At 45.9% G+C, this 70,509-nt stretch overlaps 8 protein-coding genes across 8 annotated transcripts; 3 read left to right on the forward strand and 5 right to left on the reverse strand.

Annotated features, from left to right (window-relative positions):
* Positions 1 to 3,433: 3,433 nt before the first annotated feature.
* Positions 3,434 to 7,184, forward strand: PtA15_15A286 (uncharacterized protein; the record flags this gene model as incomplete). The annotated part of the gene is made up of 19 exons (XM_053163476.1): positions 3,434 to 3,511; positions 3,595 to 3,621; positions 3,703 to 3,802; positions 3,874 to 3,954; positions 4,041 to 4,291; positions 4,356 to 4,474; positions 4,574 to 4,812; positions 4,893 to 5,086; positions 5,169 to 5,342; positions 5,517 to 5,594; positions 5,669 to 5,749; positions 5,823 to 5,928; positions 6,023 to 6,101; positions 6,176 to 6,320; positions 6,416 to 6,699; positions 6,795 to 6,862; positions 6,931 to 7,020; positions 7,094 to 7,109; positions 7,172 to 7,184. The coding sequence occupies 19 exons, from the start codon at positions 3,434 to 3,436 to the stop codon at positions 7,182 to 7,184; spliced, it is 2,223 nt and encodes a 740-aa protein (XP_053027448.1).
* An 891-nt stretch (positions 7,185 to 8,075) lies between these two features.
* Positions 8,076 to 9,466, forward strand: PtA15_15A287 (uncharacterized protein; the record flags this gene model as incomplete). Its single annotated transcript, XM_053163477.1, has 5 exons — positions 8,076 to 8,119; positions 8,234 to 8,356; positions 8,470 to 8,908; positions 8,988 to 9,212; positions 9,284 to 9,466. 5 exons carry the CDS (start codon positions 8,076 to 8,078, stop codon positions 9,464 to 9,466), a joined length of 1,014 nt encoding a protein of 337 aa, XP_053027449.1.
* A 6,055-nt stretch (positions 9,467 to 15,521) lies between these two features.
* PtA15_15A288 (uncharacterized protein) lies at positions 15,522 to 16,858 on the reverse strand (the record flags this gene model as incomplete). The annotated part of the gene is made up of 2 exons (XM_053163478.1): positions 15,522 to 15,534; positions 15,600 to 16,858. 2 exons carry the CDS (start codon positions 16,856 to 16,858, stop codon positions 15,522 to 15,524), a joined length of 1,272 nt encoding a protein of 423 aa, XP_053027450.1.
* A 407-nt stretch (positions 16,859 to 17,265) lies between these two features.
* Positions 17,266 to 21,251, reverse strand: PtA15_15A289 (uncharacterized protein; the record flags this gene model as incomplete). Its single annotated transcript, XM_053163479.1, has 11 exons — positions 17,266 to 17,478; positions 17,560 to 17,936; positions 18,018 to 18,394; positions 18,477 to 18,693; positions 18,798 to 18,979; positions 19,050 to 19,318; positions 19,408 to 19,656; positions 19,769 to 20,080; positions 20,168 to 20,672; positions 20,778 to 21,075; positions 21,176 to 21,251. 11 exons carry the CDS (start codon positions 21,249 to 21,251, stop codon positions 17,266 to 17,268), a joined length of 3,075 nt encoding a protein of 1,024 aa, XP_053027451.1.
* Positions 21,252 to 22,041: 790 nt separating this feature from the next.
* On the reverse strand, positions 22,042 to 22,697 carry PtA15_15A290 (uncharacterized protein; the record flags this gene model as incomplete). The annotated part of the gene is made up of 3 exons (XM_053163481.1): positions 22,042 to 22,200; positions 22,300 to 22,388; positions 22,469 to 22,697. 3 exons carry the CDS (start codon positions 22,695 to 22,697, stop codon positions 22,042 to 22,044), a joined length of 477 nt encoding a protein of 158 aa, XP_053027452.1.
* A 1,080-nt stretch (positions 22,698 to 23,777) lies between these two features.
* PtA15_15A291 (uncharacterized protein) lies at positions 23,778 to 26,111 on the reverse strand (the record flags this gene model as incomplete). The annotated part of the gene is made up of 11 exons (XM_053163482.1): positions 23,778 to 23,840; positions 23,965 to 24,557; positions 24,664 to 24,684; positions 24,775 to 24,920; positions 25,034 to 25,062; positions 25,154 to 25,266; positions 25,361 to 25,373; positions 25,495 to 25,581; positions 25,679 to 25,768; positions 25,882 to 25,986; positions 26,055 to 26,111. 11 exons carry the CDS (start codon positions 26,109 to 26,111, stop codon positions 23,778 to 23,780), a joined length of 1,317 nt encoding a protein of 438 aa, XP_053027453.1.
* A 979-nt stretch (positions 26,112 to 27,090) lies between these two features.
* On the reverse strand, positions 27,091 to 28,067 carry PtA15_15A292 (uncharacterized protein; the record flags this gene model as incomplete). The annotated part of the gene is made up of 2 exons (XM_053163483.1): positions 27,091 to 27,616; positions 27,733 to 28,067. The coding sequence occupies 2 exons, from the start codon at positions 28,065 to 28,067 to the stop codon at positions 27,091 to 27,093; spliced, it is 861 nt and encodes a 286-aa protein (XP_053027454.1).
* A 39,789-nt stretch (positions 28,068 to 67,856) lies between these two features.
* Positions 67,857 to 69,987, forward strand: PtA15_15A293 (uncharacterized protein; the record flags this gene model as incomplete). The annotated part of the gene is made up of 7 exons (XM_053163484.1): positions 67,857 to 68,520; positions 68,605 to 68,778; positions 68,847 to 69,279; positions 69,370 to 69,450; positions 69,512 to 69,569; positions 69,651 to 69,771; positions 69,839 to 69,987. The coding sequence occupies 7 exons, from the start codon at positions 67,857 to 67,859 to the stop codon at positions 69,985 to 69,987; spliced, it is 1,680 nt and encodes a 559-aa protein (XP_053027455.1).
* Between the last annotated feature and the right edge of the window lie 522 nt (positions 69,988 to 70,509).

The raw sequence follows: 70,509 nt of genomic DNA on the forward strand, positions 1-70,509 counted from the left end.
GGCCAATAGCCCTGCTCAAAACAATCAGCAAAGTTTTTGAGTCAACTATTGCTGACCGACTTACTTTCTGGGCAGAATCACAGAACATCATCCCCGACGGACACTCAGGAGGACGCCAAGGTAAAGGGTGTGAAGACGCTCTGCTGGCGCTAACTATGTGGGTAAAGCGGAAATGGAGGGAGGGCAAGACAGTCACGGCTCTGTTCTTAGATGGGAAGTTGGCCTACCCATTGGTCAACCCCTGCCGCCTGGTTCATTCCCTCTGTTGGAAGGGATGCCCCACCTATTTGTGGAAGATCATAGGCCGTTTCCTGGAAGGTCAACGCACAAGACTTCGCCTCGTGGATTACAAATCAGCTGAGTTTGAAGTTGATAAGGGGCTCCCGCAGGGCTCACCCTTATCAGTAATCCTGTACATCATCTACAACTCCGATCTGTTGCTAAGGCAATTTGACTTTGATAGGGATGAGGTGTCTTTAGGCTTCATCAATGATGTTGTTGACCTCTTGGCGGGAAGGACCGTAGAAGATGCCAGGGCGCGATTGAATCAGATAGGGGAGGAGTCGCTCTTGTGGGGCAGGAGCCATGGGGCTATCTTCAATAGCCAGAAGGCACAATTTGTGATCTTCACACATTCAGAAGCGGCTAAGTCCCCTTTCCTCTTTAATGACCAGGAATTGGCCCTGCAGAGGGACATCAAATGTCTGGGCCTTCGGCTTGATGAGAAACTGACGTTCAGGAAGCAACATGCACAGGTTAGGAAAAAAGCCAATGACACTCTAGGCCAGCTCCTTAGGATTGGCAGCTTGGTGAGGGGAATACAGGAGCAGGAGCGCGGGCTTCTGATCTCGGCCGTTCTTGTGCCCAGGGCTCTCTACGGGGCGCAGGTCTGGTTCACCTCCCTGAACAGGCAGCAAGTTTCAAACATGATCTCATAGAACGCTTGGCGGCGCGTTTCGCGTTAGGGGCTCTGAAGTCCACGCCGGTCAAATACCTCAACAAGTATTGGCCCTTCAGATGCATCAAAACAACCGCTATAAACCAGATTACAAACTTTTACCTGACTAAGCTGACTAGGGTGACTCACAGGGCTACGGCAATAGAGCAGCAGATTTGAACTGAACTGTTGTGGATGGCCAGGAATTTCCCTAGCCCGGTCCAGGCCTCCCTAAACCGGGAGGTACTCATGGCTGGCCTCGCGGAGAAAAGGCTCAAGGTGGTGAATTTTGTCAACGTTAGCAGGCCCCCATGGCGAACCAAAAGACATATGGAGCTTGTTGTTGACAGGGCCAGCAAGCAGGAGGCAAAACAATCAGTGGTTTTTTCCCTTGAAACAATAAAACCCGCTTCTGACCTTGTTATCTTCACTGACGGCTCTGCTCACCCAGAGGAAGGGCTAGGAGCAGCGGTGGTCTCAGTAGATGGAAGTCTGTCTGAATTTGCATTCTTAGGTCCGCCAGGCACGGCCTCCAACCTTGAGTATGAATTGGTAGGCATCCGGCTTGGACTGGAGATAGGCAGCACGGCAAAGCTCCCAGTAACCGGGGCCCAAATAGTCATCTTGACGGACAGCCAAGCGGCCATTGACAGGTTGAGGAACCCAAGGGCTCCAAAATCAGGCCAATACATTCTTTCTCAAATCCAGGATACATCTGACTCTATCTCAATCTCAACACAGATTATGGTCCAATGGTGCCCAGGCCACTTCAGGATCAAGGGCAACAAGCTGGCCAACAGAAAAGCGGCTGAGGCCAGAGGAGCTTCCCTCCTCAACAAGTCGATCAGGGGCAGTGTGTCAGCCAAGAAGACCAATTTGCTCCGGAAGGAGAAACTATGGAAAGGGTCCCCGCAAATGACCTTTCCTGTCCAGGCGGCATTCCATCAACTTCGCTCAGGGAACATCCATTTGAATGCTTTCCAATTCAAGTGCATTCAAGCTCCATACCCAATTTGCTTGGAGTGTGGGGTCCCCAAAACAGTGGATCACTACCTTGTCTCTTGTTCCAGGTACCCCGGGGCTAGGGCAGTAGCCAGGACAATCCTCCGCGACAAGAGGATCACCACGGTCATGACCAGAACTCTCCTCCACAACCCCTTGGTCTTCCTGGCCACAAAAATCCTTCATCAGACTCTTGGCCAGACTCCCTCAATTCCAACGGGAAATCAAATTTGGGGATACCCTTTGAGATCCCCCTTCCAGCTCTTTGGACCCAACTTCTCCCCACGGTTTCTTCCCTTTTTCACCCATCTTTTCCCTCCTTTTTCTTTCTTCTCTTCTAAATAAATAAATAGCAAAAAGAAATTCTCAAAAGCAAACTCCCAGAAAGCCCGTGAAAGTTCTCCCATCCATTTTTAATTGTAAGGCTGTGTGGTTCTGCTACGTAGTTAAATTTGTAAGCTAGTTGAATATGCATAGTGCACAATGTTGAGTCAAATCTGCACTTAAAAAAAAATAAAAAAAAAGAAGCGCCTTAACCCGTTCATGGCCTGTTGTTATTTCATTTATTTTCATTGTCTGAGTGCAAGTCACACGTACAACTGGGGGTTTTATGGTAGTTTCACAATCTGAGATGCGGGCAAGACAGGGCCCAATGGATGCAAGAGAGTTGGCAGCTTTGCATCCATGATCCATTTAGCATTCACTGCCGTTTATTTCTAGTACTCTTGTTGAGGATAGTGTAAAAACATACGCCTGTGTTTACTGCGCCGCTGTTGAAGCCATGCGCCTTAAAGGTGTAAATTTTCCATCCTCTAGGGCTAGTAGGGATGTTGAGTCCTCAGCTAGCCCAAGTGTGGGAAAAGATTGAGAGTAGAAAAACCCTTGATTTCCTAGCCATCTGGCGTATCAAAGGGTTAGTACTCAATCAGACTAGAAAAGATATTTTTGTTGATTGTAGAATTTTTCAAGAGAGAGTTTGAGGGCAAAAACCCTGCCTGCCCTCAAAATGGGGTGGGTGGGTGGTTAAAAAAAATTGAGTTTGAAACCTTTTTCCCCTAGATACGTTGTTGTGAAAAAAGGGTCTAAAACGAAATATGTAGCTAGGATGGACGGTCGGGGAGCGGTGAGCGAGGGGAAGAGGTCTCTGAGGAGGATACTCTTTATCGACTCAAGACTATCTTCTTGACCAACGCTCAGGCCTGTCTATTCTATTCCGGGCGGATCATTGGTCTACGAAACACGCCTGTCCAATCCTGCGCATGGACTTTGGCCGTTCCTTGCTCGCGTGCCATCAATCTGAGATGTGTGCGAGACAGGGCCCGATGGGCGTGAGAGTGGGGAGCCCAATCCGAGAATCCGACCAGATATTCCGGGTACTTACCAGATATCACGTGACCGCTACCGGATCTTCCGCGCGTGAAATCCAACCATGTTTGAAGTGACATCTCAAATTACAACGTTTTCCATTCCCAGAAATTTGATCAGGGCTTCGTCATGAGGAAAGTAACTTCAGGTGATACCAGAAGTACCGATAGCGGCAGTAGCTCCGGTGAGGGAGAAGGAATCAAACAGGCATGTTTCGTTGGCTACTTCCCCATCCCAGTCAATTTCTTCTGTTTCACTTATGAATGCTCGGAAAATGTATACATAAGTAGTTCGCGTTCGCGGTCAACGGATGGAAAGTGAGTCGTACTTCGGACTCAACATCACTAGATCAAGACTTTATTCACTTGATTGGATTATAATATTTTTCGTAAATCCAGAATACTATGGGCGGCGCATACTATGATCCCTCCGATGGGGTCTTTTATGTGATGGAAGACGCTGTCGATACACGTGGAGGATTTGAAGTTCTCATCATGCGTAAGCTGAAAGCGTTCATGCTAATTGCAGCAACCAATCGACGGGCTCATACATACGCGAGTAAATTACAGTGCTTCAGCAAATCATGCCAGAAGTGGTTCTACTGAGTTCAAAGGCTGAGGAAAGCTTGACATCTTGTATTGAAAAGGCTGGTCAGTTTGTCATGGCGCCCTTTTCTCAACATTGTTCTTCTATGGTGGTCAACTGAGACAGAACTCTCGGCTGTAATAAAATTTAGAATGCCCGGGAGGGATCGATAGGACGCCAACCATTGTGAAAAGACCATCTCGAGAATACAATGCTTCTGATGGCTTCAAGAAGCTGCAGCAGTTAAGCGTTCGCAGTCAGGATAGTATGGCACCCTCGAGGAGACACGATTCTTCCAGTACATCAACGATGCGAACGGTGTCTCAAGAACCTGTGCGAGATCGTAAGAATTCGAACCTGACAGCAAATGCATTTTTAAACGTTGAAGCCTCTCACTATTCGGCAAGTCCTCCCTGATATTAAGACTCTCAAAGCAGAAGTTTTTGACCGTGTTTTATTTCGACAGTTGGGGGGCGTAGCAGCTCTGCTATCTTACTTGCAAAGTGGAATCGCTAGGGATAAAGACAGTAATTCGCTTGAACGTGGTCTGTTCGTGAGCAAAGTGGAGACGATTAAAACTCAAAAGTAAGAGCTCAGTTAAAAAAATTGCCTCGATGTTGATCTTGATTCGTTGTAAACCCGTCTGGATATCTCACAAGATTTGGACCATGTTTCCGTGCACAGATTCATGCATCTTGGCAATGATGTCATTCAATCCTTACAGATATTCGACCAGGAAGCACATGCGAACCTCCATTTCTCTAAAACAAAAGAAGGATTATCACTTTATGGAATTTTGAATGAGTGCATTACCCACAACGGAAAACAGCTTCTTCGAAATTGGCTACTCAGACCAAGTACCGAGCCAGCGGTGATTAAATCTCGTGCGGATGCAATTGAATCCTTTCTGGAGCCAGAAAATGGTAAAGGGATCTTATATATCTTCCTGCTAATCTCCCTGTCCCTATCGATGTTAGTCTTTGACATAATTTGGTTGTCGCAGCCGACTATGTTGGGAAAATGAGGCAAGATCTCAAGCCCTTGGGTAACATAAATCGGACCACAATGATAATATCAAGCGGGAAATCTCGAGTTGGTGAATGGAGCTGTTTAATCAATTCCATTCATGCATGTCAAGCACTTTACGAGGATTTCTCGAAGATGAATTTATCTATCGAAACTCCTCTCTTTAGAAAAGTGAGTCCATAGAAAGAACATTTGCGGGTTGATAGACTCCGATACTCACCAATTGACCCAATTGACTACGATTTTGAACAAGATAAAAAGCCGTGTTCGGCTTGAGGAAGATTTAGAACCACTGGCTTCCAAAATTGACGACATGATCGACTGGTCCGAAAGTAAACTTAAAGGGGGCCGGGTCACGATCCGTTCAGATATTGATGAAGAGCTTGACGATTATCGAGAGCAATATGCCTCGATGGAAACCCAGCTTGTGTGTATTATTTTTCACTTTAAACATTCAGTCATCCATCTGTCTCGCGAGACAAGTTCCTTCTTAGCCGACTTTGAAAGTATGGATTGTGCATGCTTGAGCGAAAGAGAATCACTGAAATTGCCTCCCCATCTAGTATAACTGACAACGCGTCTTTACCGCCTTGTTTGGCAGTGCTCCCTAGCCGAAAAAGTCAGCGCAGAAGCTCCCTTCAAGTCCTTACCAGGATTCTCCATCAACTATTTCCCCCAGGTAGGTGTGGAGATATTAGCACTGCTTGTAATCATGTATGCGCTGACCGGCGATCAGCTCATTATTTCGCTCAGATAGGTTACCTGTGCGCAATACCTTACCCCACTCCAAGCGGCAGTCTTGATCCCTCGACGTTAGAAGATTGGCAATTTCAAGTAAAAAATACAGACTTTTCTTGCTTTGGTTATCCTTTGAGTCGCTGACACTTTTTTCACCTTATTCATCAAGTTCTCCACGGATACTGAAGAACATTATAAGAATGGACTCATGCGGGAGTTGGACCATCATTACGGAGATTTGGCGACCGCCATTGATGATAGAGAAATTGAGCTTAGTCAGTAGTTTCCATACCGGAATCGGAAAATTGAAGAATTCACGCTGATAATATACGTTGTGATTTTTACGCATGGGCCCAACCAAAACCTAAGTGCACCTCCTGGAAGAAGAAGTTTCAAAATTCACTAGCATCTTACTGACTGTTAATGATGATTTAGCCGAGTTAGACTGGTACATAAGACTTTTTCCCTACCTGGAATAAGCCATCTTTTGAATGGCGGATTTCTGAAGCACATCTTGTTTAGCCTCCTATCCCTCGCGAAAGTTACCTTCGACAGAGCATGGGTGCGTCCAAAAATCCTCGAGCAGAATACCATCCAAATCGTTGCTGGACGTCATCCGCTGGTGGAAGGTTGCGTGGAGAGTTATATTCCAAATGATACTCATCTGGTGCGTGTCCTTGATTTCATAAATCGGAGTGTGATTTGTTGAACAAAACAAGAAATGAACTATGTCTAATTCTGCTTGAGAATATTGAACCGCAGGTTGCAAACTCAACCTCAACGTCCCAACGAAAGAAACGGAAGGGCGCCGAGTCATACATGGGTAATCCAATGATCGTCCTAACTGGGGCCAACTTTTCGGGAAAAAGTGTTTACCTCAAGCAAGTAGCGATCATTGTCATCATGGCGCAACTTGGCTCATTTGTGCCTGCGGAAGAATCTCAGATTGGGGTTCATGATGCGATATTTACGAGGGTATCAACCACCGAGAGCGCATCTCGAAGCTCTTCGGCATTCATGATAGATCTCCAAAGAATTTCTTTCATGTTAGTCCATCGATTCCGCCATTGCTTACATGCGCTTGCAAATTGTGACTCCTTTCATCGCTTCTCGTCACATGGGTGGTTCACACACCTCGCAGGTTGCGGAACTGTACTGCTAGGTCAATTCTGCTAATTGACGAATTCGGAAAGGGAACGGATCCCACAGGTCAGACAAATTCCAAACTCGAGACCTTTCCTGTTAGAGTTATATTTGCTGAATTTGCTTGGCTCCAGATGGACAGGCTCTTTTTTGCGGTGTGATAGAGCACTTGATATCGAGAGGATCAAGCTGTCCAATAGCGCTGGTCTCTACACACTTTCATGGTGAGTTCCCCTTCACAATCCTGTGCAAAAAAGCTTAGCTGATTCCAAAAAATTGTCATTTCACTATTTCTAGGTGTTTTTACAAATGGGTTTCTATCGCTTGATCTTCCGATTGATTACGCACACATGTCTATCGTTCTGGAAAATGAAGAGTCAGAAGGTGATGATTCGCCGACATACCTCTACAAGCTCGCGCCGGATCTAGTCAGTACATCCCATGCGATGGGATGTGCCGCCCAAGCCGGTCTTCCAAGACATATCCGAATGAAAGCAGATCGAGTGAGCCGACTTCTCAGTCGCTTCGAGATTCTAGAATTGCTTGATGTTCAACTGGACGAAGAGGAGCGTGAGGAGCTTAGTAGGATGGAGGAAATCGTCAGGCGATTTGTGGCCATTGATTTCGAAGATGATACTGTTTCTAGTAGAGATTGGATGGATTTTCTGCAACAGCATGTATTGACTTAATGATGTTCGTGTGGCTCTCTGGCTCTCTTTCGCTCATTTACATAGTTGTGTCCACAAAAAACAAAGAGCTCCAGCAAATCCAAGCTTAGCACAAAACCTACCTAATGAAGTTCCGCTGTTTTTTGAGGGGGGGTGGCTGCCAGCTGTTCCGCAGGAACCCCCCTCTTCGGTTGGTGTAATGTAATCAGTGTTTTATTTAGGAGGGTTGGGCCTCAATGTTAGCACAAATCCTTTGCCGCAGGGACGATAGAGGCGGAGTGCAACACCTGTCTCTGAGAGACAGAGGTCCGGGGCTCTCCTCCAGAGAGGCAGAGAGAGGCTGTGTCTCGGCGAGCTTTACTCGAGGAGAGCCGCGCGAGGGGCGCCAGCCTGCAGGAGTGACTTTCAGCGTCTCGGGGGTTCTCAAATAACGTCCATATCTGCAACGGGCCAAATTCGAGTTCGAAGGCAACTCCCACTTCAAAGCTCAAAAACTCCGACCTCATAACTCAGCAACTGCGACTTGGTAAGTTGGTGATTTGAAATCAACCAGCCAATCAGCTAGATATCCGATAAACTGCAGAAACGACCCTCTGTCTGGAGTGGCAGCCATGAACTCGAAAACATTCTGCCAGAAGTTGCCTAAAGTTGAATGGTAAGTTCATCAGGCGTTCTGAAAAACGGATCAATTAACTCGTACAAATTTTAAGTTCACTCTTTCACTCACACAATGACGACTCAATTTTTCTCGCCTTGTTGAACTTGACAGTCATGCCCATCTGAGCGGCTCGATTCCTTTAGAGGTCTTAAAAGAACTGCATAAGGATGCTAAGGAACGGCAACCCAATTTAGGACCTTGCCCGTCTCCTTCAGAGTACACGGATTTGAGAAGGTCAGCTTTCGAATCAAATCATCAACATTTTCCGTCGACCTCGCATCACGACGAGTGCACATTGTTGAAGAGTACTGGTGCGTTTATCTCGTCCACCCATCTGCTGTTTTTAGTTTTTTTGCCCTGTTCGGCGACCACATCTATCACATACTCGATACACCCAAAGCCATTACCCGAGCTACAAGCGCCGTGTTGAAATCTTTCAGAGATGAGGGTTGCATCTATCTTGAGCTACGCACGACTCCTCGAAAATTTCCACGGGGTTCGGATACGTTTGAAGAGTATCTCGATGCGGTCTTTGATGCGATTGATCGGAACGACCAATCAAGTATGATGGTCCAATTAATTCTTACCGTCAACTGGGACTTTGAGCCTGATAAGGTCAGAGAGATCGTCGAATTGGCTACGACAGCTCGAAACGCCGGTCGCTGTGTTGTAGGAATTGATATCGCTGGGGATCCTCGAAAGAGTATCTTGCGTACCGAAAGCTTTACCAGAGAATTGATACAGGCTAAACTCAATGGACTCAAACTAACAATCCATTTTGCGGAGGTGAATCAGTGTAGAAAAAACGTGGATTTCCAGACATCTGATAAGAACTCTTCTTTTTGAAAATAAACTCATATTGTAGATTGTGGAACAAAAGCCTTTCCTCGAGAAGCAGCTTGCAGATTTAACTCCGGACCGTCTTGGTCATGCCGTGTTCCTGACGCCCGAAGTTCAAGCAGACATCGTTCGACTGAAACGGCCGATTGAAATCTGTTTAACATCGAATCTTAAAGTAGGCTCGATTGCCTCATTAGAAGAGCATCATTTCAGATGGGCGGTTGAAAACCAGGTTCCGGTCTTGATCTCGGTAAGTACCTAGCCCAAAATACTATTTGAGTGCTTTTCTAAAGACACTGGAACGTTTTTTTTTGTAATTAGACCGACGATACTCTAGTGTTTGGTACCACACTCAGTGAGGAATACGAGTGGGCTTTGGGCTTACTAAACCATGATAGGCAGAAACTACTGTCCGTATTAAAACAGTCAATCACTTGCACTTTCTGTTCGTCAGAAGATCAACAGAACTTAATCCAGAAAGTTGACCAATTCAGTACTATGTAGCTGGTCAAACAAAGCTTGTAAACTGTCCTCCTCGGGCTCAGTTTGTAATTACTAGTTTTTTTGTTGAGGAAGAAAACTAGGTTAGACTCCCACTATCTAGGAAGCTTTTGATTTGAAAATTCCAGTTGGATTTTTAGAAAAAATGTTCAATCACTGCTGTTATATGAATGACTCTCCTGCCCAAGGGGCCTTATGGTTGGTGAGTAATGTGAGACTTCCCTTCAAATCTGTAGGGGGCTACAGAGTCAGATCTGCAGCCTCTGTGACTAGATTTCCCTCCTAAAATCCACATTACAGGCTGCAGATCTAGATCTGTGGGGGGCTGCAGAGCCAAAGGGAAGTCTTCCAATGGCGCCTAAGTGGCTAGAAAAACTGCGACTAATCAAAGATTCTGCTTCATGCCCCAGGATGGTTTGTTGTAGGGGCTGTTAGGGACATGTGTTTTGCACCTTTTTTGGACCTGGTGCAAATAAGATATCTTAGAGCTTGTGGGAGTGGTCAAGAGGCTAGTGAAACCAGTTATCCCATTTGTTGAAAGCAAATTCAAGTCTGCAGGTTGGTACACTACCAACAAGTTGCAGCCATCATCATCATCATCATGGCTTTTAGAAGCTGGCTCAATCCTTGATGATCAGATCCTAGCATGCAGGTTATCTTTCCTTTTTCTGTTTGTTTTTTAATAGTGGGCTTCAAAATGGAGTTTTAAACAACTTCACAGTAAATCAGAAGTGGCTAATTAGGAGGACGTATCTTTGAGGCAGAGCCCCCCTCCAGAGAGGCTATGATATGCTTGCCCTTGACATCAGTAACAAAATATCATGTTTAGTTGTGTTTTTTTATGAGGGGGGGGGGGGGGGAGAAAGAGGTCAAGGAAACTGAATGTGGGGTAAAATAAATTTGATTCTCAAAGTGATGGAATGATAACTTTTCTTTTCCTTTGAATTGATGGGTTTCAAAGCAAGTGCTATTCCCAAAATCATTTATTCTTCAAATTGATTGCTGAGTGCTTCAATTGAATGGAAAAATACATTGTTGAAAAAAGCTTTAGTAGATTGAGAAATAGAACCCTCAAAATTTACCAAATCAAACAATGTTTTCCTCGATGTCTCCATCCATAATTGTAACAAGATCCAAAGATGTGGTTGTGCCATTTTCATTGCTTTCTTCTCTCCAGAGGGAAGGATTTCATTATAAAATCCTTTTGTCCTTAATGTTTCAGGTAATCTTTGAAGAAATATCAATGCTTTCTTGAGCTCTGATCCAACTGTGAAGTCCTTTTGTGAACATGGTACAATTGTACTGATCATTTCAACATAAAATAAAAATGTGTATGTTATACTCCTTTCCCTGGAGTTCTCAATGTGCTTAACACTTTCATCAAACAGGTGAAATTCAAAGCTAGCTTGTTTGTGCCAATCCAAGTTTATTAAAGACAGAGAAACACAGAAAGAAAGATCAAGGGTTCCCCCTACAAATCAACAAAATTACAAAAAAAAAATGCAAGGGTTCCCCCTTCCAAAAAAAAGCAAATCACAAAAAAAGTGTTCTTAACAAAAAATCTAAACACCACAAACTAGACCCACTATCCATCCCTGTCTAGCAGGGTTTAAAATAGTGGGTGGATGGCCCCCAGCGCGCCGCATTGAAGGCATTATGCAAAGGGGGGCCAACGAGTTTAGCCCCTCAAACTGCGCAAGTGCAACAGCGGAGGGGTGAGGGCGAACTGCACGCTGGAATTACAGCGGCAGAGGACGCCCTGGGGGACACAAAGACACAACCCAGAGTCCTCTTTTATAGACAATCGGGAATTGCCCTCAGCAAAATCGACGCCACATTCATCAAGCCATGACTACTACGCCACCGCCACGCCCCTGCATGTAACGCTGACCTCCGCGGCGGTGTCTGGACCGGCGAGGCGTTGTCAACAAGAACAGTATACACTCCGACTCGGACAATCTGCTCGTCCAGGAGGGCGACATCCAGGTCGAGATGAGCGGCAATTGGTCCGTCTCCCGTTCTCCCTGCCCCCCGCGCATGACTGATTGAGTGTTTTGGGATAGGTTGATTCGAGGCGTCGGACTCCGACCTCCCGTTCGCGTTCTACCGGGCCTACCATCGCCAGCTGGCGACCTACCTGCGTCCGCAGGCGCGGCCGGTGGTGCACCCGTCGACGCTGATCTCGATGCCGGGCTTCCTGCTGGTCTCGGCGTCCTTCCTGGACAAGTGCGACTCGCTGGTGCACCGCAGCCTGCGCTCGGTTACCACGCTGGGCCCGACGACGAGCAGCTTCAATGCGGGCGAGTCGGCCAACCTGGCGATGGGCGCCAAGCCCAAGGTGCTCGAGCTCGCCCACCGTCGGCTGGTCTCCACCGCCCTCGACATCGTCGGCGGCTCGCCCAGGCCTCCCTCCTCCCCCCAGGAGCAGCAGGAGGAGGAGGAGGAGGGAGAACTGGACGACAGCGCGCGCCGGCGCCAGTTCTTCGGCGGCCTGCTCAGCCTCTGGATCCGCGCCATCACCAAACGCACCTCCATGTGGAACACCCGCTCCGTCTTCCTCCTCCTCGACTTCCTCGACGGCCTCTTCTACACCGTCCTCTACACCGCCCCCGCCCCCCCGCTCCTCCTCAACGACCTCCCCAGCCCCCTCGTCCTCGTCCGACCCTCCCTCGCCCTCTTCAACCTCCCCTTCATCCTCGACGTCCTCGCAGGATCCTCATCACCGCCAACAACACCGTCTGCGTCATGCGCACCATTGCCTTCATTTACTCCCAGTTCAAGGCGTGCGTCTCCCCCTTCTCTCTCTCTTTCTTGTAACTGACGAGGGGGTTTCTTGGGATAGGTTGACGACGCAGCCGGAGACGCTGAAAGCGCTATGTCTCGACCTGCTGCTCGACCCGCTCGTCTTCCAGCATTTCTTCCTGCACTGGAACTCGGGCGTCCGCGGCTACTACATGCGGCTGCTCGTCTGGCGCCTCAGCCGGCTCAACGCCGCCGCCGCCGGGCCCAGGACCCCCAAGGCTAGGGACGTCGTCAAGATCATCCTCGCCTTCAATGACCGTCTCGACGCTATCCGCAAACGCCACGATCAGCTCTCGCCCGTCTCCGAGCTCTTGGGCTCTCAGGAAGAAGAAGACCGGCGTCGTTGACGTGCGTCTTTCCCCCATATTGTTCTTTCCATCAAAGTGAGGGAATGTTATAGATGTAACTAGAAATATCTTCTTAGTTTCTTGAAATATTTCAGTGTCTTGATAGCCAAATTTCCTCAACCTGAACCTTTCAAGTTGAGCGTGATTTCTTGGATCACAAACCTGCACCAAAATGTCAGTAAGTCGTACTAACACCGCGACTGGTATAACAACATCAATGCTTGTGTAGGCTAGCCCCAAATGTAGCTCTTATAGTCAGACTCAAAGCATGCCTTGTCCCAACACTTCCATTGGCAAATGGTCCGTTATACTCTCACTGATACTACTGATAACCAGGACAAGATCTAGCTTCTGCCAAACCCCAAGTATCCAACCTGAACACATACAGGAGACCTGCAATTGCAAATTTCCCCAGCTCAATCAAGGTATCTGCTTGTCCTCAAGGCGGGGGTTTTACGACTCGGTGTCAGTTCCCTGTTTCAAAGCCCCCACAAGTAAAAAATATCATAACCTACCACAGAGACCCTGATACTGGCTTTCATGGGCTTCCTTCTCCCCTCCCTGGCACCTCCAAACATCAACCAGGGGGGGGGGGAGGACTCAACAAATACAACACATGGAGAGGACACATGGAGTGTATTTGGTAAACCTTTTTCATTGAAGATGCAGACCTACAAGTCCCATTTTTTTGTTTTTAGCTATTATTGTGTATATGATGGCTGAAAACAAAAAATAGGACATGTAGGTCTCCATCTTCAAGAATAAACATTTACCAGAGACACTCCATGTCTTGTATTTGTTTCAGCATTGGGAGGAGGAAGGGTACTCATTGTTGGGGCCGCTGCATAGGTTCCTGGCCGCCACACCAAACTTACTAAGCATCCCTGTGCCCTCCCCAGCATTTTCCCAACCTGCCCAAGTACCCATTGATTCTATTTGCCTTTGCTGTTGTTGGAAACAAATTCCCAATGCTGATTAGTGCTGTCCCATCTATGGTGAACCTTGTGTATTGATCTAAATAACAATTAAAGAAATGTACATTTTAGCCAATGTTTCCCCCCCCCCCCCCCCCCTTAAAAGGTTGGGCAATGGATGCAGTATCATTCAGATGGGTCTGCTTCCTGTAATCTGCAAAATCAGAATATCATATCATCCTCTGTGGGTCACACAATCTATGTAGGCTCAAGCTGATCCAATTATGAGATCTGTGGGGTTCTTGGTCTTGTTTTATACATAAACTTATTCAAGTGGTTGAGTGTGTTGTACAATTTACCACTAGGGGTGTTCAAAGTTGACTGCATAAAATTATAACACCATAAATTCATAAAATTTTAATCTGAAAAAAATGTGTAACACCCAATCACTCAAAAAAGAGCAACAATTCTAAAATGGTACATAAAAAATGATCACTCAAAAGTGTTATGATTTTATGATTTTATGATTTGAAAAAAATATGATTTCAACTTTGAACACCCTTACTGTAAATATTTTCAAATCCAGTCTTTTTTGCCCAACAGAAACATTAACCTGGGTGATTACATATGTATCACCTCAAGAAATGTGTACATTCAGCATTCAAAAACATGGTGGCATAAAATACCACCGCTGAGTAAAAAAACCATTGCTGCTGAGTGAAAAAGCTACTGTTGCTGACTAAAAAGGGGAAGAAACTTCTATGATCTAAGATAGGAGGAGTTAGGTGTTTCAAATAGTGTTTGAGGGGGCAATGATCTCAGTGGGGTTTGTGGCTATGACTAGTCTGTGTTTTTTGTAATTGGTTTGGAGGGTGAAGTGTATCAAGGGTTTTGATAAAAATTTGGGGGCATGCTAGGGAAAAGTCACTAGAAGACAGGGTGAAACATGTGATCTGGCAAAATGCTGGAATTCAGAGGGGGAGAATGTTTGGCACTGGCTGGAATAGGTTTTATCCAAGAAGGAGATTGGGGAATCCTGAATATCAGTTTTGAGGTGTAGCCTGGGAAGAGAGGGGATATTATTTATCCAGTGCTTGACCATTGAGTTGGTTTCCTGAACGTCTGAGGGATTTGTTGAGAAGGGGCCAGGAACATGAGATTTGTTCTTGATGTGTGATATGGGTGTGATTTGTGGTTGGTGGATTTCTTGGTGGATCAGGATTGGTGTAACACACCACTTAGATTACCACTTAGATTACTGCTGTTATATAATACTCCCACTCTGTGTGTGATTCTATCTTTGAAATGGGGATAGTGATACACCAAATTAGCTCTAGCCAGTTGGGCTGTATTTTTTGGGTTCAATTCATTCATGACCTTGCATGAAACAAACAATATAAATCACAATTTTATTTTGCAGAATGAGTGAATTTGCAATGAATGAATGAATAGGCTAGGGAAATTGGAAAGAAAAGAAATGCTTCCTTGCAGGAATCATAAACATAACATTTTCAGGTTTGGTATTGATGTGTTTTAATTTTATCTCTATCAATTTCTGGATGAATATAAAAGCTCTATTGCATGGATTGATTGTGTTTCAATCTATTGGTGAGTGCTTCAATTGACAGAGAAAACACATGCTTGAAGAAAGCTTTTACAGATTGAGGTAGGAATCCCCTATAAGTTAGCCTTTTATATAACCCTCCCCTTGAATTCTTCATCCAAAACTCTAACAGTCGCCAAACCTTTGTTTTTACATGAGTACTTTGGAAGAGTTGTTTTATGATGATATTAAAATCTTCTTCTTCTTCATTATTCCCTGGCAATATGTTTCTACCTTGCCATTTCCTACGTTGTGGTAAGGCAAAATATTTCCATAGAATGATTAATGCTTTGCCAATTTCTGATCCCATGGTTTCTTCCTCCTGTGACCTTGGCACAATTGTGCTGATCATTGCAATGTAAAATATATATACAGATGGTAGAATTGCTTTCCTAGGTTTTCCCACTTGTTCCATTTTTTCAGAAAGGTGCTTGAATTCAAGATTGGGAATTTGTTTCCAATATGCTAACCAAACATTCATGTTTTTGGTGAGCATCTCTTCAGCCGCGGCAAATCCTTCTATTCCATGTTGACCTTCTGTTGAAGTGCGACAGGCCATGGTATGGTATTTAACAAATTGGTCTTCAGTCATAACCAGCTTTTCCTGGTGATTTAGACCTGAAAGAAAGTCGAGCATTACAAGGATATTGCTTTGGCATGATGGATTTTCAGGAGTTGATACTTTAGGAGAAGTAAAGATAGCCCGATCAAATTCTAATACTTCTGATTTTGATTTCTTCTGAATAATCCCGTCTTCACTAGCGCTGTCTTTCTGCCCATTGATCATGAATTTTCTAGGAACCCTGAAGCTGGGTGGAGGCATCCTAGGATCATCCGAGTTAAACATGGCGGTATCGGTGACTACATTTTTGCTTCTCCAAGTTGATGAGGGATAAACTGGGGTTGAAAATCTAGATTGAGTCGGATTTCCACCAGATGCAAACAAATTAGCTGGTGCCATATGTTGTGGAATGGGATTTAGGGACGGCATTGTGGTAGAAGTTTCTAACATAGCCCCTTGGTTAGCTGGATTTATACTTCTGGAGGTTACTGAGGAAACAAGCGAATTCGAAGGGCAGGATTGACCAATCGTTCCATCATCAGTAGACGTGGGGGGTGGAACAACGTAGGGCACTAGGTATCCCGATCTGATTGTCCTGGTTACATGGTGAGCCCACCAATCCTCGAACACAGAACAACCAGGTGTGTACCCAGACAAAGAAAACTTGGAGGATGGACTACTCATACTGGGAGCTGATACGAGATCGAAATGTATCCGTTTAAGATTCCTGCGTAATTCTTCTTTGGATGACATCTCCATTCGCGCCGGCACTAGTGGGATTTCTGGGGCGGTTTGGGGGTTGAAGGTATGACTATTTATTTTGTGTTGCATCTGGTTCGCGCCGGAATGTCTCTGGCCAAACTCATAGTGCATCTGGTCCAATTCAGATTGTCTCTGGGTTGACCTCTGTTTCACGAAGTCGCTGATTGGGTGGTTTTCTGCTGGCTGGACAGGTGGAAAAAAGGCATCGACACTTCCGCAGTCAGATGCTTGGGATTTAGAAACTGAAAGGGGAACAGTCGGATGCTGTTCATGATATCTTTGGACATTGGCAGAGTAATCATTTGGTGAAGGAGTGGGCAGGAAATCATCAAGCAAGTATTTTGTCGCACTGCAGTTGATGATCAAGGTCAAGGCTACAACCAGATGATTAATACCGGTTCGCATGGCTGGTTTTGATTGATTCTGAATGACCACGTGTAGGGGATAGGAATTATCGGGCTCGATGCCTGCATTATGTATCTGAAAGTGAAACTCCATGAGCTCAACTGACTTGCATCGTTTCCAGTGTTTCACATCTGCATGCGCCTCCACAGAAATGATCTTTCTCATGATAAGCATTTGTATGTATGAAATGCACATACAACTTTATTTTGAGTTACAAAATTACGGGGATTTCGTATTGCTATAGCATCAGGGTTTTTTTTTTCAAGACAAATGCTTATGAGGGTCAAAAAGGGGGTGTTTTTTCTGGGATTGATCTAACATAGCATAAATATACGGGTTGCCCATCATACGCGGTTTCTTCAGGTCTGATTTTTGAGAATGATGAAAAATGAATTTAAATGTGCTCTTTACATGGATTGTAAGCCAACGGTTTCGACCCAATCCTTAGTTAACTTAAGTTCCTCCTTGATCTTCTCGTCAACGCTCAACAATCCATTAGTTTGTGGATCAACTTCGTTTCCGGCTTGGTCTGCGGCATGTCCGTTTTCACCAACTGGTTGCTTTTGATGATCCAATCGGTCCATGACTTGATCAAATTGTGTGGAAATTTCCGGTCCAAACTGGAAAAAGGAGGGGAGAGAGAGAGAGAGATAATGAGTTGGTATGGTAGCTAGTTGAAGAAAGAGTAGATGGGGACTGACCAATCTGTAGAATTCTCTACACCAACCTCTGAGCCACCAGGCTTTCCAAAATGCGACATCCTTCGCAGAAACCTTGCGAACTTGATCCTTTTGGTCGCAGTTTGACGGTTCTACTACCTCATCAGCGGGTTGACTGTCCTGTTCATTTTTAAGTCTCTCTTCTGCCTCCGAACGAGCGCTCGAGAATCGGCCAATCGCCTCAGCTAAGACTATGACTTGCTCAGTTAAATTGGCTTCCAATTCCCTTTCAGCCGTGGCTATTTCACCTCGTCTCATGGTCTCCAATTCTTCTTTCAGCTGTATCGTTTCCCCTTTGACTTCCTCCGTCCGTTCCTCATCTTTCTTCCCCTCCTCTCCATCGATCCCATCTTTCATGTCTGGTATTCAAAACAACAACATCGAAGCATTAATGATTCTGTAGCGAGACGAATAGTCGGTTCATGTTTAAAAAACTTAACTGATATCGCCCATATTGGCAGCGCCATTTCCAGCTTCCAAGATTTCACCACCAGCAGCACGTTGGCGATCACGTTGATCCTCCTCATCCTTCTTTAACTTGGCTAATTTAGTACGACTAGCTTTCACCCTCCTAGTCACTTTTTCGATCGTCATTTTCATTCCATCCCAAAATTGCAATTCACCCCATTGTGAAGTCTTATAAGTTTCGAAACTATGTCGGAGACTATCGATCGGATCAATCACTCGGTATTCTAGTAGCTTGTCAATCACTATCAGTTCAAATTGGCCATTCTTTCTCCAGAATTTCGACACAGTCTGGAGCAATGAAGCTCGCGCGGAGGCGGAATTTGTCAGGTTTCGTAGGAGCTCCAGATACCTAGACGTATAAAAGCATTAGTTTTTTCCCGTCTTTCAGTATATTTGATTGATGCAGCCCCTTTGGCAAGTAAAAAGCGAACCTTTCTAGAATGTTCAAAAAGTGCGAAAACGATCGGGATCCGACGTTCAATAGTGCCTGGATAGCCACCTCTCGAGTAACGTCTTGAACGGATTCCTCAATGCCTTCGGCTGCCAATCGTTCTTGCATTTTAGTGAGGTAGTCCAGCAGTCGAGACACAGGTTCTTTATGCTTCAAGAGCTGGACAACATCCAGCGCAGCAAGATGGTCTCGGTGGGCTAAGTTGGCCACAATGATAGTTTTGTTTACGGATCTGGTCAGCGAACCTTGCACGTTATCTCACATATATTTGAGTTCGGGACAACAATAGAAAGAGTCTCACCAGGATCTTCGTATTCAAAAACGGGGCCAGGTGCATCTGATGGCATAAGCTCGACGTCTAAAAATACACTGGGGACTGTTTCCTTGATCCGGTCGTAGTAACTCAAGCGAATCTCCAGTTCGATCACTCGAGAGACGAATACCCGCTTGGGATGAGGCACTGGCAGGTCTGATACGTCCGACCTAAAGGTGACGTTTCTCGTAGTGAGCTACGCCATATTATACAACGCCCAAAACAAGGGTGGTGGCGTACCAATCCTTCCAAGCCCATAAAAATCCGAAATTCGAAAGATGAACTCCGAACCACTCGGCAAAGCGTCTAATCCCCTCAGGTTCCAATCTAACCGTGACAGCATCAGCCCCAACTTCTCCCAATCCACCATAAAGCCTCCTAACAGATTTCCCGAGAGCGGGGGCAACAGTCGAGGGCGAAAGTCGACATAATTCGACTATCAGACTGTGATAGTAAACTACGGGTCGGATTGGCGGAGTGGGTATAGCAAATACTGATGTGACGATTGACTAAGCCACCCGCGCGAGTTTTCAAATGGAAGAGTGAGAAAGATTAGTCGCAATGTCGTGGTTCAGAGGAAAAGGAGAAAAAACTTTACCTCAAGGAGAAGATGCTCAAGTATCCATTCGGATGATTCCGTTGCCGATTCTTCAATTCTGTTTCCCGCTTCGTCAGTTTTGGGCTTAGGGGCTGTACCCTTCGTTTTGAAAGTACCCCTACCGACCCAACGCGGTAGTTCGAGTAGAATCTTGGCACATTCTTTGCGATTAACTTCGAAGATATCAATCACATCGTTCACCAAGGTGCGTAGTACCACTCCGTTGGCTGTTGCTCGATTCGGTACCGTCTACAAAGAAAGTAATGCGAATTTTGAGACAAAATGATTATCATTAATTGTGTGGATAAACAGTCAACGATCCCGAAGGCAAGTATGGGGATAGATAGTGGAGAGAACTAACACTGTCAGAAAAAAGCTTTAAAAATAATTTGACACCAAGATAATTTGTGCGATCCTTGGAGTCCAAGGGTATCGGGCCGGGATCATTACCGAGATTCTCAGGTTTGGGAGCCGGTGGATGGGTTTCTAGGCCAGGCTCTTCGACGTCGGGCGGTAAGAGTACGATCGGCAAATCGAAAGGTGTTGGATATGCCGATTCGACGCCAGATGCGGTGATACGTTGTTCGAGTAGTGGGCCAAAGGCCTCGTCAAGAACTGGTAGGATGTCAACACTAGGTCCACCCTCAAGCGCAGCAACAAGTTCTTCGATGGGCTGAAAAATCAAGCGTAATAAACAGTTGTCATCAGGCGATCATCGGGTGATTTTGAGACATGGTGAGAAAGTGTTTATGAGTCTAACATCAATGTATTGAGAAAGGCAATCGGGTTCATTGAACAGCGAGCGATCGAGACGACGGTTGACGACCATATGGACTCGAATCGATTCGACGAGCTCGTTGACTTCCTTCTTAATCTCAGCATCCTCACTTTTCAACAGATTACTACGCAACAGCCCTTCGCAAACGATTCTCAAACACTCGTCTGCGCGGGCACCCGTACAAGTCAATTCGTCTGTCGTTGCGCTAAAAATAGCACGAAGGAGGGCGAGAAGAGACTGAGAGGAGACCAATGGTCGGGAGAGCGCGTGCAAATGGCCAAACAGGTGAAGATATAATCTGGTCGATCGCCACCGACGATTATCAATGTGCAATTGGAAGGCACGGGCCAGATCCCGTATGATTTGAACGCCTATCGAGGGCAGAGGGGGGTCTTTATTTATGGACGTCTCATTGGTTGGTGGAGGCACCGAGAGAAAAGAGATCAGCAGTGCCAAGTGGGGTAACTTGTGTGGTAACTCAGCAGCCCTACAAGATCAAAATTTCCCGATGAGATAAATCAGTTTTGTTTTAACTCTTCAGGAACGATTTTGGAACGGTAGTAAGATGAAAAGCAAGGAAAGAGACTCAAACGCGATGCGGAAAGCTTTGAGGATGTCATCTGTCAGCTGAAGTTGGGCGTGATGAGACTCGATTCTCTTGACGAGTTCAGGGATTTCTTGTCGAAAATCGAAGCGTTCAGAGTCACCGAAGCTCCATATGGCCTTCAAGAAGTTATCGGTGATCTGCTGGGCTACCGAGATGGAGCGCTGGTTTGGAGAGGCATTATAACCACCCGTGCGCCGGCGTTGACTGTCTCTTGGGTTTCGATCATTGTATCGTCGGCTCTGCTGATATCTGGGCGACGAATAATCTGCATTCGAATCTGAATCTACTCAATAGCAACAAGGAACCCAAGAGACCACGGAAGTAGCGATGTATTCAATTAGTTTCGTAATAAATTTTGACAAGTTGGAGGTGGGATGACGTGCCTCTAGGCCGCTTGTGCGGGGTGACGTTCTCTTCTCGATGCTGGGAAGTTCTCTCTTCAGATTGGCCGTTGTTCATCGTATATTGCAAGGACTCGTATCTGTTTGGTGGTCAGGCAGTTGTTGGGTTGCTGTGGCGTGTGGTGGGCCTGGGACTAGGCCCCCTGGGGGTGGCCGGTATGCATAAGCAGCGTCATGATTTTGCATGTCTAAATTCAGAGGCGGCTTGACACAGATCACACTTCTTGCTCTCTGCTTCACAGATCACGCTTCTTGCTCTCTGCTTTAACGATAACTGGAAAATTTTAATTGCAGGGGTGGATGAGCTAACTCGACCAAGTCCCTCGCGGCTACTGGCCGATGACTTGCCGGAGGGACTTATTTATTTACATGGGACAGTTATCTGGGATTGGGAGGGCATGAGGAAACCTGAGAGACACAATATGGCCGTCTGGTTACAAAAGCCTTTGGTGTTTGTGTCATGCGGATAGACACAGTGGAGGACTTCCCGTCAATCTGGGAACCCCTTCCAGACCCAGATCTGAGCCAAATTTCGCAGGGAAATTTAGGCTTTGAGACTCTGGGAGGCTCTCAGATTGCTCCCAGATTGCGACGGGAAGTCCTCCAGTTGGTGAATCAAAATTGATCAACCAAGTTTGGGCAAATGCTCATGCCAAAGTCCTGGATTAGCCCCTCCGGGGAAGCCATCAGATTGTGAAAGTTAGGGGATTGAGTACATGGTTAAATTCTCTCTTTTCAGCGAGTTTTAAGTAGGATTTTACAAAGGGTCTAGATACGATATGAAAGTATTTATTTAGAAGGACAATCCAACATGATTTGAGGGTAAAACCAGTAGGACAAAATGAAACCTAAGAGATAGGGATATTGTGTGACTCTTTGTTGGGAGCAGACTTGGGGATAGAGACCTCTAGGACGCCATCTTTGAAGCCCGCCTTGACTTGGTCATGAGTGAGTCCTTGAGGAACGGCGATCACTCGACTGAATGAACCAAAAGATCTCTCGGAAATCTGCGAGCCGAAGGGCACATTGGGTGGAGATGTTAGCAGCCCATAAACTTTCAAGTGGAGAACGGCTGTGGAGGGAAGAAAATGGAAAGGGGGGCTTACTCTGACACTGCCCTCAGAGTGTTCGCTCGAGGCTTTGGTTTGCCCGGTGATAGAAAGTCGGCCGTTTTGAAGATCGATGGAGATATCCTCTGCAAGCAAAACGATGAGGTTAGACCCTGTGCGTGTTCTAGCTTCTAGAGACGGACTCAAGATCATTCGCTTCACACACCTTTCTTGGCACCGGGAAGCTCCGCAGTCACCACGATCGAACTGTCGGTTTCGACAACGTCCATTTTGGGCCGAAGGACTTTGCTGACCGGGTGAGAGCCGGAGGTGACTGCCTTTGATTCCGAGGCACCTTTCGAGCCGTCTGCTGGGGGACCGTATCGGTCAGTGACTAACTTGTCGAATAGCTGCTCGAAGTCGTCCCACTGTGAAGGCGCAATGAAGAAAGACATTTTTGTTGTTGTGTTTTCTTTTTTGCGAGTGTGGAAAAGGCGCTTGAAAGGTTATGTTGAGTTCGGTGTTATCGGATTCTTGGATGTGTGTTGTGATCTGGGGCAGGACAGCGACTAGAGAGGCACCTTATATAGACGGTGAAGACCTGGGGAGCCATCAGGGGACACGCGAGGGACTAGCATAGGGACGAAAGCCGAGAATTTACTAGAAAGGTACACTCGGTGTCCATTCAGTTCCATTTCCATGCCACCATGACCCCTCTGAAGTTAACAAGTGAAATTCTGACTTGCACGCGATTTTGCTAGAACTTGCTTTACCTCTCTCGACCCGACCCGCTTTCTCCACGCATCACACAACGCTCCGACCGAGATCCTTCGATACCCAATGTCAAGACGTGACAAGTCGGATGATCATCGCCACCAGTCTCCTCGCAGAGTCTCGGAGGTACAATACCAGTGCCAGGGACTTTCAATAAGTCATGGGACGCCGTCCCCCCTCCGGTTGGCGCAATGCGACAAGTATTTACCACACCACCCGGGGAGGAAGGGAACTAGTCAATTTGGGATCAGTACATATGGAGAAGTACAGGCATATCGGTTCAAGGCCCCCACTAGAGCCTCGGCTCCTTTGAGAGATATACCTTTGTCAGAAATCAAGGGAAATATCCATTTACATAGTTTTGGGTAAACAAGGCTCTTGGTGGCCTTATGGGGAGTTGAGGTAGCAGGTTTGCAGCTTTCCCCAAGCTGAACCTAGCAGTATCCCCTCTGGAACTCTGCGACCGTCCGATTGGATGCCGGATAAAAAAACTCCACGAGTGACTGCAGTGCAACACTTTCATCTGATGTGCGGGATCTCCAGTTCTTTCCAGATGTGCGGTGTCCTGACGTCAACCGGATTAATTCTCGAGATAGTCAAGGTGTTAGCAGAAATGATGTTGATACAATCCTCAAAATGGAAGCTCTATACAGTTCTTTTGTATGTTAATTCTAATCAACTAATCAATTCTAATCAACTAATCAATTCTAATCAACTAATCAATTCTAATCAACTAATCCTACTCCTACAAGAAAAAATGTTCATGAGACCATTTTGATGATCAAACCTATGAAAAATGTGCCCACAAAGGGATAAATCAAATACTGATTTGTCATTTTTATAACAGAATAGCAAGAGAATGATTGTCAATAGGTCATTCATCCCCCGAGGAAAGAGAAAGAGCGAGAGGGAGAAACGAAACAAAGTGAGGAAAAGACGTAGACTTGCCTGTATGGCTACAAAAGAACAAAGTAAATCAACGTTACTAGCGACTTCGTTTGAATGTTCTCCAGACTTCAAAAAGATCCCAGCAGCAATCGACGTTAAGGAGATTTGATTTGTTGAAGTGATGGTGCAAGAGTAATACAGGCATATCAATTTCAAAATCCTTCCCTCTTCGCCATCAAAAAAACCTGTAGACCTGTCGATTAATGAAACCGCCACGACTCCGAGGGCCGGAAGAAAGACTAGTTTGATGATCATCAATCCCAATATAGCCCTCAGCGGTAATCTGTGCCAAGACCTTCGTGGGATAGACATGTTGGCAAAGCTTGCACCAGTCACAAGTAACCCGAGGGGAATCGCGGCTGCCCCTAGATATTCGGTGGAATCTAGGATCACTGAGAGTAGTGGCTTTCCATCGGGTGTGGTGGGTTTTTGGACCGCATGATCTTTTGGGACTGTGAACAATCCTTTCAACGGTGGCGCCACTGCAACAAGTGTCCCAAATACTAGCGATACAATGACCGGTGACAGCTGATCGAATAAACGTGTCAAAATGCCTTTATTTGCTAGACCTTCTGGACTTGAAAATTGATGTTCTGGGATTGTCCGATTTAATAGATCAGTATATGATTTCACAACACGGGTATAGCACAAAGTTCAAAATACTTGGGTAAATAAAGCGTTTGGGGAAATATTTCTTACCGGCTCGCATCTCAGAAGCATCTTCCAGGGTTTCGGTAGACAGAGATGGTTGATGTCAGCCGAGGCGAATTCTGGTTGATAAATGGATACTGGGGGACGGCCGGTCATTACCTGTTATGGTCCGATGATCTTCGCCATCTTGTCCTGGCTGTTCATCGGTAGTAGGTCGCTGAGTTTGGTTCAACGTAGAATTACATGGCAGATATGGTGTTGTAATAGTGTCTTCTTCAGTGCTCATGTAATCTCGATCAATCATCCTGTTATTATCCGCGGGCCACAGGGAAGCATAAGAAGGGAGAAGAGATATGAAAATTCAGATTACATAGGCATGATGAAACGGAAGAAACACATTTTGATGAGAGCAACTCACTTTGTCCCCGGTCCCACAAACATCATGACCTTGTAAATTCCGGTTCGGGAACGGCCACATCAACTTCAATTCTCTTCTAGCGAGGCCAATCTTGGTAGGATACTGCGCGTTTGAACTTACATTGTACACCATTACAAAGAATGACGCATACGAAACACCCATCTCGACGTCCTCCGGCTTTCCAAACGGCGGCCCAGCTGCCAGGGATTGTATCACACTCATCGGGATATTGCCTGCAAGTAGCACAAAACTGACAAGATGAGTCATCGTTGATTCAAGTGATCATTCAAACGGGATCAGTTTTGCAGATGGATCACGAAAGCTTACCCCAGTTAGACCACTATGGGGTGCATTAGAATCAGGCGGCATTTGGTCGTTTGAGAGGGGGTCATCACTAGTTCATGAGAAATTCTCAGGTGCAGATGTCTTTCGAAAGTATGACAGGAAACGTCCTCGCTCACAACAGCAGCCACCACGAATCCGTTTCGAAAGTTGTTAGGCACAGGGACAGCCATCAGAAGAATCTTGGAAAGAAGATAGCTCATCAACTGTCAAAGAAACAGGTAAATCAATATTCTCTTCAAGAGCCCGATGGACCGTACAAACACTTGGAAAATTGATGTGATTTAACTGTAATGAACAAACCATGTAGAAAAGGCCAAATCCGACGCAGACCAGGATTCGGGGAGAGTTTTGTGCAGTGATCGATGGGACGATATTGGAAAACATTAAACACTTTGATCCAGACCAACGAAAATCAAGTGGCAACCAAGACATTAGTTTCTTGGATAATGATTTCCCGATGAAAATAAATAAAATCAGGAGTTTGTTTGGAGAATACGACTAACCGGAAGAGCTCCATAGATTTGGATGTGAGCAGCCGCCTTCAAGCCATCTTGATCGAGCTTTCTGTACTTGACCATCGCTGCGCCTACTACGGTAGGGAGTAGAACCTGAGAAAGGAACGCAACAGGAATTTAACCGATTGGACGCTTTGTAGCTCGCATTGTGATGGACTTGCCTTGATGAGCGGTTTTATGGAGATCCATACCACATTGGATAGGTTTAAGTCGGACATGGGGTCCACAGGAAGGCTCAGGACGTGGATCAAGGCGGTCTTGTATGTTACGATTGCTGAAGAACTTCAACAGGTCGAGTCTATCACATGTCAGATGGCCTTTAAGCGATCCACAATTCTGTTGAAATCTATTAATTCGATCTTGAGCCGACAGTAACTGCTGAGGCTGTATGCATGTGCACAAACAAAAGGAAACACCAGAACCCAGCCGAGTTCTGGTGAAACATGTCGTAACATCAGCCGTTGTAACCTTGGAGGTTATCAACATATCGATATCTTCAGCGATAAGCCAATCAGGCCAATTTTGCCCCCTTACATCCTTGACGAATAATGTAAAAACAAACCTCATGAGACGAGGTGGAGCCGTCAGGCAAGGAGCTCAGGGGAATCACTTTGGTTTACACACAAACCCTTATTTCTTGGTTACACCTCTCTGGTGGCAAGGGGTCTTTGAATTCTGAAGGCAGATGAATTTGCAGAGCGCGGATGACATTTGCAGCAATTGAAAGGATTGTCTCTCTTGCCGTACTCGGCAGCATAAGATATCCACATGGATGTCACCCAATTCCATCCAAAAGGCCGAGTAAAAAGATGTTGCCAATGCCTCTTATGGCTTTACCTGGCACGGAATGGCAGGGAAGCCTCTCCAGCCAATTTAAGAGAAAGCAAACTTTCAAGGATTTCTGTGATAAATTGATATACCAACCCACTTGCACCATTGTATAACTTACCTTCTCCCCAGATCCGTACGTTGCTGTTCTACACATCTCGGTTGGAAATACTCTTTTTAATGAACACGGACAGTGCTTTCCGACTTGTTCCATTTAGACTCAGAATACCCTCTAGCATAGCTATTATGCCAGCTCTCTGCCTCATGAATTCTACTTGTAACATAGTTATAAGCAGCATCTGAGAGGGTAAGTTTATTTGTCTCTGGTTATTATTATTTCTTTCTCTCTTATCAAGATGTTACGATGGTCTAAGGAGTTTGAGAAAGAGCGGATAATCGTTTGGATTTCTTGAGGATTTCTGAGTTGATGAGCTGGTTGAACTTGAGATGATCTTGGATTCCGAGATGATTGGAGTTCTTGACACGTGATCCGATCAGTCGATTGTTATGATTGATTGGACTATCCGTCGGTTTTGGCGAGGGCGAGGAGGAGGAGGAGGAGGGAGCGGAGCGAGTGGCCGAACGGTCGAGAGTTTTGCGAGTAGAATTGGCATTAGATTGTATGATGAAGCGGTCCTGGATCTCGAGCGAGCGTTTGATCAGGTCTCTTCCCCACACTTGATCATCCTTCGTCTTAGTCTCTGGCTGAACTTGGCTCGCCTCGTCTAGTTCTCCTTCAAGCGGTGTACTGTAATACTCAGCCTCTTGTCGGGCGAAACTCGCCCGGATTTGCTCCTCAAACCGTAAAGTCCGGAATTCGCTGACTGCGATCTTATAGGCCTGGTTCAGGTTGTAGCCTCTGTCATAGTGTAAACGCTCTGCGAATGCGATGCAGCTGATTATTACGATAAATAGCGGAAAAACACAGCTTTCAGCCTTTTTTTTCTTGTATGACCATGCATGATCTGGGATAAACGAAGAAATAAGAGCGAAAGATAATTTATACGCAACTCTTCAGCAGATGGTTTACAACTGATTTGATCCAATCGATCACAGGCGGAAAGATCCCGATGGACTTTAGATAAGAGGTGCTCGGCGGATTCTTCGACGAGGCTGACGGGTCGATAGGCTTCGAAAGGATGGTCCCTGAAGAAAGCCTTGCGGAGCCTGTCCCTGACGACAAACTTGATCGGCTCTAAGTTCTTCTTTTTTTGGTTCGGGTGTGGCGTCGGATTGGGTGGGAAGTTCACTAGAGCCGGGTACGAGCGGGGTGGTTGTTTTAACAGGCCAGCTTGCAAATGGGCTGAAATTTGTTTATGAACTAGAATCGGGTGGTGACGAGGCATCTTGTGTCAGTTGAAGAACGGAAAAATCGTTTTTCAGGTTGCTGGATTCAATCCGTCCTTGCTTGCTTCAACCGCCCGTGATGCTGAGGCCTGGGTGGGCCGGGCGAGGGCCAAACAAAACGACCTGACGTAAATGTCGGGCCAGGGTGAGATCCGCTGTTCGAGCCCGAGTCCGAGTCTCGAGAAGTTGTCTTTATGTGGAAGTGCTGCATCTTGGCAGACATCTCCACATCATGATGATCTACTATTGCTCTTGTCTGTGCTGCTGTCTGCTTTCTACTGGATTCATTCAATTCCTGTTTGATAACCAGGCACGTCTGGAGAAAGAGGAAGAAAAAGAACTACCTGAGAATCAGATGAAAAAGAAAAATAGGGTGTTCAAAGTTGACTTGCATAAAATCATAACACCATAAAATCATAAAATTCTAAGCTGAAAAAAATATGTACAACCAAACACTCAAATTAGAGCAACCTTTCTAAAATGGTCCATATCCATGTCTGTTGCGCCTAAGCTGTACATTTTTCGGAGGATGCGTGGTATGGGGATTTATTTCCTCATACCCATGCAGCCTCCTAGGGTAGCCCAAACGTTCCACCACAGTTATGGTGTTCAAAGTTGGTTTGCATAATTTTATGCATGCATAAATCATAAAATCATAAAATCTTTTTTGGAGGGGATATGACTGTCTGATTATGTAATACAAAAATTCCTCACCAAAATATTTTTATGATTTTATGATTTATGCATGCATAAAATTATGCAAACCAACTTTGAACACCATAAGTGGTTGGCTCCAAGCTACCCAATGTGTGGGTCAAGTGCATGAGGAAACCTCACAAGCTGGTGAAAGGCTCATAGCACTTTCCTCCTGCGCGGCGGCGGCTCTTGGCGCCGAGTGGTCTCTCCTCTGCAAGACAGCTTTGAGCGCATAGCAGGTTTCTTAGGAGGGCCTAATGTGAGCCCCAACTCCTCTTCTATTTCTCTGCTACCTGCTTTTTTCATTTACACCTTTGTTAGGATCAGCTCTAAGGGAGAAGGACCGGGTCGTGCCTCTAGCGGCAAACTATGTAGATTGCTAGATGAGGAGAGTTTGGGGATCTCTCCTCCGCTCCCCCTTAGGGTGGAGAGCTGTGACATGTACTAACTACAACATGTCCCAGGCGTGACATAGCGTACGGCGCGCGTGCAGCTCATAACACTATCCCGCCCTTAACGCCCAAGCCCCCGGCTCTGCGTTCTCTTCCCCGGGCAGCATTAAAAAAACCTCATGGGTAAAAAAGCTTAACCCTCATAATCTCCTCCTTGTCCTATGTCGCGCTGCCGCCTGTGGAAAATTTTTGTTGAAGTCGTCCAATAGTTGCTTTGAATTTTCCAGATGATCTTCCGGTTCCCACGAGTTATGTTGCGGTTCATATCCCTTCCAGCTAATTAGATACTCCCGTCTCTTTCCCTTTTTTCTGCAGTCCAATATCTCTTCCACTTCCCATTCCTCCTCGCCTTCCACAACCACCGGCGTTGGATGTGCCACTTGTCGGCCCGCGATTTCGTCCTGTTCCTGTTTCCTAAGGACAGAAACATGAAACACTGGGTGTACCCCTCTCATTGAGGGGGGTAGCGTTAGTTTGTACACCGCAGACGATATCTTCTTGAGTATAGGAAAGGGGCCTAGCCATCTGTGAGCCAATTTTGGGCTAGGTCTCGTTGTCGAGATATTCCGGCTGTTGAGCCACACTGAGTCGCCGACTCTCCATTGCGGTGTGTCGCGGACACCCCGGTCGAATTGAGTCTTCATAGCCTCCTGAGCGCTTTCCAACCCGGCGGCCAGTTCTTCCTGAACCTTTGCTAGTTCCCTCAGACGCATCTCCACTTGTGGCAGGCATTGCTCCGGAGAAGGTATCCCCGTGAAGGACGGCTCGAACCCGTAGTTGGCTTTGAAGGGGGACATCCCTATTGACACGTGCTCGCTGTTATTGTAGGCGAATTCAGCTGTTGGCAGTAGGTCGTCCCAGTTGTCCTGCCGGTAGGTGACAAAGTGTCGTAAATACTGCTCTACCGCCTTGTTGACTATCTCCGACTGACCATCGGTTCGCGGGTGATAGGCCGTTGAAGGACAAAGCCGTATGCCGAGGCGTCTATTGAGTTCTCTCGTAATCTGGGACACAAATATGCTTCCCCTGTCGGACACTATTGTTTTGGGTGTACCGTGTAACTTCCATACGTGCCGAGTCATGAGGTCCGCCAGTTGGATTGCCGTTGTCGACTTCTTGCACGCAATGAAATGTGCCATCTTAGTTAATCGGTCGACCACCGTAAGGATGCAATCGTTGCCTTTTGACTCCGGTAGATCTGTGATCAGGTCGTAAGAAATGTCGGTCCACGGGCCCGCGGGTATGGGCAAAGGCTCTAGGGTCCCGTACGGTTTCAGCAGAGATGGCTTCACACGCTGGCATGAGCTACAACCGTCCACGTAGCGGTTGACGAATCGCTTTACCGACGGCCAGTTGAAACAGCGTCTGACCAGTGCTAGTGTTTTGGCCCTTCCCGGATGGCCTGCTAGTAGGCTGTCGTGCCGGCTCCGAAGTATTGCCGTCTTGATGCCATCGTCTGCCGGTACTTCAATTCGCCCATGACGATACACCAGGCCCTCCACCGTAGTGAATCCGCGCTGATCCGGGCGGGTCGTCAGATCATTCATCAGCCCCGTTAATCGTGGGTCATTGGGGGTAGCAAGTCTGATAAGACTTATCAATTCCGTGTCCGACGGTATGGGGTTCTCTTCCTCCACTGATTCGTCTTGATCCGCAACCCCTACCACATCAATTTCAAACCACCTCGCCGCATCCTCAGCCTCAAACGACTCGTCCACGAACCAACCGTCGAATTCCGCAACCTCCGCGAATGTTTTAGGTGTGATGTTATCCGGTCGTAGTAATTGTCCAAAGGACAACTTGTCCTCCTTCGCCGGGGCAAGATCCGGGCGTCTGGACAGCGCGTCTGGTTTGGCGGCCTGTCTGCCGGGTCTGAAAACAATCTCGAAGTCAAAGCATCCCAGCGTCTCTGCCCATCGAGCTTGGCGCCTAGTGAGTTTCTTTGTTGTCATGAAACTCTCCAGATTACGGTGGTCAGTGTACACTATTGCCTCTAGTCTGTGGGGGTTGCCCTCCAGGTAGTGCCTCCATTCCTTGAAAGATGCCACGATTGCCAGTAATTCCTTATCGAAAATCTCGTAATTACGCTCCGCCTGGATTAAGGACCTGGATAGGAACGCTACAGGGTGTAGCTCGCCGTCTTTTGCGCACACCTGCGACAACACAGCTCCTAGCGCAAAATCCGAACAGTCACACTCTAGTATAAACGGCCGGTATGGGTCGGCGATTTTCAACACTGGCGCCGTAGTGAATGCCGTTTTCAAACGCTCGAACGCCAGTTGGCATCGATGGTCCCAATGGAAGGTTTGATCCCCTTTTGTCAAGTCGTGTAGCGGCCGGGTAGTCCCCGAGAAATGGTCGATGAACCGTCTGTAGAAGTTGGCAAACCCAATAAAACGTTGGAGTTCGGTGACGTTGGTGGGTGCCGGCCAGTCAGTCACGGCGGTGACCTTTGCCGGGTCCATGCGCAGTCGGTTGCATGAAATCAGAAGTCCCAAGTACTCGACCTCGTCTCTCCCAAATTCACATTTTTCGGGTTTGAGCCATAAGTGATGCTTGCCCAATGTCTCGAGGACTCCGTTGACCGCTTCTTCATGATTGGATCCCTTCTGGGTGTAGATCATGATGTCGTCCAAGTAGGCCGCCACGTCCTTCCCGATGCGTCCAAGTAGTATGTCCTGGATAAAAAATTGAAAGAATCCTGGTGCCCCAGTTGGGCCGAACGGCATAGTCAACGGTGCGAACTGTCCAGCCTTGCACACGAATGCAAGTTTGTCTTCATCCCCTTCAGCGACGCGCAAGTTGCCGTACGCGTTTCGTAGGTCAAGCTTGGTGAATCTGTCCGCGTCGAGGAGGCTGTCGACGAGATCCATGGTCAACGGCAGCGGGTACTTATTCTTGACGGTAACCGCGTTAAGCTTCCGGTAGTCAAAACAAGGCCTCAAGTTCCCGTCCTTTTTTCCCGTGAACAGCACAGGAGCCGCCCACGGAGATGTCGTCCGTCTGATGGTCCCATGTTGAAGGCCTTCGCGGATCAGGGTGTCCATTGCCTCATTCTCTGCGGGCGATAAAGGAATGATCCTGCTGGCCTGCGGGGTGGCGCCCGGTATTAGATCCACCCGGAAGTCGTATTGGCGCCTCGGTGGCAGTCGCTGAGCGCCAACCTTCTGGAACAAATGTAGGTACCAATGGTAGTGCTGTGGTACCATCTCCTCCACCGTCCTCGTTGGCCCCACGCGTCGTGCCTCAGCCGCCAATCGGGCCGATGTGGACCAAGACGTCTTAGCCGTATCGATGATTGTTTCTGTTGGATGTCCTAGTATGGGCAGACGCTTGCTAGCTGCTTCACTGGGGTTAAGGGATAGGTGTGCTGGGGACTCACATCGCGGGGGCGTTATCCCACTAAAAGTGCGCACCCCCTCGTCAAATATCCTCACTTGCCTCACGGGCCCTCCCCCGTCTAACAAGGCTTTTGTCGGATAAGACGACGTTGCATCAGCAACTGCGATGTTCCCGACCCGGTTCGACCCGCCCGAGGTGATGGTGTGGTTCGTCGGTGTCCTGTCATTGCGGCTTTCTAGGAGAGGATCCTGCTTGCCAGTTGATTCTCTCGGAATGTCAAGGGATGGGAAATCGAGCTTACATTGCGGGAGTGCTAACGTGCTCGAAGCACACACCCCCTCGTCAACTATCCTCACTTGCCTCACGGGCTCCTCCCCGTCTGGCGAGGCTTTTGTCGGATAAGACAATACCGCCACCGCGGTCGCAATGCAGCCTTTGTCCCGTCGTAATGAGTCTCCCGATGTCCTGTGGGATTGGCTTTCTAGGAGAGGATCCTGCTTGCCAGTTGATTCTAACGGGGTAAGGATCAAAGGGAAATCGAGCTTACATTGCGGGGGCGTCAACGTGCTTGAAGCACACACCCCCTCGTCAAATATCCTCGCTTGCCTCACGGGCTCCTCCCCGTCTGTCGAGGCTTTTTTCGGATATGACGAAACCGCTTCCACGGTCGCAGTGCAGCCATCCCCCCGTCGGAATGAGCACGTCCTCCAATCAATAAGGTGCCCAAACCGTTTGATCCACGGCATCCCTAATATTCCGTCGTAGGTATCCTTCAGTTGAGTGACGATGAACCGAGAGGGTCGGGTCATCCCCTCGAGCTGGAGTTCCAGCTCGTACGAAGATTTCTTTGTCGATCCATCAAAGCCCGCGATCGTCCTTGTGCACGAGGACGCCAGGCCTAATAGCCCATATTTAGCCGTAAAAGAGAGGCTCAACACATTATGCGTGGCCCCCGAATCCACCAGGAATCTGGCCGGACGAGGGGTGGTAGTCGTGGTATGCTCAAGGAGGGTGTGCGGCGCGAGGTTAAGAGGAATAAACAATCGGGGGTCGAATGCATTACTATCAACCAAATCGCTAACGCCAACACTAACTAACAACTCCTTGTTTGAGCTCGGGAGGGGCATACCCATCAGTCCCGAGCTCCGCCTTTTTTTGACCCCTCCGCAGTGCCCTCCTCTCCAAACCGCTTCGCTCCGCTCCTCCACTGGTCCAGTTCCTCCATTGCGGCCACTCGTACCGCTCCCTTCCCTTTGCCCTTGTCCGGGCACTCGCGTGATCGATGTCCTTGCTTCCCGCATCGAAAGCACAAGCCCTCTCTCATCATACGGCTCCTCTCGGATTCGGACAATTGACCTCGTATCGCCGAAATGTCCATCGCATCCGGGTCCGCTGCCGAGGTCGAGGGGACGTTGTTGGACTCGACCCCATTCAACTCGTTATCGATCTTGAGCGCCAAGTTCGAAACCGCAGCCAGGGTATCGAACTGAGTGCGGGACAGGACCAGGGCCACCCGGACTTCCTTTTTTAGGCCCTGGGTGTAGAGGCCGACCAGGGTTCGCGGTTCCCATCCCGTGTCGTGAGCATAGAGGAGGAATTGGTGGGTGTAGTGGCCCACCGTTTTGGTCTGCTTCAAGTGTCATAGGGATCGTTCGGCCTTGCTTTGCTTCTCGGTGTCGTAGAACATGCTCTCAAACGCCGCCGTGAATTCGGCGTAGGTGGCCGCTTGGTTGTCGCAAATCTTGTGCATCCAAGGTTGAGCCCAACTACTCGCCTGTCCAGTCAGATACGAGAGCGCAAAGATGATCCTCGACCTGTCGTCCGGAAAGGCGGCAACGTTCGCAAGGATGTACAGGCTGACTTGGCTCGCATAGACCTCCGCTTTAACGCCACGAGAGCCGTCGTATTTGTCTGGCACGCCGATCTTCGGCGCTCGAATAGGTTGCTGGGCTCCTGGTATGTTGGCTGCTGCCTGGGCGTCCGGAGGAGGTTGGGCGTTCTCGGCTTGCTGGCGGGCGGCTTCGGCTGCTTGGCGGGCGTTCTCGGCCTCTTGTCTGGCGGCTTCGGCTCGTTGACGGAGGCCGCGTTCTTCATTGACGACGGCCATCAAGTCGGCCAGTTGTTGTTGTAGTGCGGCGACGGCGGCGGCGTCCATCTTGATTACAGGGGTTCAGGTTGGTTTCTTGGTTCGTGTCTGTTCGGTTGGTTCTGTCTGGGTCCAGCGAGTCGGTCTCTTCTGGTTCGGTTTCTGGTTCGGTTTTCGGTTCTAGTCGGTCCTCGTTCCTTATTTATAATGAGATCTAGCAATATGTTAGGATCAGCTCTAAGGGAGAAGGACCGGGTCGTGCCTCTAGCGGCAAACTATGTAGATTGCTAGATGAGGAGAGTTTGGGGATCTCTCCTCCGCTCCCCCTTAGGGTGGAGAGCTGTGACATGTACTAACTACAACATGTCCCAGGCGTGACATAGCGTACGGCGCGCGTGCAGCTCATAACAACCTTATCTTCTTTGTGATTTGTTTCACTCTTCTCTCCTTCTTCCCTTGCCTTCCCCCCCCCCCCCCCCTTTTTTTTTTTTTTTCTTTTTTTTTTTTAAGGGAGGGAGGGTGGTTGAGAAAATTTCTGAGGCAAGAAGTACGCTTTTGTCAAATAAAATAGTGAAGGAAGGGCGCTGGACAAGTGGACAAACCTTTGGGCAAGCTGCTGGCTTAAATAGCCATGAGACTGCCTGTGACCACTTCCTTGAACGGAACTTCCTTCACAAGGGCTGTTGCTGGCAAGTTTGAAATGAGCCGTGCTTGTCTGTCGTAACTCTGGCGGTTCCGTGAGTGCGCGTATCTTGCTCTTGTGGAAAGGATCTGGCCTCGAGGTGCCTTTGGTCATACTTCTCAGCCAACGGTTTCGGACGGCGCTGTTCATGGACCTCGGCCACCTCTGCTGCGCGCCGGTAACCCCCAATAAAATCATCATTTGAAAGTTTTATGATTTTGTAATTTTATGTAATGAAAATTTTATGATTTCAACTTTGAACACCTTAAAACTCGAGCTTAACAAAGCCTCACTGTGAGAGCCCCAAAGGGGCAGCCCCGCAGGGTCTCTGTCTCACAGAGAGGCTTACCTGGAAAAACCTGTACCTGGCCTGAGAGCCCCAGGAATATCCGCCTGTATTAGGCTTTTCTTCACATTTTCCTTTTTTAAAAATCAACTGTTCATATGTTGAAGTCGCCCCTTGGGACTTAAGGGGTGCTCGGCATTGCGCTTCTTTTGATGCAATTTGAGCCTTGTAGCTCCCAATATAAGGCCTGATCCTCCCGGTCAAAATTTCCAATCATGGAGGAAAAGTGGCCATGTAGGGAGTGAGATTTACTGTACAGAACTGTACAACTCTATTAGTCATCTCAAATGATTCTCGGAAAGTGAGCTCCTTTGAGCCAATCTCCAGCTCATGGGAGGAGGGCAATGGTGGCAGGCCTACCACCAATTTGAAGAGGAGATGCAGGTCTTTCACCGGTTCAAGAGGCGGGCAACATGCCCTCTGGGAAGTGGGGGATTTGGGGGCACAAAGTTGGCCACCTGCAAAAAACACCAACTGCACGCGGGGCTCTCACGCCAGGAATTGTGGATTGCACGCAAGTCCCTCCCTGACGGGAGGTCTTCGCGCCCCTGCCCCCCGGCAGGCGAGGGACTTGTGCTAAGTTTGCTTAAAACTAACAAGAATGGGCTGGCCCACCTTCACCATGGTGAGGGGTTTGAACTATTTTTTGAGCGGGCTGCTGATAATATGGACACATAAGGCATGTTTGGAATTGTTCCAGGAAAGGGGTTTGCTACTGTGTTTTGCAGGTGTCCTACTAAGGAAAACTATAGGGCCCTGGAAACCCCAAGTAAGTGGGTAATGATGTATGAATTTTTCTGTTTTTTTTTTTCAAAATAGTAGGCATCAAGTTGTCTGAATGGGATTTGAAACCCAGGAGGTTAGGCATCAAACATGGCAGAAATGTATGAAATTTGCACCAAAATTTGATTAAATCTGCTACTACCTACAGAACCCGGCTTTTCATCAGGATTTTGGGTTTCCCCAGGGGGATTTTGCCTCAAGCATAAAAATGCAGATGTATGAATTGGCCCTAAAAAGGACATTCCCCAGTTCCCACAATGTATAAATTTAGCCAAAATTCCAGATTTCACATTACCCTCATTTATTGAGGGTTTCCAGGGCCCTAAAACTACCAAAACCTTAGTCAGGGTGCCCCAAAATTGCAAAGCTGTGCTGAAAATCACTTTTTCAGTGCAGAAGTTTGTTTTGCAGTCTTACACAATGCAAAAATGCATTCTGCACTGCAAAGCACACATTCACACCACAAATTGCACTTCCAAACTGCAAAACACAATTCTTCACTGCAAATAGCACTTCTCATTGCAAAAATCATTGTGAAGGACAGGTTTTCAATGTTACAAATATGTTTTGGGGCACCCTGGCCAAGGTCTTGTTGGTTCTCCTTAGTAGGATACCTGACAAAATGGACCCACAGTATGCACTAATGCCATGAAGATCAACATCTGCTCTTCAGAGGGCTTTCTACCCACAATGGTTCAACAAATACAATACATGTATTTTTTTGTTTTGTATAACATATACATTGTATTTGTATTGCATTTTTCATCCAATACAATCCAATGTATTGCCCTCCCCAAATGCAATGGTGGGTAGTTATGGTACAGTTATCAGTAACATACCAATGTCATTACAATTTTTTGCTTGTTAATGTTACCATTAACTGTAACAGAATTGTGTTATAATGTCAAAACTAGAAGAATTTTATTAATTGATGTCCGTTAAAATACCTGCCAGCACAGAGGGGTAGATATTGAAAATTAGAATATTCAGAGGGGTCTGTTTGCCCCTCTTTGTCTTGTTATCCAGTGGTTGATGTGTTAAGTTACTAGTAACGCAAGTAACCACAAATATGGCCCATTAAAATATGGGCCCGGGCTTAAAAAAGTTGTTACTGATCAAAATAACACCTGAGCATAGTAAAGGCAAGTGTTACTTTACACAAATAAAGGTGTTTATTGTAGTTTATGCTAACTACCCCAATTGTTGAAAAATGTACAATCCTATGGATTGGCAAGGTCAAAACATTTTTTTGGGATGTATTATATTTTTTTGGGTGTACATACAGTGCAACACAAATGAACAAAGAAATTTTGTATTGAAAAATAAATACAACACAATTTATAGCCCTATACAAGACATGTATTGCATTTGTTGCATGCTTGCTACCAGATGTTAAAGTGTGGTATAATTTGAACTAGAGTCCAAGGCGGCTACGCCGCCACACTTCCAAGGGAATTGGTTGAATGAACCCCTCTCAGTCTCATCCCAACCCCCACTGTGCCCAAAGCCCAGTTCAGCCATCCCCCACTTGAAATTTTGCATCATTGCTATCCTCAAATCTGAAAAAACATAGATTCATGTAAATATAATATGAAGACACCTTCACAATTGCAGTGAAGTTACTTTATCTGAGCTGATTCACACAAATAAAACCTAGGAAGAACCCCTAGACCTCACACCACCAACCCTCTATCCCATAAAGAAAACAGTTATTTTTACTACCCCCACTCCAACCCCTTCAAAAAAATAAGTCAAGAACACTAAGTGCATGTGTAGATTTTTTTTCAGGCATACAGTGACGGTGTGGTAATACCAATCAAAACCAAAATCTTTGAAAATAGGTTAAAAATACATTTCACATACATTAAATTTATATACATACCGTCAAAAAGCGTGGAAGAATTCAGTTTAAAAGTCATAAGGCTATTACATACAAATTACATAAGAACTGTTTATCTTAAAGCGCTCAAAAGCGCTGAACACCCTTGAAAATCACATGTACACAATTTTGTTTTCACATGGTGTTTATTTTATCACAAGTTCACTTAAAAACCACTCATATCTTGGCAATCACCTGAATTAGGTCATATTTTCCACAATAAGAAATTTCCCCACTTTGATCTTCAATCACATGTAGCAAATCACTTCTTAGACGTAATTTTCCTTCCCAATTAGTCCAAGCCAAGTAATCATAACCCAAAGAGGAAAATTGTTTTCATTACATATGTAAATCTTTCCTAACTGGTACATTTATTTCACATTACATTGAACAGCTTTCCTCATTAGTACATTTATTTCACTACATTGTAAATCACTCTCAGATGTGATTTTTCCTATAAAAGCAGGCCTCTCTTGCTCCTTCTTGTTTTCTTTCCCCCTCATGCTTGCATTAGTGAATGAAAATTGATATCATTCAGCAGGCATCACTTCAAAAATTGCCCCCTTCCAACATTGTCTTATAAAATTGCCCCCTTATCAAATATTGCCTCAACTTCTCACTTGACTCAAAAATCTGACTTATTAATTTAAGTTCAGGAATCTCCCAGAGTACTCATCACGCCAAACTCTTCTAAATTATAACATAACATCAAAATTACATATTACAAGGTTTAAAATAGCAACAAGATTTACATAGTTAAATTCAGAAAGATTGTGCCACACTAAAATAAATAGTGTATCTCCTAGAGCTTAATTACAGGAGGGCAGCCCTTCAAGCACCCGTGTAAACTGTCAAATCGTTGATCTTTACATTTCCCCTCCAAGCTCTGCTTACGCCCTGCGTGAGAGTTCCACAAGTGGTGTCCCAACAGTGGCTATACCTTTTCTCAGAAATTTTTAAACTATAAAAATCACGTTAAATTTAAAACCTTAAATATTTTAGAATTTAGTATTATTGTGCATTCTTTTTTTTGCGCTAATATTGACTTTTAAGTCTTATATAAAATTTTACTTATAAAATTATATAAACTAGATACAAATATAAAAATTTAGAATTTATAATGGAACCTCAACCTCCACCGATTAACCTTTACGCCAATCCCGGCCAATTTAGAAACCAAGTTCCCCCGTCATCAGTTGGATCATTTCATCCCTTAGATCATGCGGAGGATATACGCGATCAGGCTAGAAGTCCGGAATCTGATGACGCCGAGTTCCTTCCTTTCTTAGAAAGAGAAGCGGAAATGCCGCAATACGAGGCGCCGTTGCCTGGAACTCGAATAGTCAAAATAAAACCTATTGATAAAGATTTGTTCTTTGACGGATCAAACATACCTATCGACAAGTTTATTTCTCGGTATGAGGAAGCTGGCCAAACCGATGGAGCTGGACCTAGAGAATTGGCGAAACAGTTAATTAGTTTCATGAAGGGCCTAGATTTAAAAGATGAACTGGAGGCGATGACTGGTTACGAAGATGCTGATTGGGAATTATTAAAAAGACAGCTAATTTCGCGGTTCGGAAAATCGCAACCTTTAGTTAAATATTCAAAAAGAGATCTACGTTAATTAGTAAACTCTTCCACCCAGAAGGGAGGAATTCGTACTCAAGAGGAATTTAATATATTTAAGAATAAATTCGAAACTATTACCCATTATCTCGTTCGAATGGGATATAGTTCAGATTTGGAGGAATACCGAGAGATGTTAATGGAAGCTTTAAGTCCGGAGCTAGAGGAAGCCACGACAAAAGCGTTACTTAACAAGAATCAAATGAAGTCATCCAGGGACGGAGGCGACATTTTACCGCGGACTGTAGTCATTGTTTATTTTATTCAAAGAGAATTAAAGTCAGCTTCTATTATGGTGAGGCGAGGATTGGCGGAATCTACCTTTTCTCCAGGGGATACTTCCACCAAGAAGGAGGAATCCAAAAATGTGACGGTAGCGCAACCAATAAAAGCCTTTGAAAAGAAATTAGAAGACATAACAAAGCAATTAGCATCTTTAACCGCGGGAAAAATGGCCCCACCACATATGTCATTAGATTTGAAAGTACCGCAGCCACCCGCCGCGGTAAACGTACCTTATAAAAGAATTCCAGGATTTAAGTGTTACTATTGCTTCCAAGAAACTCATGGAAGCAATAGGTGCGGTCTATTTGCCTATGACGAGTCTAATGGGTTAGTTAAACGAGATGGGAAAGATTATAAGCTTCCCAACGGCGCCGTTATACCTTGGGATACTAGTCGACCGTTGAAACAGGAGGTAGATAAGTTTGCTAAAGCATCAGCAACGGTCACGGCTTCGGCGTCGTTTGGCGAATTAGAAGAGTGCGAAGAAGAAGATCGGGTAACGGCTGAAACGGATATTGGTAAGCGATCTCGATCAGAAAAAGATCAGAATGGATCTAGCGGAGTAAAGCGGACCAAAAGTGGAAAAGATACGGTAATGGATATCGACGCTGAAGATTTGATCGAAAAAGCCACGGCTTTAAAGCCTATGTAAATCCAACCAAAAGGTAAAAATCAACCTAAAGTTAGATTTGAAGAAAGTATTGAGGAGGGAAGAGAAAAGGAAAAGCCAATCAAGAAAACTACCTTAGAGAAACCTTTGGCAAAGGAGTTTCCCGGGTTAGAAGAAGATACCGCCCGTAGGATGCTTCTGGAAGGTAAAATGACGCTTAGTTACGGTGAAATATTTGCTATTTCAAATAGTTTAGTAGATGTTTTTAAAAAAAAAATATCAAACCGTCGAGTTCCGGCGGAAGAGAAATCTGCAAGTTATTTAGCGTTTGAAGAAGATCTAGTGGAGGTGCCGACAACGCATTACTCGTGTCCGTTAGGATATATCAAATTAATTATTGATGGCCATGACAGTGAGGCGCTATTGGATACGGGCTCAATGGTTAATCTAATGCCCAAACAGTTAGCGCAACAGCTTGGATTAGTTATAACAGAAAAACCCATGAATTTAAAAGGGATAGGAGGTCATCATACCAGCATTATAGGGATAGCCGAAGGAGTTGAGGTCGAGATAGGAAAGATAAATAGACCGGTACATTTTTGGGTGGCTAAGGGACCAGTTCAGTTTATTCTGGGCAAAACGTTCCTGATGGATTCAGCCGCCACCATTAAATATAACGGCGAAGGTGGTGAATCTTTGGCGATTCTAGATCCTAAGGGACGTACTTATTTAATTCCAATCCTATTACCCACTCAACATAAGTGGGAAACTTCCCTTCCAACGAATTCAGAGACGCATAATTTTTTAGATTAAACCCTGGGCTTCAAAATTCAACAGAGAGCCTGGGGAAAATCAATCAAATTAATGCCGCAAAATACAAAACAGTTGCAAGAAAAATTAAACCTATAAACATACCAATGCCAATAGCAATTAATCCTCCCCTTCTTCGACCGCCATTGTCGCGGGATCCTTATAACACGCCATTAACACCTAATCCTCCCGAGTTCAAGGAAACTAAGAAAGTAACCTTCGAGTGGCTTAAAATGATTAACTTTGGTCCGCCAGATTATCTAAATAAAGCGGAACTTAACTTATTTTATCATTTGATTTCCTTGCGAGAAAAGGCGTTGGCCTTTGATGAAACAGAGCGAGGATTATTAAAACATACCTATGGGAAGCCGTATGTAATTCATGTAGTACCCCACGAGCCGTGGCAAATAAGACCAATACCGATTCCGGCTCCAATTAAATCAACTTTTATTGAATTAGTGAGAGAAAGGTTAAAAACTGGTCTTTATGAGCAGTCAAGCTCGAGTTATTCAAGCCCAATTTTCTGTATTAAAAAACAAGATGGGAAATTACGAATTGTTCACGATTTGCAGCCTTTAAATAAAGTTACTATAAAGGATGCCGGTTTGCCGCCTTTGCCGGAAGATTTAGTTCAGTCTTTTACAGGTCAAGCATGTTATGGGCTAGGAGACATTATGGGAGGATATGAAGAGCGCGAATTAGCACTAGAGTCTCGCCCTATGACAACATTTGAAACTCCTTTGGGAAGGTTTCAACTTACAAGTTTACCTCAAGGTGCCACGAATTCCGTCGCAGTTTACCAAGCCCAGATGACTTGGATCCTGCAGGATGAGATCCCTCACAATATCGGAATTTTTATCGATGATGGGGGAATCAAAGGTCCTGAATCAGATTATAATAATGAAACATTAGCCGATAACCCTCAAATAAGGCGGTTTATTTACGAATATGCTGTAACTCTAGAAAGAATACTGTTTAGAATTGAAGAGGCGGGACTTACAATCTCGGCGAAGAAATTCACATGTTGTGTGCCGGCTCTCGACTTAGTAGGCCATGTTGTTTCCAAAGAAGGTTGTCATATATCAAAAAAGAAGTTAAATAAAGTTGAAAACTGGCCGACGCCGCGTAATGTAACCGAAGTTCGTGGTTTTTTAGGGCTTTGCGTATATGTACGCATGTTTATAAAAGGCTTTTCAACTATTGCGGCGCCATTACGGCGGTTAACCTGGAAAGACGCAGTTTGGAACTGGTCAGCGGACTGTCAAAAATCTTTTGATGAACTAAAAAGAATTGTGGGGAAAGATATTACCCTAAAGAAATTAGATTTCGGCGAAAAAGCCGGGAGAATAAAGTTATCCATTGATTCAAGTAGCATCGCAGCAGGCGGAGTGCTTACGCAAGAAGACGAAGAAGGTCGTGATAGGCCTGTTGTGTATGAATCAGTAGTGTTTGCGCCGCGAGAAGCCAAATATTCCCAATCTAAATTGGAGCTTTGTGGCGTTGCTAAAGTATTAAAAAAGTTACAAACCATGTTGTGGGGTCAGCATTTCGAATTAAGGGTAGATGCTAAATGTTTAATAGGAATGATAAACAATCCCTCCTTACCGAATGCCCCGATGAACAGATGGATCAGTTTTATTCAACTGTTTTCTTATGATTTAATTCATGTTTCAGCAAAAGAGTTTCTGGGTCCCGGCGGTTTATCACGGCGACCACCGGATGAGGACGAAAAAGCTGAGTACTTTAACGAAGATAAGGAATGGATTAAGCCACATCCTGGCTTCGGCACGAAAGAAGCATTCTCAATTCAACTTCTGGGGACATCAGCCAAGTTGGGAGGGGAGGTTAAGAATCTACAAGAAGGATTTTGGAAAGACTTGGAATATTACCTTACCACGATGAATAAAGCGCCGGGCGTTAGCGCAGAAGAATTTAAACAAATTATTCGAAAATCTGTTTTCTTTTTTATGTCGAATGGAGTATTGAACAAGAAAAGTCAGCCAATCTCTCAGGTGGTGGTCACGGCACCCGCCATTCAAAGGAAAATACTAGAAGAGTTACATGAAAGTCTAGGACATCGTGGTACAGAAGAAACCTACCAAAGAGTGAAGTTGAGATTTTGGTGGCCTCAGTTAAAGAAATCGGTTAAGAAATGGGTGCAGTCGTGTGAGCCCTGCCAAAAAAGAAGTAAAACTCTGCCTTCAGAAGAAAAGAAAGCGACGGGAGAATCAGCGCTGTTTGGCAGAATCAGTTTAGATACCGTACATATTAAGGCCGGTAAATGGAAGTATCTTGTTATTGCTCGAGATGATTTGTCGGGTTGGGTCGAAGCTGTAGGATTAGAAAAGCTTCAGGCTAAAAAAATAGCTACTTGGTTCCACGAAAATTGGATTATACGTTATGGAGCACTGCAGATGGTGGTTGTCAATGGTGGATCTGAATTTGGCAATCAATTTCAAGCAGGACTTAAAGATATGGGAATCAAAATTAGAGTAACGACTCCTTATTATCCCGAAGCTAACGGGATGGTCGAAAGAGGCCATCAAGCTATAAAAGATACATTAGTTAAATTATGTGGTTCAGATGGAAAGAAATGGCGAACTCATTTACCTTTAGTTTTGTTTGCGGATCGAATCTCAACTAAAAGAACAACGGGTTACACGCCGTTCGAATTGGTATTTGGCCAACAAGCCATTCTTCCAATTGATTTAGAGTTTGAAACTTATTTGGGGCTTGATTGGTGGCGCATTAAAAATACTCAGGAGCTTTTAGAAGCTCGGGTAATTCAATTGCAGTGCCGCAAAAAAGTTTTACAAAAAGCGCACGCACATCTGATAAAAACTAGACAATCTGCGGTTAAATATTGGAATGAAAAGAAGATAATACGACAACCGCTGGATAAAAATCAATTAGTGTTAGTATACAATAAAAGTCTTGACTCGCAATACGGAAAGCTGTTTGAAAATAAATGGAACGGACCCTATAGAGTTTGGCGCCAGCTTTCGGGTGGCTCCTACGAGTTAGAGGAATTGAATGGCACGTTATTGTCTAGAAAATACGCGGCCATACATGTTAAACCTTTTTTCTTACGGGAAAAGGAGGAAAGTTTGATACTTACAGTATTGGGTCCCATAATAGATAGGGTAACCATTAGCGTTTTGGGCCGGTAACTCGTCCAACTCGTCAATTTCCTTGTCATCTGGGCTTTCTTCCTTAATATCGTGCAAGAAGACATGTATATTGGTCTAAATAAGGGAAGATATATATTTAAGTTAGCCGAATTCCATAACATTAATAGATAAACTAGAGGCCAAGGCGGCTTCGCCGCTGCAGGGGGTGTGTTAGGCCATTGTAACCCCCCCTCTCAGTTCAAATTCAATCTAGACGCACTGCCCAGCTCCCCTTCCCACCCTGTGCCAATGAACAACAAAGTGTGTGCCTGGGTGCCAGGGTGTGGGGCAGGAAAATGTAAAAGTCTGACAAGACTCTTCACTCAAGATTAAGGATGAAGACCTTTCAACATTTGGACTCAAGGAAACAAATTATGAAGACTGATTCTTCAAAGAAGCTTGCTAGAAACCAAGATTTTTTTTATTCCTAGTGCAACAGAAGAGGCTGAACCCCGCAGGACATGCAGGGCTTCACACAGGGCCCCAGGCCAAAAAAGATGATTTTGTTGTGCGGCCCAAACTAAGGCGGAGATGGGCTGTCTAGTACAAGCGCCCTGCCGGGATAAAATCCAATGGCATCCAACTGAGCAGAGAAACAGAAGAAGACGGAGAGTGCCAGACCGTCTTCGTGAAAAAGGCGCATGTGAGACAGAGAGGCAGAGGGAGACCAGCGGCAATGGGGTTATAGGAGCAGACAAGTGCCTCCGTCAGATATATATGTGTGTGTATAAGTAAAGCAATCTAGAAGGCGCCAGGGCCCAAGTCCGAATGCAACGCGGGCGTTTTGGGCAACAAGAAGGGGTAAGGGTGTCACTTTGAGGCGGTAGCGCAGCGGCGGCTGCGGGTCGCGGGAGAAGGTGATGGGGGAGGCGGATCTAGAGCGCGGGGGGCAATGCCGAAGGAGGCGGAGGTTGGGAGGGTGTTGAGGTGGTGCGGATAATGCCGGTGGTGGTGTATTCGGGGACAAAGCCGGGGGGCGAGCCGCGCGCAGAGGGCGGGGGGATAGCGGGGTTGGGGAAATTTGGCTCTCCGAGCCCGCCAAGGCTGGGGGGCTCGTCCTCCCCCTGGTCAAGGATGAGCCCGAGCTTGTCCGCATGGACGGTGGAGTACCCCGCGCCGTCAACGCTTGAGCACCCGTCGTCGACCGGGTACAGGCACCGGCGGCCGCGCCACCTCCGTCGTGTCGTAGTTCCCAATTGCTAGTCCTCACCGGTCGTCCTCCGACGACACCATTGACACCATGTCCCCCCCCCCCCCCCCCCCCCCGCCGCCCGCCGTCGACAGATGGAAGCCTTGCGGCCCAAACGTCCGCTCGAACTCCCGCCTGCGCCGCTCCTCGCGCTTGATCTTCTTCAACCTTAACCTTACAAAATCAAAAAAATGGCCTTTTTTCCAGTTGGCTTCTTTCTCTCTCTCCAGGCTGCTCACCTTTCCCAGTCATCACATCGTCGATGGGGGATTGTGTTCGCGTCAAACGTCGTCTTGGAGCCTGAATCGGGGCCTTGGCTCTTCGCCTCGCCCTGCGCTTTTCGCGTCTCGCCCCAGGAGAAGTCGCCGACTTCTGCGGGGAGACAACAAAATCAGCACCACATTGCGATCAAGAAAGGGGTGGGGGCTGACAATGCCAGAAAGCGTAGAGCGGGAGGACGAAGAGGTAGATGAGCATCCAGAAGACGTAGGAGACCTCGCGGGAGGTGGCGAGGATGAGGACGCCGGGCAGGCCGAGGATGAGCGGGATGGCGTCGGAGAAGTTCTTGGGGGGGTGGAGGAAGGAGTTGATGACGAGGGAGTAGGTGAGGGTGATGGCGATGGGCAGGACGATGGTGCCGATGAGCTCCATGAAAACGAAGAACTGCATGGAGAAGCAGAACGTCCCGCAGAGGTTGGGCCCCCGGACAAGCTCCATGAGGTTGTGGATGGTCGAGTTGATCCAGCGACGGCGCTGGGAGACCAGGACGGCGAACTCGTCCGAGACGAGCGTGCAACACTTCGCCTGGGGACAGAACATCATCTTGCGCGCGGGGAAGGTGCGGATCATCAGCGTTGTCCCTCCCCCCAAAAGGAGCAGGTTCTTCTGGTGGAGGGTGGTGACGACCGACTGGGAGTATTCGCGGCAGATCTCGGGCTGGGCGAGGATGGGGTCCCAGTCGCCGTCGTTGAGTCTGCGCGCCTTGAGGCGGTACATCGAGAAGCAGCCGGGCAGACAGGTGACGCCGCTGAAGACGGACTCGAAGGCCTTGGTGAGGTGGTGGGAGATGTAGTACTCAAAGACCTGGATGGCTGTCACCCAGCTCTGGCGCTTGTTTGTGATCCGCGTCTCGCCACACACCCCGATGATCACGGGTTGTGGTGCATGCAGTTCACCAGATGGGACACCGAGTCCCGCTGCACCATTGTGTCCGTCAAGCACACCTCGAAAAAGTCCGGCGTCACACCCATCAGCGCTTGCATCTTCCGCAACAGTTTGTAGTCTAGGGGCGACATCTGGTTGTTGTACGTCACCTGGGAGGAGATATTCATCAGGATCATCTGCGAGTCGCGTCCAGCCAGGATGTCCTGCGGCTCGGGCGAGTGTTTCTGTCTTAGTTTGCTGGTGAGGGACGAGGCGGATGGTGAGGCTGGGAGTCTATAGGTACATGTGTACCTGCATGTAGGTGAGGTTGGGCGGGCGTTGAAAACACCAAGTTGGCGTGAATTTTGGAACAAAGGAAAGAGCGACGTGGTGGCGGCCATAGTTGCCAAGGCGTGGCGGAGTCACACCAAAGAGTGAGGCTGCTGACAGATGTTGGACCATGGAAGACCGCGTATCTATGGATTTTTTATGGTGGACTTAAGCGCTCATCAGCCAAGTTGCGGGGGGTGAGGTGGAGCCAGCAAGGCAGAACGTACAGCGGGCGTGTGCAGGGAGTTAATGGTTACACCTGGATTGGGCGTGGGAAGAACGGTGACGGTAGCGGTGGCAAATGGTAACAATCAAGGCGGTGGCGATGTCCGGTACAGTCTTTGGCAGCAAGTGGTGGGTGGAATTGGCGAGTATTTAAGGGAGGAAGTCAAGACTCAAAGCCATTTGTCCCCCCAGGGGATCCGGTTTCGTCCTACCCCCTCCCTGGGAGCCCCCTAACTGCTTGGTTAGGCCCTCCCTGGACACCTTTAACAACCGGCCCCTTTTTGCTTGTTGCTTTGGCACAGCTGGGGGGTCATCCATAGGGCCTCCGGGCCTTTGGGGATTTTCAACGTGCGCAGTGAGATATAACAGCAATTTTTGGACAATTTTTTGAAAGAAATACACCCCAAAACTTAGATCTACAGGTCTAGGATTTTGTGGATTTAAGAAAGTGGGATAAAAAGAAAAACAAACCATGGCGAAAGTAAAGATGTCATCAAGTACTCGTTTGCAGGTACCCGCTACTTGTTGGCAAGTACTTGGTTTTAGAAACAAGTACTGGGTGCAGGTGCGGGTGTCCACTTTTGGTGGGAAAAAAACAGCAAGTACTTGCAACAAGTACTTGCCAATACTTGCGAAGTTGAGAGCATCCAGATGTGTAGGTTGACAGTTAGATACAAGCATATTATTATGCATAATACCATACTTATAAACATTTACAAGTCCATACCCGTCCCCAGTCCATACCTGTCCCCGTGACATATCCATCTCCATCAACCTCCTCACCACCACCTCACCACACCCATCGGCCGCCACCATGGCAAGAGGTAAGAAGCGTCACAGGCCAAGTGGATCACCAACATCTTCTATATCCATCCCCACCAAAGATCCGAATATTTCTGCTTCACAAAAGACAAAAAGCCGATCGATTGTCAATGTACCCAACGATTCCGACGAAAGCGACAATGTTCTCTCCAACTCAGAAGCTCCGGAAAGCACTCAGAACTCAAAGGTTCAACAGCTGACAGATGAGCAAGAGCTGAGTAAGTCATTTCTAGCTCACTCATTTACTTAACCAAACTGACTGACTTTCACTTTGTGAAATTCCAGAAAAGGCTCGGAGACTTCATGCGAATCGTCTTAGCGCTTGCTATGCAGCTTTCGAATCACCACATCTTTCGGATTTGCTTGACAAAAAAGGCCGGAGGATGATTGTCTACCGTTGTAAAACGTAAGTCGTTTACGTTTTTTTTGATTGTCTTGCAGCCTGTATCTAATTTCTCTTTCGTTTGTCGTTTTAGCTGTGGGAACAAAATCCACCGCCCAGTATCTGACACTTCCCCATCGAATCTAGCTAAACATGTAGCCAGCTGCGCCAAAAAAGAACGCGAGGCATCCGATAATCAGAAACTTTCGTCGATGGGGATATCCGGGACCGGCGAGATTGATCCCCGAGAAGTAAGTCTTTTATTTCTCCTCCCCATAATAGCAGCAAGTTGACAATTGTTCTGATTGCAATTGACCTCCAGGTACCTCAGCTGTGTGTGATCTGGTGCGCCGAAGCGGCCCGACCGTTTTCAGCTCTTGGAGATGCGGCTCATCGAGCAATGTTGCACCCGGTCATTATCAAGAATTTACCACCACGGAGAACCGTCTCAAATGATATAGCCCGTCTATATACAGCTGTGCAGCAGGAAATGATTAAATCGCTCAAGGTCAGTTTTTGTCATCTATCTAGAATTCATGTAAATTAAACCTCATCGATCTGACCTTTATTCTTATTCTAGGATCACAAGGGGGCAATGTACCTGGGGCTAGACGCCTGGCAGTCCCCAAATGGCTATGATGTCTTAGGAACGGTCATATACCGCCTCGTGGAAGAAGATACGCCCAGTGGATATCTCTTGGAGGCGATGCCTCTCGACTTCGTCAAGCTTCAAAGAAGCCATACCGGTTCGTATTTAGCTGAAACTGTTCAGCGCATCGTTGAGAAATTTGGGATAACGGAAAAGGTATGCTTTTTACTGTGACTTATTTCTCTTTTTCTTCCTTTTTTGGTGTCCTGATCAGAAGATATTATGTTGGATAGATACATGGGATCGTCACCGATAACGCTTCAAACAACCAGACCATGATTGAAGCCATCAAATCTTTCAAGTGGCCTAGGTTCAAAGGTGAAGGCCAGTGGATCCGATGCTTTGCTCACATACTCAACTTGATCGTTCAGGCGATCTTACGACCCTTTGGCAGCCACAAAAAACAACCCAGAATGTCTGCCTCGCTTAATCTGGACCTAGACACTGAAGACGACATTTGTGACTACGACGACGAGGAAGATGAAGACCTAGATGATCCAGATGAGCAGATTCAAATGTAAGAAATCTTCTGATTGTGATTGTTTTGATTTTTCTCATTCATTTTAAGGCTGACACAACGTTTATGCTTAGGTTTACCGGGAGTGAATCAGGAGATGATCAAGATGATGAGATTGAAAACGACTCCAGGGAAAATATCTTGGCCGCCGATCTCATTCGTGAGGATGAAATTGAACTCGAGGATGATGATCTGAATGAGTTCAGCAATGAGGGGGAAGATGATCGATACACTTCCAAATCTTCCAAGGTGACCTTAGCCAAGGTAAGAAGCTGTCTCCAACTGATTAAACAGTCAACCGATTGCTTACCGACTTGAATCATTTTAATTTAAAAACAGTTCCGAGCGATTTCCAGAAAGTTAAATAAGTCACCGAACTCAAAGGCTCTCTTCAAGGAGATCTGTGAGGAGGTTGAGTGTTCAAGGCCGCATAACGTTGGGCGCGACGTTCGGACCCGGTGGAATTCAACTCTGGAGCAATTAAAAAGCATTCTGCGATGCTCAGCAGCAATGTGAGCTTTTTTTTTCCACTCACAACATCAACGATCAGTCCTGATAGGCTGATAGTTTTATATTCCAATTGAAGCCTTCAGTGGCAAAAAGATAAACGCCACGGTCCCGCTCGACAATATCATATTAACCAGGAGGATCTCAGCTTAGCACACGACCTCGCTGAGGTTCTTGAACCTTTCTACGACATTACCCTGCAGGTCTCAATTTGTGGTTCCGCTCGGATCGCCGACATCGTTGTCTTCATCAACCAGATCACCAGCCATCTCTCTTCTGCAATCTCGGAGAAGCGTCACAATTACCCCCCTGCCTTGAGGAACGCGTGTCGGGCTGGACTTAAGCTAACAAATAAATACTACATGCTGACCGACTGCTCACCATTATACCGGGTCGCTATGGGTATGCTTTCAATCTCTACCAATGATTTTATATTGTACTGATGGTATTTCTTTATCTTAAGTCCTACATCCGTCTTTTAAAGACAAATATTTCAAACTTGCTCGATGGCAACCAGAATGGATTGAAGAATCCATAAGGCTCACCCGTGAGATGTGGGAAACTCACTACAAACCTACATCTCAGCCATCGACATCACAACCAATTATCATATGTCCTAAGGTGAGTGAATGGGATGTTTCTGATCTACTTCATCCGATCGAATGCAAGCTAACTTATGATAATTGGTGGAATAAAGCCCCAGAAAGGGGTTCTTGCAGGTTTGATTGGAGCCTCCGAAGCGCGAGGAGGGAACACATCAACCGATCCGATTCACATGTGGCTAGCTGGCGGCTTGACTTTGACTGATGACGGTCAGCCGGTGAATCCCCTCAAATGGTGGATGCGACAACGGCGTGCAGGGAATACTCACGGGGGTCTGCTACGTATGGCCCTCGATGTCTTAAGCTGTCCGGGTAAGTTGTTGGTCTCCTAGCACAGATGGCCAGTTTGATTTGCTGACACTTATGTTTGTAGCAACGACCGTGGATGTCGAACGATCATTCAGCTTTGGGAGGGATTATGTTTCCCTTAAAAGGCACCGGCTCGGTGCCGCGTCAGTCACAAAAGGTATGACGGTCGCTTTTTATTCGAAGAATGGGAAAATAAAACCCGGGGTATTACATAGATGGAAGGTAAATAAGGCGAACAAGACTAAGCAAAAAGGTAAAGGGAGAGCAGGGAGAAAATGATGTGCTTGTTGTTTTTTTTTTCCTTTTTTCTATTTATTTCTCTAAGATATGTAATCACGGCAATGCAAGAGAGCGATGATTCTGAGCTGCAAAAAGAGCAAGTACTCGCGAGTACTCGTAACAAGTACGCGCGTACCTGCCCCCTGCCGCTGCGCGGGTGCGGGTGCGGGTGCGGGTGCCCAGATTTTGGGTTTTTTTTGGCAAGTACTCGCACCCGTGGCAAGTAATCGCGTATCAGGTGACATCTTTAGGCGAAAGCATCCCAAATTTCGCGATATAAGTCGATTCGGTTCATTTGTTCAGTGAAATTGCGAGGAAAATTCTGGTGACAGTATTGGATTATCTGATGTAAAACGTAGTTTTCCAAGAAGTCAAATTCGGCTTGAGAAAAAGAATCGCCGATAGTAGGGGCGATCCCATTTGGTGAAAGAAGTTGCCCTATCTCTTTGTTGTCAGCTTCTCGGGCCGATCTAGCGGTGTAGTGCGAGGGGATGAAGATAGGCGAGCACCAGGAAAATAAAATAGCCAGTTGATGACAAGTGACATCACACCAGCTCCAGCCAGCTACCCGCCATCTATCCAATATTTATCCACTATCTACCCCAATCTCCCAACCATCTCCTCAACTTCCAAAATTTACCAAGGAGGTCCTGTTCAGTTTTTGCTGAGCCCAACTGATCCTCAGTTCTGTCCAGCTGATACTCAGCTTTGGTACCCAGCTCATACTCAGCTTTTTTGCCCAGCTCATGCTCAGCTTTTTCACACATCTCACTCTCAGAATTGGAATAAAGCCTTTTGTCCAGTCCTTGCCCAGCTGATGCTCAGCTTTTTACTAGTCCTGGTGCAGCTGATGCTCAGCTTTTTACCAGTCCTTGCTCAGCCTTTTCCTAGTCCTGTCCCAGCTGATGCTCAGCTTTGAACCAGTCCTGGGCCAGCTGGCCAGCTGATGCTCAGCTTGCTGAGTATCAGCTGATCCAGGCCAGGGAAAAAGATGGAAATTAGCTTGGACAGGACCAGAGCTGAAAATCAGCTAGGATAGGGCCAAAGCTGAGCATCAGCTGAGCCAAGGCCAAGACTGAGCATCAGCGTTGCCAGGGCCAAAGATGATTATCAGGTAGCCGGTGCCAAAGCTGAGCATCAGGTGGGCCATGGCAAAAGCTGAGCATCAGCTGAGCCAGGTTAAAAGCTGAGCATCAGCTGGTCCAGGGCCAAAGCTGAGCATCATCTGGTTTTTTCACATTGAGTGCTTTGATCCTGACACCTGTCATGTGAGCCCTAGATGTGCTGGTGGAGAGGAGCAGCATTGGAGCTGAAAACAAAGCTGCATCATGTCACTTGCCATCAAGTGACTACTTTTTTTTTCCTGGTGGAGTGTTGTGACATAGTGGAGAATTGTTGGTTTAGATGGTATATTGGAGGAAGATTGGCTTGAAGGGTTGGTTGGAGTCGGAAAAGATGGGAAACGGCGGGCTTAAATACTCGGAAATGAGTGATCAAAATTCCATAGCGATCAGAATCGAATACTGTGCTGTGAAGATAAGATAAAAAAAATGGACCAATCCGGTGGAGTCCTGAAAAGCAGCCGTGGGTGAATCAGTTTTAAGATTTCGTTTGTCATCTAGCTTGTTGAGAAGGAATAGAAGCAAAGAAAGCGCTGTTCATACGTTGAAATCTTCCAGAGTAGGCGCAACTTGACTTAAGATTCACACTGGTCGAAGGATCACAAATATGTTCACTGAAAATTTGTATAAAAAAAAGAGAGGAACGTGAATGTTAGTTGAAAATCGGTCACAGGAGGAATGGTTGTTCACCTTTTGATCACCGCAAATTGCTGGCAAAGTCGAGTACTTGGTTGACCAGTTAGAGGATACGGCTGAAGGTAGCGGAAAGCTGTGAGGAGTGATTGAAGAGGATGATTGGACGAATTGGTAGGAAGATCGTGCGATGAGCGGAGATGGTTGTTTAGATTTGAAGATGAAAATTGAACTCGGAAGAATCAAAAGTTGATGATGAAAATTGTGAAATTCCAATTATCCTTCATAGTTAACACGATCTATGAAGGCGGATATATTAAATTTGATGATCGTAGATTTGAACATTAAGATTCTGGCCAGCTCAATGATCTGAATTGAAACTTTATAACTTTTGGACCGCGAAGTGCGATTCCTCCGGCCAAAATGTTTAATCATGCGCTTTAAGAACGCTACGCCGCAGCCTAGTCGCAGACTCGATGGTCCATCTCAGTCAAAAATAAAAAGACAAAAACTGAATTAAAATCTCCGCCGCAGGTCGCAGAAATCATCACTATCTTTATTGAACACCTTCATTTACAAACATCACACACACTGAGGCGCAGGATCAGCACTCAGACACTAAGAATTAAATTTATTTCTTTACACCTTCCTTTGTTAAAGATTGGATTTTGTCTGAGGGCAGACAAATAAGTTGGGAGGGGATGTGGTAAGACCAATCAAAACCAAAATCTTTGAAAATAGGTTAAAAATACATTGCACATACATTAAATTTATATACATACCGTCAAAAAGCGTGGAAGAATTCAGTTTACAAGTCATAAGGCTATTACATGCAAATTACATAAGAACTGTTTATCTTAAAGCGCTCAAGAGCGCTGAACACCCTTGAAAATCACATGTACACAATTTTGTTTTCACATGGTGTTTATTTTATCACAAGTTCACTTAAAAACCACTCATATCTTGGCAATCACCTGAATTAGGTCATATTTTCCACAATAAGAAATTTCCCCACTTTGATCTTCAATCACATGTAGCAAATCACTTCTTAGACGTAATTTTCCTTCCCAATTAGTCCAAGCCAAGTAATCATAACCCAAAGAGGAAAATTGTTTTCATTACATATGTAAATCTTTCCTAACTGGTACATTTATTCCACATTACATTGAACAGCTTTCCTCATTAGTACATTTATTTCACTACATTGTAAATCACTCTCAGACGTGATTTTTCCTATAAAAGGAGGCCTCTCTTGCTCCTTCTTGTTTTCTTTCCCCCTCATGCTTGCATTAGTGAATGAAAATTGATATCATTCAGCAGACATCACTTCAAAAATTGCCCCCTTCCAACATTGTCTTATAAAATTGCCCCCTTATCAAATCGGACTTACTTCGCGCACTGTGGCGGTCGTCGTCTCGACGTCCCGCCCCCAGTGCGCGCTTTCGCCACGGCTCTTCGCGCACTGTGCATTCCCCCCAAAAAACGGCTTGCATTTCTTGAGATATTTTTTGATGAATCAATAGAATGAATTTTTATGATCCCCCTAAAAAATAATCAAGTCATTTAGGGGTCTCCTTGAGCCTAGAGAAAATTGACATGAAAAAATCATATTTTAACGCGGCAGGGACCTGTAATACCGCTTCTTGTGCCCCAGTAGCCCCAAAGATTTCACAGTATCATGGTACATGTGCAAATTCATGACCTGATAATTTTCAGAATTTTCACCAGCTTTTCTTTAGCCCAAATAGGTATTGTGTTTATTATTTTGCGTATATGTATAACTTTTTTGTTACACACAACAAAGGTACAAAATTTTGAGAGCACAGAGAAATATGCTTCAAATTAATTCCCTGAAATTCCTAGCAATAGTGTGTCATTATAAAATGAGATATAAGGGGTGCGCAGCAGGCTTAGTAGGAAAATTACTGCTAACTGTATAGCTTTTTTGTTACACACCCAAACAGTCCCAAAATTTCAGAAATTTTTTCATTGTGGATATTCTCCGCGCCATAAATTTCTTGGCAATAGTGTGTCATGATAACATGAGATATAAGGGGTGCGCGGCGGGCTTAGTAGGAAAATGGCGGCTACATGTATAGATTTTTTGTTACACGCTGAAACAGTCTGAAATTTTCAGGAATGTTTCAATTTTTCATATTCTCCGCGCCATAAAGCTCTTATCAATAGTGTGTCATTAAAACATGAGATAAGTTAGCAGTCATTTTCCAACTAAGCCCGCCGCACTACATCTCATGTTATCATGACACACTATTGCCAAGAAATTTATGGCGCGGGGAATATCCACAATGAAAACATTTCTGAAATTTTGGGACTGTTTGGGTGTGTAACAAAAAAGCTATACAGTTAGCAGTAATTTTCCTACTAAGCCTGCCGCGCACCCCTATATATCTCTGGGAAAAATTCTGAAAATTATCAGGTCATGAATTTGCACATGTACCATGATACTGTGAAATTTTTGGGGCTACTGGGGCACAGGAAGTGGTATTACAGGTCCCTGCCGCGTTAAAATATGATTTTTTCATGTCAATTTTCTCTAGGCTCAAGGAGACCCCTGAATGACTTGATTATTTTTTAGGGGGATCATAAAAAGCCATTCTATTGATTCATCAAAAAATATCTCAAGAAATGCAAGCCGTTTTTTTGGCGGAAAATGCAGTGCGCGAAGAGCCGTGGCAGAAGCGCGCACTGGGGGCTGGACGTCGAGACGACGACCCCCACAGTGCGCGAAGAGTTTTCCGCAGTGCGCGAAGTAAGTCCGTATCAAATATTGCCTCAACTTCTCACTTGACTCGAAAATCTGACTTATTAATTTAAGTTCAGGAATCTCCCAGAGTACTCATCACGCCAAACTCTTCTAAATTATAACATTACATCAAAATTACATATTACAAGGTTTATAAATAGCAACAAGATTTAAATAGCTTAATTCAGGAAGATTGCGCCACACTAAATTAATAGTGTATCTCCTAGAGCTTAATTACAGGAGGGCAGCCCTTCAAGCACCCGTGTAAACTGTCAAATTGTTGATCTTTACATTTCCCCTCCAAGCTCTGCTTACGCCCTGCGTGAGAGTTCCACAACGGAAAACTCTAAACTCAATAAGCAATAAAAAGAGAGCAGGAGAGAAAGAAAAAGAAAGCCTTTTAAAAGGTGTGGTATGAAAGAATCAGATCAGGAGTGAGAGTAAATGGATGTGACTCTGAGGAGGGTGCAATGGAAATAGGGAGACAGAGCCAGGTTGATGAGATTTGTTGTGGGAGGAGGGATGAGAGAACAGAATCCAAGTGATCAATTGTATTGGATGGTGTATCTATGTCTAGCAGCCTTGAAAATTTGGTGCCTACAATTACAAATGACAGAAAGACTGAAACAATCTACACAACCATGTGGATGCACACACACAAATTTGAAATAAGAGCCCACTGGCAAAGAAAAAGGTGGCACTTGTGTGTGTTTGTGTTCAAAAAGAAAAAAAAAAAAAAAAAAAAGAGAAACAGAGAAAAAAGCAACCAAGCTGCTGAAAGCAGGAGAACAAAGCTGGAGAGCTACACATGCACATGCTACAGATAGACGAGTAAGAAAGGGAGAGAAATAACAAGGAGGGGGCTAGGTTAGAAGAAAAGATTATGGGAGAGTTAGAGGAGCAGGCTGAGCGCGGGGCCAGTCAACAAGAGTGTCCTGATAAGGTCAGCAGAAGGGAATCTTGAACTATTTTCTATTTTTCACCAGTGCCAGTTTCTCTGGCAACAGTTTCTTAGCGCTAAATTTTTTGGATAAGAGCATTCAGTCGGAGGAGGGCAGGTTGTGGGCTGAGGCAAGGGAGGGATTGTCAAAGGCGCCAAGGGCATAGAATCAGGTCAGCAGCCAGTCCTTATCAATCCATCGGGCGTGCAGCCATTGATAAAACCGGGTGTTCTCCTTGGAGGATGGGTGGGCCCTGCCCATCTCCTTCTTCTCTTCCCCGCTATTGCTGGGTCTGGGGAGAAGGAGGGCAGGAGTTCGATGGAGATGGAAGCGACGGGGATGATCTTGATGTGGATGTGCACCTTTGGCGGCGGGTGGCCATACCCAAAGATTGGCTGGAGCTTGGAATAGCTTCTGGGAACGTACCCGTCTGGATGGATGCCTGGGTAGCCAATGGTGTGGAACTCTCACGCAAGGCGTAAGCAGAGCTTGGAGGGGAAATGTAAATATCACGGATTTGACAGTTTACACGGGTGCTTGAAGGGCTGCCCTCCTGTAATCAAGCTCTAGGAGATACACTATTTATTTTAGTGTGGCGCAATCTTCCTGAATTTAAGCTATTTAAATCTTGTTGTTGTTTATAAACCTTGTAATATATGTAATTTAGATTTAAGATGTAATTTTGGAATGTTTTGACGTGATGGGTACTCTGGGAGATTCCTGAGCTTAAATTAATAAGCCAGATTTTTGAGTCAAAGTGAGATGTGAGGCAATTTTTGATAAGGGGCAATTTTATAAGGCAATGTTGGAAGGGGGCAATTTTTGAAGTGATGTCTGCTGAATAATATCAATTATTATTCACTAATGCAAGCATGAGAGGGAAAGAAAACAAGAAGGGGCAAGAGAGGCCTCCTTTTATAGGAAAAATCACGTCTGAGAGTGGTTTACAATGTAGTGAAATAAATGTACCAGTTGGGAAAGATTTACATATGTAATGAAAATAATTTCCCCTTTTGAGTTATGATTACTTGGCTTGGACTAATTGGGAAAGAAAATCACGTCTGAGAAATAATTTAATATGTGTGATTGTAAATCAAAGTGGGGCAAAGATCCTATTGGGGAAAATGTGACCTAATACAGGTGATTGCCAAGATATGAGTGATTTCTACGTGCTTCTGTAATAAAAGAAACACTATGTGAAAACAAAAATGTGTACATGTATTTTCAGGGGTGTTCAGTGCTTTTGAGCGCATTAAGATAAACAGCTCTTATGTAATTTGTATGTAACTATCTTATAACTCGTAACCTAAATTCTTCCACGCTTTTTGACGGTGTGTACATGAATGTAATATATGTAAAATGTATTTTGATGTATTTTGTAAGGGATATGATCTTGATTGATCTTACCACAATGGTCAGGTCAGCGAGCTGCAGATTTGGCACCTTTCGGCTCAGCGCATGCAGACAGAACAGCGGGCCAGTCAACTGAGGCGGCAAGGAGTGTTTCAAATCGTCCTTCGCCCCCCACTGGCACAAGCCAGGATCAGCGCCCGGACTCAAAGGCAGGGTGTGGTCAGAGACAAACTCACAATAATAGATTTGACCGTAATGCTTGCACTTGCTGCCCGCGTCATCACCTTCACCAGTGTGCCCTCCGGGAGGATGAGCAGGCCAACTTTGTCCAGCGCACGGTCTCCCGGATGGCGGTTGTCCGCCACTAAGCTGTCTAGCTGGTTCAGCCGTCTTGCTTTTCCGTCGTCAAGGTGCGGTCAAGCCGTTTCTCCTCGCTGAGTTTGTGGGAGAGAGCAAGTTTGAAGGCGTGCTCAACGCAGGCCTTACAGGGGTAGTAGCGCAGGGTTTTAGTCTGGCCGTGGCGCAGAGAGCTGGCAAGGCCGGGGCTGGAGATGTAGTGCTAATCAAAGGAGGGCACGGAGTTGGCGAGTGAGCGTTAGTTGAGGCCGAACAGCCGGCCCGGCAAGCCCATTGCCGACAGAATCGACCACCTCGCACTCCCCATCTTTGACCGCACTGCCGACGAGGCGCCTTTTTGCCCAGAACTGCTGTGATCCGACGGCGGCGAGGAGACTGGAGTTGGAATTTGGGCGATGGAGGAGGGTTGGAAGGATTCAGCCCGACATGGTGTTTGGACCAGCCCCACTTGGTGGTCTCCCGGAGCTGGGCAAGGGTGGAGGGGAAGAAAGTGTGTACATATGATGGTGATCACCAAACCAGCAAAAAGGGGGAGGGGGTGTATCATCAGAGGCAACAAATACAGCCAGATTGAACTCGCGGGTATGTGGCTGTCCTTGGCGTGGGATTTCTTGCGGGCTGAAACGGAGGGGTTGATGGATGTGGCTGGTGGGCAGGGTGATGTGTTGTGTGCTTGGCAACAGTGAGTATGGTCAAGTTGTGAGGGGGGACCTGACAAGGCTATATAACACGGCCACAAAGCAGTGGCAAATGTCCTTCAGGGCATCCCCCGTTGCACTTGCGCGGGTTGATGGCCTCACAGCCCCGACTTTTGCTTCTCACACTTGTGCCAGGCTGAGCGGGTTAACTCCGGTCTCTTTTCACCTGTGGCATGTCACAAGCTGGGAGTTTGTTAAATCTTTGGGACTTCTTGTAAATACTTTCTTTTATAATTTGTGTTTTTTGTTTGTTTATAGCTTGTATCTTTTTTTTTTTGTTATTGCATGTCTACAGGGGAAACCCTTGAATTTTTTTTTGGTGAAACTTTGGTTTTAATAAACTTAGATTACCTGTTCCAAAAAGTGTACATCCCTCTATTTGATATTCAAAGTTTGTGCACCCCAATTTTCCCTGCCCAAAATCATCCACACACCAACCTCAACCACCCCTACACAAAATAACCTCAACTTATTCTTCAATCACTCAATTCAAAAGACCACACCTTCCCCCCACCCTCCCAGTCTCAAACCCCCTTGCCAAGGCCTCAGCCTCTTCCATTGGGTTGAAAGCCTACCAACATGCTCCAAAATCTCCATTTGCTTTGCCTCACTCGTCCAATCAGTCAACTCAGCCACCTCACCGGTTGAATGTTCCTGATTCAACCCAATGATCCTTCCAATCCTGCATGTATAGAGTTGCAGGAAGTCATCAAAGAAGTATTGCAATCCAAGCCTGAAGATTCAGTTGATGAAGGCTGGAGTATCCTTTGATGAGCAAAATGTATAAATTTATTTGACTATGGCAACTATGTGTTTGGGTCTGTTGTCGGTGTAGGCAATGAAGCTCTTGCAGAACATACATATGTCAACATTGTGGTCCTTCCTGCAAACATGAGCACAACAGAGGAGGCCACCTGAGGTTGTGCTTTGCAAATGAGCAATCCACCATCCCATATCCCATCCACAATAACAATCCACAAAGGATGCCCTGACTCTGGCAGTGACGTAGGGCATCTCAAATGGATGTTTCTGACGCACACCAGAGGAGGCCTCCTGAGGATTTTCCTGGGAATGGGTATTGGGGTTGGAGGAGGGAGGGAACATCTGGAGGCTTCAGTTTGCTTGCTTTGTTAGAGAAGAAACGCTTGCCTGCATGCTCATGATTTATTTTTATGTTAATTTTCCTTCAAGCGTTGTTGAGATAACCTAGAAGTGTAAATTGCAGCGTGGAAGGTCAGCAAGGCCTTGCTGAAGCATAAGAAAAATGAAAATACTCACTTGAGGAGTTGAAGGGGTTTCCAGAGGCAAGGGAGGTGTCCGGAGCAAAGTAGCAGGCTTTGAAGGTCAATGGAGGCCTGGATGGTCAGCCAGGCCTCTCAGGTGCATTAAAAAGCAAAAAAAAGATCAAAAAACGCTCACCTCAGGCCTTGGTGGGGGTTCCAGTGGCAAGGGGGATGTCCAAGGCAAGGTTGAAGGCTGTAGAGGTTAAGAGAGACCTGGATGGTCAGCCAAGCCTCTCAAATGCATTAAAAACCAGTCTTGATCAATCAATCAAGACCCAGAAAAAACACCAGGGGAGAATTTGACACACTCTCCAGAGAGTGCCTGACTGTAATTTTATGTTGTTCTGGGTCTGATGTCAGTCAGATGTGTATTAGGAAATGATTTATAAATTATTCAAAATTCAATTGGAAGTCTGTCATAATTTATGAGGAAGTATCACAGGACCTCATGCAATGTTGTATAGAACTGTTTCATTCTTTAAGGATAACTCAATTATAACCTATAATGAAATGATATTTACTCAATGCCTAATTATCAATCATTGCTGGTGAATTTATGTTGATCAATTTCTCTATGTGCAAGGGGTTTCACACAACATAAATGTGACTAGCTGGGGCTTTAATAGCTTTCTGACCAGTTTTCACTTGTCATGGAGCTTTGAAAGTCCCCTCTGGTGATCTGTCACCCCAATGTACGCGCGTACACAAAGGTGACATTGTCAAAATGCAAAACAGCTCACATGCATTTGCATGGATACATTGGAAAACAAAAAACCATAAAAACAACTCACAAGCTTATATGTGTTAAGAAGCCAAGTTTTTTGGCTGAAATCTGGTACCACAAACCTCCAACATTCACTTGAAACATACTTTCACCCTATTTTCATCCTTTTTTGACTCAATTATAGATGTTACCTGCCTTTTTTAGGTAAATATGAAAATTAAGGCGGGCCTTTCACATCATTCTTACCGGTGTGTATGTGTTGTTGATCTGAAAGAGGCCCAGCTTGCAATTTGGAACAACCTTTTATGAGCGCACATGAGGGAAAAATTAGCAAAGTGAAAACAATGAACACCTTCATGATTATGTGAATAATATGAATTGAACCCCAAGAAATCATCCAAATCAAAAAACAGGTCAAATTGAGTTATGATTTAATTGCAGTCATTGTGTCTTAGTGGTTTCAACTGTGTTCTGATTGAGTTCCAGTTGAGTTCTGCATGACCCCTGGATGATTTGTGGATGAATCCAGGATCATTTTCAGAACAGTTGTGGATGAGTTCAAGCATTGTTCATTATTTCTTACACTCCTTTCACCAAAAGCATCCAGCACAGTTCTGGAAAGGTATGGTAATCTCTGGAGAGTGCGTCAAAATCACCCCTGGTGAAAGAAAATGAAAAACACTCACCTGAGGCCTTGGTGTGGCAAGGGGGGTGTCCAAGGCAAGGTTGAAGGCTGTAAAAGTGAAGAGAGGCCTGGATAGTCAGCCAGGTTGATTTGATCAGGTTGTTGGATGGATGAAGTGGGATGAGCAAGCAAGCTGGGGTGTAAAGCGGTTGAGATGAGTCAATGAGCAAGCAAGCTGGGGTGTAAAGCAGTTGAGATGAGTCTTGAAAACTAGTATATTTGAGTTGACTGGTTTCAAACAAAAAAAGTTTGATTTGTGTATATCAAAATCCACCTTGGTTGGGTTGGTGGATTTTGAAAACCCGTCAGTTAGGAATTGTGGATTTGGCAATTTCTAATTGACGGGTTTGTAATGGTGGATTTCTTATATTTGATACCCCCTATTGTATCTTTTTTTCAATACAATACATGTTATTGTATCTTTTTTTCAATACAATGAATGTTATTGAATTCTGATGTATCAAAAAAAACAATACAATATGTGGTATTGGAAAATACTGTTCCTGTCAGCCTTAGAGATACATCAAGTATCCAAAAGAATGCAATAACTTAGTAAATAATAATAATTATTAAATTATTATTGAAGAATCAGATTCCTCATCATTAATTAAGGGGGGTCACCCACTTAAAGTACCCCCTTATTCCTACTCCTTCATGTACTAATTGTATAAATAAGAATTGGCCCCAGAAAGCGCCCAAAAAATAGTATTACATGCATAAATTTAGTAAAACAACCAATGTACATAAAAATAAACTGTTGTACATTAATGAGTAATATTACTCGTGTAAAAATACCCCGTGAAAGTATTATGTAGACTTCTACTGAAGCTCTTTCACATGACAATTGGTTATAAACATGTCATGTGACAGAGTCAGGGAAATTAGTCTATTACAATACAATTAAATTACCCATAGCCAAGCCTTTTTCACGGCTACACCCCTGGATACTCCCATAGGGAGAAAAGGACTCAGTGTTTACGCCCACTGAAGTCCCCTCTAAAAATAGAGGCCTATTTGGCCCTCAGGAAAAGATGCCCCAGACCATTCACCGCCCATAAACTGTAAGTTTGCCGTGAATATTCTCCTCTGCTACATTTGTAGCCACTTTTTCCTTATAAACCATCCCCAGCACGTAAAATCCACTGGATTAAACCCTTTAAATCATCAAAAATCCCTTATTAGCATATTTAAAGCTTTATCCTTATAAGTAGTTGCCGTAAGACCACCGCCTCTGTCAAGCAGCCAATCAGTTTAAGCGCTTACCACCTACTTTTACGCCAAATTAATTCCCTGTAATTAATAATTACATATTATTAATTACATAATTAATTCCTCCTCTGTTACAGAGTGTTAAAACCCTTGTAGTGGCTATATTTGCCACGTAACAAGCTTGGTAATTTAAATTACCAGTGTTTACATCAGCACAGTTATAGTGCTAGGGCTAAAAACCCTTATTTTGACGGGTTTTTTGCCCTAAGCTTCATAAACAGAGCTGTCAGTTCCCGTATTGTATTGTTTCACTGTTGTTTCCAAATTGATGGGAAGTCCTCCAGTGGGTGAATTCCTGTCAAGATCTGAGGGCCTCCCAGAAGTGGGGGACTTCCTGTAGTCCAAAATGCTTGATCTGGAGGAAAATGATAAACCTTACTGCCTGGTGGAAATTGATTGCAATTGAGTTTTCATTGCCGCTTACCAGGAGTGCAAGGGGTGAGAAAGTCCAAGGAGCCACGTTGAATGAATGCGCTTAGCACACCGCGTGGTGGGACAGACACAAAGCTGGGGTCGGGGCACCCCCCCCCCCCCCCCCCCCCCCGCTTGACTGCTACAGCAGCACCCGGCTGCAGACAACTGCAGGGAGCAGCCAAAGCCTAGTGGTTCCCAGGAAACCAGAGAGGAGCCTTCAGCAGAGCTACTGGAAAATCTTTTCCAGCCCTCATATCAACAACTTGGACACCCCGCTGTTTGCCAATTGCAGGACGCCACAAAAGAATTTATTTTTCCCTACCCACCCACCCAGTTGAGATTCCCACCCGCTGTGGAACTCCTGCTGTGCCAGGTGGTAGGCAGAGTGTCAAGGGGATGGGTACTGTTGAGGCTGCCCTTGTGGGGTCCAGAAAAATGAGAGGAGGATCAAAACGTCATAGCATTGGGGGGGGGTTTTTGAGAGACAATGGGGATGGAATACTATTGGTGGTGGTTGGTTTGTTGAGGATCAGATGATGATGATAAGGGGATACTGCTCAGAAAAGGGTGATGGAATTTCTCTTGGATCAGAGCAAGTTCCATGCCGTCCCATCCTCCAAGTTTGAACTCAAACTTGGACTCTGGGGAGTGACATGTCACAGGACATGTCATCACATCCCTAACTACAAAACAAAACCACAAGGAAAGAAAAGAAAACACAACCCAACAAACAACAAACAGAAGAGCAGGGAAAAACAGAACAAAACTAGATATAAACCAACATAACAGAGACTATGTTTTAGGACCATGAAACTGAACAGATGAGAATAGAAAAAAGAAGAAATAATGAATAATAAATGTATGAATAAAATAATAATAATAAACAATCAATCAAACAAACAAACACATGAAAATATATATGAATCAAATAAAGGAGTATCTTGATGAACTTGATGAGGATCTTCATGTCCTTGATCTTGAGGATACTTGAAGTTGAGAATCTTGAGAGTTTTGATTCTTGAAGAGCTTGAGTTTCTTGATCTTGAGGCCCTGTACCATTAAATTCACCACACCACCCTTTGGGCTCAGACCTTAGTGATCTCTCTAGGTAGCCTAGAAGGGGGGAATAACCCTCAGCCAAGAAGGAGAGCTTATCTCCTCCACAATAATTGCCTCTTTTCTGGGACCTTCCAAGAGGGCCAAGAAAAGGAAAGGGCAGGACAGGAGAGAAAGTTAACCCATACTTGGATAACTTGAGGAACTTGAGAGAGACATCCTGGGCCATCCTAGACAACAAACCACATTGCAATGCATAAACAAGTTTAGAAGATAGTAAAACCTTTACATTGAAAGAAGGAGCATTATGCCTGAGACTTCAATGAAAAGGAGTGTGAAAGAAAGGAAAGGAATGATAGTGGTGGATTGGACCTGCAAGCAAGGTTTAGTCAACTCTAGGGGATCCCTCTAAATCAAGCCATTTAGGCAATGGGAGGTCCTCCAGTGATATGGAGCCCCAAAGCTAGATTTCCCGGCACAAATCTAGACTTTTTGGGTCTATATCCATAAAGGACTTCCCGTTGCCTAAATGGCTAGAGTTAGCAGGAGGCATGTTTGCTGGTGAAAACTTGATCTCAATCACTTTTCACCAGCCAGTACGGTTTAGCCTCTCCATCCAGATCAAGTGTTTTAGCCAACAGGAAGTCATCTACTGCAAGGGTTGCAGATGAGTCATCTAGTGGAGGACTTCCCGTTGCAATCTGGGGGCAATCTGAGAGCCTCCCAGAGTCTCAAAGCCTAAATTTTCCTGCAAAATTTGGCTCAGATCTGGGTCTGGAAGGGGTTCCCAGATTGACAGGAAGTCCTCAACTCCTCCAGTTGTGACCAGCCAAATGCTACACGCCTGCACAGAGACTTGGGGACCCAGATTTCCCTGCAAAATCTGAAATTTGGCAGCTCAGATCTGGCTTGCCAGATCAACAGGAAGTCCTCCACTGGAGGACCCCGTTGAGGTCTACAGACCCTGCATAACCAGATCTGCAGCCCCTGGGACAGCATTCCAGAGCATTTCCCCGCAGAAATTACAGCTTTCTGGCTGCAGATCTGGTTCTGCAGGGGGCTGCAGACTGACGGGAAGTCCTCCGCTGGGACTGGTGTTAAGGTCAACTTCCCACACAAAGCTAGCTCTTTGCTCCTAATAAAATTGAGGCTTGTATACTCGCAGCCAAAATGTAATCCTTTCAAAACACCCACCTTTGCACAGAAACTCCCAACCATACCCCAGTGTTACCCATCCTCCAAAGTTATTGGAGGACTTCCTGTGACCTAAATGTCTTGATTTAGAGGGAGGCTCTAAACCTTGTTTGCCCGCAAAAACTGGATCTCAATCAATTTTTACCAGCCAGCGAGGTTTAGCCTTTCCCTCTAGATCAAGCATTTCAACCGACACCGAAGTCCCCATTGAAGCGCGCGTTTGAGGTGCGATTCCTTGGTCTGGTTGGAGACTGATATCGCTGAAGTACAGGATGTTCTTTATGCTTTATCTATCGGCTATCCACAGCCAAGTGGCAAGATCCAGGCTCATAGTTCGGGATGGAGTTGACGCCATAATATGCATACTTGAACAATTGTGGGGCAGCTTGCAGGCCATCACCAACGTTTAGATTCTTGAATCGCCGGAGCAGCTCGGAGCTTCTCCGTGTGCATGTCGATGTGGGGACGCGCCTTCCCCGCCCGAAGAAACGTAACGTATCCTTCTCAAACACCGACAGCCTCGCGCAGCCTTACTGTTACACAGGGCAGCGGAAGCGATCGGACATCATCTGCAGGCCGAGCACCCAGCGTCTTTTGATCATCTCGGTCATTCCGCACCTCAGGAATGGCATTTTTAATCTCAAATCCTTCTGGGACGATGCACACGAATTGCCAGTCAAGCCATTGGGAGTGCGCTGGAGGCTTGGAATGGGATTCCTAAGCCCGGTGAAGTGCGAGAAGTGCGACGGTCTCTGGCCCTCTCTGGCATCCTGTGACGGCCCGGTGATAAAAAGGGATGATCACATCTAAATTTTGTAACACCGCGCGAAAGGCGAGATCCCTCGATCCACCTAAATCCATATCAAGATCGTATGTTGAGGCTGTCATTATGACAACACTTTGCATTTTCTGGTGGTCATGACCCTCTCGCCCTCTCAGGCGGGCTCATGAGCTCCGACTCATATCATGAGGCGGTCCGCGCTTGAGCTATTACAAGGGCACCCGAAGAAACCATCGCCGCTGGGTTCAGGATGCCCGTACATCAGTACTGAAGTATAATGCACCGCAAACATGCACATATTTATTTACAGGGGTCTGCTGTACAGTGGCTGAACGGAGATGTTGCGGCTTGCCATGCAGACGGAGACCGTCCGATTGTTAAGCGCCAAGTCGTTGCTTGAGCACTTGCCTTTTCCTGGATAGTCTATTCACAAAGTTACTAATCCGACCGTCGTTGTTCAGGCGTTCCCTGTACCCTGGCGAAACTCACAAGGCGCTGGGCGGAGCGTGTCCATCTTCCTTCTGTTTGTTCGTCTGAGTTCTACATCTTGAGACCTCCATCCAAATCCCAGACAAGTGGACATAACATCTTTACATGTACTGTCACGCTGGTAGTCTGTAATATATCTCCGATATTCCATCTCACGGTTCTCAGCGAGAATCAGGACTATCTAGCGCCCGCTCTGATCGGTGTGGTCCCGCCGCTCTAACTTCACCAGCTGAACCATTTTATATTTTAACTCTCTTCCTCCCTGTTCCTCTCCTCGCACGTCACCCACCCTTCTGGATCGAATGTCTCGAGTCGCGCTGGTTTTATCATTTGTTGGGCCGCTGGTGTTGTCCAAGTTTCTGCTCGAATCTTTCTCGGACAACCCTACCTTCTTCGATCGGCTCGTTGTCTTCTGTTTGTCATGGCCAATCGCAAGAGAGGTACGCCTGAGACTGGAGCAGAGGGACTTGCGAGCCCGGGCCAGCTCACGAGGAGCGGTCTTGGCCCCACTCGTTTCCTCTCGTCTCCCCTTCGGCCTTTCGGTGCTCTTAACCCGTCTGCGGATGATTCACTCGGGCTCCCCTGGTGACGTATTGGACTTGTTCAAAACCGGCGTCGCTCAACCACTCAACCCAGATCGGCCAACCAAGGTCTTTCGCAGCCGTGTCATGGGGGTTGAAACGATCTGGACCATGGACCATGATGATGCCAAGTATTTCCTCTCAACCGGCTTCGGCAACTTCGGCAAATCCCCGTTATTCAAGGCCGGCTTCCGCAGACTTCTCGGCGACGGCGTCTTTGCAAGCGACCAACGCGGGCTATGGGCCTGGCATCGTAGCCTCACCAGGCCTCATTTTGTCAGAGAGCGGATAGCCGATGTCGTGGCAATGGAAGAACATTCTCAGCGGGTTGCTACTTGGCTATCCACGCAAACCGAACTCGGCAAAAGCGTCGACATTCAAGACAGTGTGTCACCCCTTTCCTCTCCTTGAATATCCATCTCGAAATGCTATCAACATGTTTCCAGATATCTGACGTCATTTGCTTCAGTTTTTGCGCGGTACACGTTGACCGTGGGTACTCAGCACCTCTTTGGACGATGCGTAGATTCCCTCAACGACTTGTTTCACGACCGAACTCAAAACGGACCCAATGCTGCAGATTTTGCCCAAAATTTTGTCGCTGCACAGCACTGGGCGATAATCAATTCGTTACTCCTTCATCGTGGGTCGTTCATCAAGTAGTTACCACTTCAATTGTTTGTTACTGATTCAAGCGCATGCATCTTTTAGCTCTTTTAATTTCACTTGGATTCCGCTACAGAGACAAAGCGACGGAGGAAGTACGACAGGTAGTTGACAGTCTGGTTCAGGATGCATCCCAAAGCCTAGCATCTGACATCAAAAGCAATGCATCTGACACCGATAAAGTCGAGGGAGGAATAGTGGCAGAGAACCTGCTTGACCATCTCCTGACCTCTGGATGCTCCAAAGAACTGGTCCGACACGAATGTCTAAACATCCTGTTGGCAGCAAGAGACACTACCGCCTCGTTATTAAGCAGCTGTGTCTATGAACTTGCTCGCGAAAGTACTCGTAAAACCGAAATCTGGAAAAGGTTGAAGGAAGAAGTTGAGCGCCTCGGTTCTGGTATTGATGGCCTCCTCACCCTGGACCAAGTTCGTGAAATGAAATATCTCAGAGCTGTGCTAAATGAGACGCTTAGGTCAGTGACTTCTATTTTGTTCACCTGCAATATTTGATTTGTTTTTTTGCCAATGATTAATTGACCATTGCTTGATAATATTGTCATCAGACTTCATCCGCCCGTATGGGCGAATACTCGGCATGCGTTTGAAGATGACGTGCTACCTTCTGGTGTTTTCGTTCCTGCTGGGTGCGTGGTAGGCTTAACGAGAATGCTTGCCGAAGTGACTGATGATCAACCTTGGCTTTAGTACCGATTGTCGCTACTTTATCCGAGAATTCCAAAGGAATCCTGAGGTATGGGGAGAGGTCAGTTTTTTCGCTTACATGTAATTTGATTTCTAAGATCACTGACCTCGATCTATCTTATATACCATGTCTTAAACAAAGGACGCGGAGGAGTTTGATCCTGACCGCTGGATCGATAGTCGCAAAGCCTTACAGGTTAAAGATCCCTTCAGCTTTCAACCCTTCAGCGCAGGGCCAAGGATATGCCTAGGGCAGCAATTTGGTACGGTGGTATACTGTCTTTACAGTTGTCTGTCACTCGGAAGCTGATCTTCCTGTTTTTGTTTTAGCCCTCACCGAGGCGTCGATTTTGATGATTCGAATTTTGGAACAATTTGATGGGGTAGATTTAGACTTAAGTGAAGGCCCTGTTGGCGCAGAAGCCCCTGCGGTTATACTTACCTTCAGAGGAGGTCTGAAAGTCCGATTCAAAAGATGAAATGAGAGCACTTCCGCCGAAAGAAAAAAAAAGTCGAAAGTCTCTCAAGAGCCCAAATAAATAGATCAATCAACTGGATTAATGGCTGTTAAACTAGTAAAGAAAATTTTGTATGTAAGCACAAAGGTGAAGGACTTCAGTGTGTGTGTAAGCCCGAATTATTTGTGGAGGCAATTGCTGGGGAAAAAGAACCTGTTTCAAGTTTCATCTTTTTTTTGTTGTACACATACAAGCCTTTTTCATCGTTACTATATGATATGTAACAGCCCTTTGCGACGTAAAATGTTGATAAACATACATCTGATTGTCTTGACTTTTTCTCTGTAAGCTCAACTGTCCCCCCATTTTTCCTGATAATCCTTTCATTATGTCATACATGCCAACGTTTCCATTGGTCCTCATCTATCAACTCAATTATAGCAAATTGTGAAAATCAATCAATTGACCACCCAACCAATCAGAGCGCCCAGATCTGTAGTTTATTTCTCAAGTCTACTCAGAAACAAGAAGTAACTGAAGAGT

The sequence above is a fragment of the Puccinia triticina genome, chromosome 15A, assembly GCF_026914185.1.
Source record: "Puccinia triticina chromosome 15A, complete sequence".
Classification (NCBI taxonomy): Eukaryota; Fungi; Basidiomycota; class Pucciniomycetes; order Pucciniales; family Pucciniaceae; genus Puccinia; species Puccinia triticina.